Source organism: Ricinus communis, chromosome 7 (genome assembly GCF_019578655.1).
Source record: "Ricinus communis isolate WT05 ecotype wild-type chromosome 7, ASM1957865v1, whole genome shotgun sequence".
In the NCBI taxonomy this organism is placed as follows: domain Eukaryota; kingdom Viridiplantae; phylum Streptophyta; class Magnoliopsida; order Malpighiales; family Euphorbiaceae; genus Ricinus; species Ricinus communis.
Window position 1 is genome coordinate 13,753,016 of NC_063262.1, and position 67,947 is coordinate 13,820,962.

At 33.0% G+C, this 67,947-nt stretch overlaps 2 protein-coding genes across 2 annotated transcripts; one reads left to right on the top strand and one right to left on the bottom strand.

Annotated features, from left to right (window-relative positions):
* Positions 1 to 25,983: 25,983 nt before the first annotated feature.
* On the bottom strand, positions 25,984 to 30,358 carry LOC8270279 (UDP-galactose transporter 1). Its single transcript, XM_002516291.4, has 5 exons — positions 29,881 to 30,358; positions 27,834 to 28,083; positions 27,540 to 27,747; positions 26,736 to 26,967; positions 25,984 to 26,403 (listed from the first exon to the last, which is right to left on the bottom strand). Exons 1-5 carry the CDS (start codon positions 29,989 to 29,991, stop codon positions 26,176 to 26,178), a joined length of 1,029 nt encoding a protein of 342 aa, XP_002516337.2. The 5' UTR covers positions 29,992 to 30,358; the 3' UTR covers positions 25,984 to 26,175.
* Positions 30,359 to 44,647: 14,289 nt separating this feature from the next.
* Positions 44,648 to 46,742, top strand: LOC8273271 (psbP domain-containing protein 2, chloroplastic). The gene is made up of 3 exons (XM_002534180.4): positions 44,648 to 44,998; positions 45,080 to 45,235; positions 46,300 to 46,742. Exons 1-3 carry the CDS (start codon positions 44,681 to 44,683, stop codon positions 46,558 to 46,560), a joined length of 735 nt encoding a protein of 244 aa, XP_002534226.2. The 5' UTR covers positions 44,648 to 44,680; the 3' UTR covers positions 46,561 to 46,742.
* The last annotated feature ends 21,205 nt before the right edge of the window (positions 46,743 to 67,947 follow it).

Genomic DNA, 67,947 nt, shown 5'->3' on the forward strand with positions numbered 1-67,947 from the left:
CAAGTGCTCTCAACTCTCTACCCTACCTAAGTCCTAAACCCCTGCTGCCTACTTTGCTCACCTAAAATTGCTCCCAACTCTCATCTAGGCCTACTTAGTTTGACTTTGTCAAGCAAGTTAACTAAGTGCCGCGCGACTTGGCTAACCTCTAAGCCAAAGTTTCGTGACATTACGCCACAATGATCCGGAGATGGATCCGGAAGCCAACTTTTTTATTTGTATATATTAGTCCTTAATTTAAGGAGTCTGACCATTACATAAGCTAAAACTAAAAAACTACGACTACAAGCCAAGTCGGAAGCTATTATTTAAGAATTAATTCTCTATAAATGCAAGCAATTTATACACATACATTCCAAACAACACACATAATACACCTAATTCTAGTCTATTTTGCCCAGCCCATATTAGAATAGTTAGTCTAATTTACTAGTCAATTATGTGTGTAGCCTACCTAGTCTAGCCTAATTTTATGTTAATGCTTTTGATTTCCAGCATTTAGACCTAATGGACTACTTATTATAATAAGGCTCATTCAATGTGATCCTAATTCTAATTAAGTCCAAACCCTAACTAAACATGCCAAAGCTCGCTAAGTCTAAGTGGATTTTAGGATTTTAGGCCTAGTTAAAGTTGATTAGCCTATTAGACTACCAGATTCATGTTGGATCAGTTTCATAACCCTAAGTCTATGTGCCCCATTTTTAATTAATCAACTCCATTTTTAATTAATCAATAATGTGGTCACATATTGAATTAATATAAATAAAACAAAACAAATGGTAAAGCATAATTATTACAACCCGCCTACAACTATGATTGCGAAAAGTAAACAACCTAGAAACTATACAGAAACCAAAAGTACATCAAAAATCGCAAAAAAAAAACATAACAATTGGAGGTTGGCTTGAACAATCGATCGGCTTTAGGGTTTCTCGAGCTAGTTTTCATCGTTCGTTAACACGTTTTTGCATCCCTAAAGCCAAAGTTTCACATGCAAAAACATTATAATCGATTAGAATAAAAATAAAATAGGATAAAACATTAAAATAAAAGCAACAAAATTCTATTAAACGGTCGAAAGCCTAAATTACTAAAAGCCCTAAATACTGTAAACTAACATAAGGCAAATCAGAACATACATGTTAATTTACCTAATCATAATGGTAAAATAAATCTAAATATTAATCCTATAACATATTTCTAATTAAATCTAAAACTTTAACCGGCAAAATATTAGATTTCAAAATCTTAAGTTCTTATTATCAAACTTAAAACTCTACTAACATGCATATTTATAAAAAAAAACTAATCTAACCATACTGATCATAAATCAAAATCCTAATCATATTTCTTAGGATAACTAATAAAAGAAAAAAAAAATAATGAAAGAATCGGTTTTATGATGATGGAGAATGCTAGATTAAAGTAACCCTTAAATTATCATCGTGAATGTTGGATCTGCGAGTCCCAGGCGACGCAGTTGAGTCGAAGACTGGGTAGGAATTCAGTGTTGGATCTGGCTCAGAGAAACCTTCTGTCAATTAGAAAATAGTTTTCCAAATTTACCTTTCTTCAGTGGTTAGTTTTCTAAAATTGTTCTTTCTTCAATGGCTTAGATCTTTTAATGACCACTAAGAACGACAGTGTTTTTCTTTTGTCTCTCTAGATTTTCTTTCTGTTTTTTCTTTCTCAGTGTCTCTCAAATGTCGAACTCACTTACTGCTAATTTTCAATTCTTGATCCTCCTACAAAACCCTAATCAACTCTTTCTATTTATAGAGGTAGGGTTTCAAGAGAAACCCTAAGGAAAGCAATAGATTTATAGGAATATCAATAAATATTCCATTTTATTTTTACAATTTAAATAATCATCGATTAAAAGGATGATTATTGTCAAAAAAACCTTCTAGAATATGTATTTGGACATGAAATTATCACAAAAAATGACATCGGAATGAGAAAATCCCAATCCGCTCTATGTAAAGGCGATTGGCTCTGTATAGAGGGAGCTTGAAAAAGTTCAATTAGGTCCCTAAATTTATAGAAACTATCATTTTGACCCTCAAACTTAATTTTTCTAACAATCAGGTCTAAAAAATAAATCCAGCTGGATTAACCTCAACCCTAGCCTCAGATTCGCTATCCTTCACCTCTTGAGACCCGAGAAGACAGTAACTTTCATCATAGGATTTTTCATTTTATTCTCGATATCTAGATCCGAAAAAGGGGTGTTGATAGTCACCATGTGTGAAACTCCCAATTAAGTTGAAAAATGCACTCCCATTGTCTTGCCTTGTCCCTACAAAATACATAAAGATTGATAAACTATCACCTATGAAATTGAATTGAAACTCAAAATAACAAATCATAATTGGGTTGTCTCCCAATAAGCACATAAGTTAATGCCTTTAGCTAGACATACTACAACTCGTGTTAGTTAGCCAAGGATATTTTGTGAGCTAAAGCCACAACTTCTCCTTCAAGGTAATACTTTAATCATTGACCATTCACCACAAATGGATTCTTTTTCTCTCTTTGAACACGGATGCACCTTGGTGATCTTGAAAGGTCTCAATCATTTGAACTTCAATTTATTAGGAAAAACTTTAAAATGAGAGTTAAGAAGTAACACTTTTTGACCAATCATAAATTCTCTCCTAGCAATCCACTTGTCATGCCATGCTTTATTTTGCTCTTTGTAAATACGTGCATTATCATAAGAGTCACAATATATTTTCTCAAGTACATCGAGTTGTAGCAATCTTTTTTCTCTTGCAGCTTTGAAGTTATAGTTCAACTTCTTAACTGTCCAATATACGCGGTGCTCAAGCTCTAGTGGCAAATGACATGTTTTTCCAAAACATAACCTATATGGTGACATGCTCAAAGGTGTCTTATAGGCAATTCTATATGCCTATAATGCATAATCTAATTTCAATATCCAATCCCTCCTAGAGGGTTTCACCGTTTTCTCAAAAATTTATATAATCTCCTTATTAGAAACCTCCACTTAAACACTAGTTTGAGGGTGATATGTTGTGCTTGTCTTATGGTGGCATACATACTTACTCAAGAGATATAGGTCTAGGAATACCAGAGCTATAAAACATATTCTTTTTCACAAATCTCATGACACTCTTAACAGTGTTATCTGGTAATGCTATCGTTTCTACCCACTTGAAAAAATGATCAACCACTACAAGAATGTATTGGTTGCTAAAAGATGGTGGGAAAGGTCCCATGAAGTCCTCTCCCTATAAATCAAACATCTGAACCTTTAGGATGCTTTGTTAGGGCATCTTTTTCTTTTTTCCCATGTTTCCAGTTCTTTGAACCTATCACAAGTCATACAAAAACTCCTGACATCCTTAAATAAAGTTGGCCAATAAAAGCCACTTTGAAGCACCTTTACCATTATTTTGTCGGCTCCATGGTGACCACTATATGGTTAAGAGTGACAATGGTGAATGCCCTGCACCATTTCCTCCTTTGGGATACATCTTGCCCATGTTAGAAGTTGTATCTATCCACATCATCTAGTTATGTATATAAGTGGATTGGGTACCTTCTTCCTTTAAGCTAGCTTTTTTAGGAATGAGTTCTACCCAAGCCCATTTATCATGGTATTAGAGCCTGCCTTTTGTCTGCGATGATGGGTTTGGATCCTGCCTATTTGTATGTCACGCTAAGCATGAGGGAGGATGTTAGAAGTTATATCTATCCCACATCGCCTAATTTCTAGGCTGTTATAGTGTATATAAGTGGATTGGGCACCCTCTTTCTTTGAGCTAGATTTTAGAAATGAGTTCTACCCAAGCTCTCCTTTATTTAGATTTTCAAGAGAGAAATTTTGTACCATATTGTAAAATTTCTTCATGAATAATAATGGGTCTTCAGTACCCGCTCCCTTAAAATATGGTAGCATCGTCAAGTGAATAGCCTTCAAATTATAATTTCTAGCATTCATAGAAAGTTGAGTGCATGACGAATTTGCATTGATCTTAGGCCTTTGGAGATCCCTAAGCCTAGGGATATTCTCCTTTACTGCCACAAATATGCTCCTTTCATTTGCCATATGTTCTTTCTTATTTTTCCTATTAGCTTTGCAAGTTTTTTCGATCTCCAGATCAAATAGCACTAGTTTGCTCTCTCAATGCTTTGTGGTCTCCTTATGTTCATAAACTACTTGAAAGTTTCTTAGCAAAAGAAAAAATAATAAGATAAAATAAAACAAATACAAGATTTGAACAAATAACAATTAGAAATCATTGTCCCTAGCAACGGCGCCAAGAACTTGATGGCTTAAATCTTCACCTGCAAATACATAGGGCAACTGTAGTAAAGGATTATAAAATCTAGGGCGATCCCATGAGGATAAGAACTAATATAACAATCTAAGAAGTGTGTGAAATAAATGGTAAAGTTTATAGTGAAAATTATTAAAACTAAGAAAATATATAAAATATATTGATTATCAAATTTTAGAATACTAAAAGATCCAGATTTCATCTAATGGGATTAATTATGGATGTCGATTCTAGAGTTCATTCTCGAATGCAATTGTTCCTAAAATATGTCAATTCTCTTTCAAGTAATTAACATGTATCTAATTACGCAATTATTTTATTCTCAAGGATAATTAATTAACTAATCTCATTAAGCAACAATTCTTGCATCACAATAAACATATATGTTTCTTTAACTAATTCATTATGTCTATTCTTACATATCTAGATCTATATTTCTCATTTTAGTTCATTATGTAAATCCTAAGATAAGAATACTGTCGTGACCAATCAAAGCATTCATAATAATCTGAAGAAAAATATATCAAGAATTAAACAAACTCTATATTGAATCCATAATCAAAACCAATAGATTACATCTTTCTCTCTAGAATGAGAGTTTAGTTATTCATGGTCATAAAACAATAAACACGAGGAAAAACTAAGGAAAATATAATTCAGACAGAGTTAAGGTAAATACTACTTTGAGTCTCGAGAGTTAGAAAGCTTCATTGAATCTTGTAGCCCAAATCTTAGATCTCCGCTTAAAATAATGTATTCCTCCCTCTAAAACTGTATAACTCCCTAAAATAACATAAAATATGAGTATATATAGTCTAGGATTAGGCTAAACTTAAAAATCCCTTAAAACCTCAAGTAAAATACATAAAACAAGTCTAAAATATCCTTCTCGACTCCAATCGGTTCACCAACTAGTTATGGTACCTAAAACCTAGTGAACTAGTCGTAGAGCCGGTTTACAACAGTCCCTATATTTCGTCGTTCGACTTAGACCAATTCATCAATCGATCTTGGGTGTTTTCTTGCAAGTGAACCAGTTCATAACAGAAGTCTTCAACTTGCACAAGCTTCACCCGGTTCTTGGGTTGGTTCTTGCCCATTTGCTTACTCCGAACCGATTCAACTTGGAACTTTAATTTTGTGGCTTAAATCACTTATTCTAACATTTGATGCTCTTCAAAACTGATCCAAGAGTCAGTTTGTACTCTGAAGAACTTCATATTTACTTGGAAATGCCAAAATACCTTGAGAACACATAGTTTATAAATTAGTAACTAAATCAAAACTTTATAAAATTACAAGTATACTATCGATATATATACAATAAAACCAAGAAAATATACTTGTAAATTAGAGTTATCAACTATTAAAACAATTCATCTTGATAATGCTAGTGAATTCACATCTAAGGTCTTTAATGATTATTGCATGTCTATTGGAATAACTGTTGACCATCCAGTAGCTGATGTTCACATTCAAGATAGTTATAACAGAATCTTTATCAAATATCTCTAATTAACATATAGACCATTACTTATGAAAATAAATATCCCAATTATTGTTTGGAGACATATAATTTTACATGCAATAACTCTTATATGCATCAAGCCAACTAGTTATTGTAAATTTTCACCATTACAGCTAGTTTCTGGCCAAGAGCTAAATATTTTCTATTTGAGAATTTTAAATGTATTGTTTATGTTCCAATTGACCCCCACATCACACAAAAATAGTACTCAGAGGAGATTATGATATACATTGGATATAAATATCTATCTATAATTAAATATCTAGAGCCATTAGCATCAGATGTCTTTATAGTGAAATTTAATATTTGTCACTTTAATGAGACTTTATTTTCTAAATTGGAAAAAGAGAACAAGTAATTAGAGAAATTTATTATTTGAAATGAGCCATCTTTACATCATCTTGATCATTATATAAAACAATATAAATTAGAAGTTTAAAGGATTATTCATTTGCAAAGTATAGCAGATCAATTGCTAGATGCATGTTATGATCCACAAAGACTTACTAAATCTCATATATTAGCTCAAAATGCTCCAAATAGAATTTTTCCAATAGGAGAACATGTTAATATTATAGCAAATAAGTACATGAAATGCCAAAAGTTTGGTAGGCCACCTGGTTCCAAGGATAAAAATTCAAGAAAAATACAAGAACAAAATAAATAAAATGAGGGTAAATAGCACATGTGGTACCAAACCTTTGGACCATATATCAAATTGATACTAATACTTTAATTTGAATCTAATTGGTACTAAGACATACAGAGTGTATCAATTGAGGGTAGCCAACCAACTTCTGGCCAACTAAAGCTGACTTGGCAACTGGAGAAAGAGAATCCTCGCATCCTTGACATATGTCCCCTCTGTCCACATCATTATATGTCACACTCGCTATATTTCTAATTCCCAAATTGAAATCCTAAATTAAACCCAAATTTAATTATAAATTGTCCAAATAAACCCTTAATTGACTCGATTAAAATAAACTTAAGCTAACAGCCCCATTGACACATCTTTTATTTTCTTATTCTTGCAACTTGTTTTCTTGGTAAAATCTTTGCTTTCTCCACTTTGCATCGAGTATTCTCTATCATTTGGGTTGCATATTGTCAAGAGACTTTAAAGAGAGCTTTTTTTATCCTTATCACACCTGTTATCATGTCTCTTGAATGGAGGCAAAAGCATAATGGAGAAGAGCAACCCTAATACTGTAAATCATATATTAACTCATACATTCACTTATTGTGTTTGCTACATTTTCTTATTCCATTTGTTGCATTTTCTTACTCTATTTACCGCATTTCCTTTTCTGTTTGATAAAGGTGTTGTGTATTGAAATATTGTATTGTTTATACTTTTACAGTGCCTAATACATAATACCTTAGTATAGAATGACATTGTTTTGGGATAGATTCTAGGGGTAGGCCTCAAATAAGGGATATTAGGAGTGTTGATTTCTATTTTGTTGATATGATGTCAAAATTGGAGATAGATGCAATGGCTAGGGAATTTGGTCTTAAACCTGCAACATATTTATGTTTTAAAAGCATCCAAAGAAAAGTGACATTTATGGGTTAAGAAATCTAGTTAAGGACAATGACAGTATTAAGATGGCTCTAAGTATTGATGAGTCAAGAGTTATGCATGTTTATGCTAGGGAGAAGGATAATATACGGCAAGATGCAGTGGCTGATAAGGTAGTGGATATTGAGGAAGTTGAAGTGCAAAGGTGTAATACCTAGAATTTTTTCTTTTTAATAATAATAATATTAGTAATAATTAATAATGAGTTTTTATTTAGATTAATATTACTTTATTTTTAATTAGTTTAATTGGGATGGTTTAAAATAGAATTTCAATGCTAGATAAAAATAAGAGAGTTATTTTTCTATATCTAATTAGTTTGATTTTTAAGAAATTAATTAAGTAAATTTCTTGAAAAATAAATTATATTTTTTGTCACAAAATTTTCTCCCAATATGAATATATGAATCAAAATTCTATATTTGAGAGTTATGAAAGAATTAATAATTAATATTTTATAAAAGAATTTATTTAGGAATGATGAGTTTTAATTAGCTAATGGTTTTGATTTTAATTGGAAATTTACTTAGTAAATTGATTAATTAAGTTAATTAATTGTTAGGATTAAATTAACAATTAATTTTAGAATACGGATTAAAACATAATTGTTTTAAATTGGAATTTTAAATGAAAATTTGTATGGTTGGTATTTTTGTAATTGAATGTGTCGGTAAGAGTATTTTGGTAATTTTACTTTTAAAAGCAATAGTAAATAAGTAATTCTATATTTTCAATAATTTTAATTTGGCCCAAATTAAATAGTTAGGGGCTTAATTGAAAAGCTGGAGAAAAGTTAAAGGGTTAATCAGAAATTTTATAGAGGAAAATTGTTAGTAATTAAAAAGTTGAGGGACTAAATGGTAAGAAAGAAAAGTCCAGGGAACAAATGTCGATAAGGAATGAAAAAAAAGAAAAGAAAGAAAAGAAAGAGAAGAAGAAGAAGAAGAAGAAGAAGAAGAAGAAGAATAAGCATCAGCCAAAGGTGGCGGCAACGTAAGAGGCTCGCCCGAGCGAGGTGGCAGCGGTTGGAGGTGCTGCGGATGCCGGTGAGTGCAGCGGTAGTGGCGGCAGCAGCTACGGGCAGCGAGGAGCGGCGGAAAATGCGAGGAAGTGGAAGCGGCTTTCCGACACCATTCCGGGCATTTCCGGTGACCATTTGAGGTGTGCTTAGGCTCAAAATGATCAGCAACTTCTAGGCTTTCTTTTTCGACCATCGCCACCCCTTGAGGCTGCCGGAATTGGAAGATTCGGTGAGGTGAAAATAATAGGGGCAGTCAGAATTTTGAGCTTTTCTAGCGAGTTCCGGCAAGGGATGGATGATCGAAGGGCATATCCGGACTCTTTTCAACTCAAGCTTTCCAATGGCACTGGTTTCATGGCGATCAGACTCCGTTTGAAAATCAACCGTCGAGATCATCCGTAAATGTCTCCGAATGATTGGAGGTCGGATCGAAAGATCGAAGGTCAGATCGGAAAATCAGAAGCTGGAATCATCGTCAGCACGTTGTCTTGAGTCCGTGGACGTGCTCGAATCGTCGATCGGACTCCGACGGCTGGAGGCGAGTCAACCGAGTGATCAAACGTCTCGGTAATTTCTCTAGATCGTAGATTTTAGAGGTTGTTGATGAAATTATGTATTTATTTAATTGTGTTAAGCATTAGAAAAATATTGTGAAGATTATTAGTTAAAATAATTATTTGTCCGACCGCCTGCCAATAATCATGTTTTGTGTTGTGTTGCAGAGTCGGGAAAACTATTGCAATTTTGGTGACCCGACTCCCTTTAATTAATCATTGTATATTTGAGGTGTTTCTCTGGCAGGTCTTGGACCCGTTATACAGGGGGTAGATGTCCATAATTTAAGGGAGATTCTGCCGAATTTTCAGTAGAATTCTTCCGAGTCAAGATTCTTAGACAGTAATTCTAGAAGTCTAGGCCTAGGGTTAATTGCCAAAGGTTTTATATTTACTGATTTAATTGTTTTCATGAATAGATAAATCCGTCAATTTGGCTCACTCCACCAAAGGCATCGGAGCAGAGTTAGGAGGTCGTCAGAATTGTAAGTTAAAGTCATATATTTGTTTACATGTGTCATGCTAAGATTTTACGTAATAGCTCTGATTAAATAATTAATATGTTAATTATTTATTTAATTACTGTTGATATATGTTTCATTTTCTGCATTATGGCTATTGTGATTGCATATTGACTCGGGATAAGACGGCAGTAGAACATGCCACCTGATGGATTGCATCAGGACCATGTGCGCACCGATATGAATTTAAGTCGGGTAATAGAAGAATGGTTTATGATTTTCCCTGGTCGAGTTTAACTCTCTGGGCTGAGTAGAGTGAGTTGCCAGAGTAAAGGTCCCTAGTTGAGCATTGCTCTCTAGGCGCCGGCTTAGTTGGAAAGTTAAGTGACCAGACTGGATTTAAGGACCCTGGTCGAGCTTCATTCTCTGGGTGCCAGTTCTGTTGGAACGGGAGAGTCGAAAGGCTAAGACTGTTTAGTAATGAGGATTAGGATTCTACTGAAGTACTCCATCCCATAGTACGTGAAATTTATTTTATAGAAGCATGGCATAACACGTATATTTTTGCATGACTTAATATTTTATATTAAATTAAATAAATATGTTATTGAAGTGTTTGTAATTTATTTTTGGATATATGGTTTTAACTCACTCCCGATACTGACAGTCTCAATTTAACTGTTTTTCAAGTGTGGTTAGTTTTTCCGCAGTTCTTTTCATCTAGCAGCTTGATTCCTTCAGCTTCGGGTTTAATGTAACTGATTTTATTGGTATGTTAACTTTTAAAATTTTAGAATCTCTGCAGTAGAAATTTCAGATTTATCATTTTATAATTTCATGTAAATTCTGGTCTTGCCTATTCATGCTAGCAATACACATTCTAAATATATAGAACCTGATGGTTGAGGTTAATTGTGGATCAGTGCTATTGGATTGAGATTTGATTAAGTTAGTGAATGGTCATGCTTACTACGGGATTCGGTAGACTTACGCCTACCATTCCCTAGTACCGGTCACAGGCCCACAGATCGGGTCGTGACAAAAGGAGTGCTCATAGTGAAATAGAAGAGGTAGAGGTAGAGATTCAACAGGAAGGCCATGATAAAAGTGAGGACTCTGGAAGTGAAGCCGATGAAAAGGAGAATGAATTTGTTAATTCTGATTATGACTTGCATGAGAAGATCATGATGAGTTATCTAAGAAATTTGTTGATATGGAGCTAGAAAGGGATAGGAATAGGGTAACTGAAGATGTTGTTGGTGTGAGGAACCAGATCAGACTGTGTATGCACCATCATATGAGCTTAGGTCATGCTCCTCATCTAATGACAGTGATGTTAACTCAAACAAGACCAAATGGCTAATTTTCAATGAAGAAACAGATATAGCCAACCCAGATTTGAAGCTTGGCTTGCTATTTAGTTCTTTTAAACAATTTAAAGATGTTGTGAAGAACTACTCTATAAGGAGCAGGAACTAAGTAATCTTTGGTTCAAATACAAAATCAAAGTGCAAAAAAGTTTATGGTTTTTTTATTTAGGCTTATTTAAAGACTAGGGATAAAAATTATATGCAGATCAAGTCTGCTAAATTTGAACATAGTTGCACTAAAGAGCATTACAATAGACATGTAAATGCTAACTTTATTACAATGAAGTATGTGGAGAGGTTTAGTGTCACGACCCCATCTGTGGGCCTGTGACTGGCACTAGGGAATGGGTAGGCGTAAGGCCACCGAATCCCATAGTAAGCCTAACACTCAGTGACTTAAATAAATCTCATCTCATTTAATATTATTGATTCCACAATTTATCGTAACCATTAAATTTTACACAATTAATTCGGTCTGCCAGAAGAATTAGGCAAGACCCGAAACTACAGAAAATTACAACAGATATATATATCTACTATTTCTACTGTGGAGAATCTAAGATTTTACAAATTAACATACCAAATCAAATACATCACCCGATGATGAAGGAGTCGGGTTACTAGATAAGAGCCACGGAAAGACTAACAATCACAGATCTGAAAAACAGTAAAATTGAGACTGTTAGTCTCGAGAGTGAGTTAAAATCATATATCTAAAAACAGTTGCAAACACTTCAATAATACATTTATTTAATTTGAAATAAATACTAAGTCATGCAAAAATAAACGTGTCATGTCATGCTTAAATTAAATAAAATAATTTCTTACACACTACGGGACGGAGTACTTCAGTAGAACCCTAATCCCAACACTAACATCTCAGTCAATCTCAACACTGACATCTCGACTAATCTCGACTCTCTCATTCTAACAGAACTGGCGGCCAGAGAGCGAAGCTCGACCAGGGTCCTTAACTCCAGTCCGGTCACTTAATTTAATGTTCAATATCAGCCTTAGCCTTTCTGCTCTCTTATTCCAATAAGACTGGCGCCCAGAGACCGAAGCTCGACCAGGGACCTTACCTTCAGTCTGGTCACTTAGGTTTCCAAATAAGCCGGCGCCCAGAGAGCAATGCTCGACCAGGGACCTTTACTCCGGCAAACACACTTTACTAAGCCCAAAGAGTGATGCTCGACCAGGGCAAGTCCTAAACTTTCCTTTTAAATTTACCATTTTACCCATTTTCCATCACTCACAGATTTATACCGGTGCACTCATCAAAATACTATGTTCTACTGCCGTCTGTCCCGAGTCAACACAAAATCGATAAATTCAATGATGATGAACATGATATATATGAACGGTAATCAAAAAGCATGATATATATATGAATAATAATTAAATGAATAATTTAGACTTGCAATCAATTAATCATAATAACTATTTAAAATTGTGCATGACACGTGCATAACAGATATATGACTTTAACTCACAGCTTTGGCGACTTCCTATCTCTGCTCCGATGCCTCGAGTGGAGCGAGCCGAACAGATGGATTATCTAATCACGGAAAACAATTTATCAAAACGCTGAAACAATCTTAACTCGGGTAAATTCTACCGAAAATTCGGAAGAACCTCCCCTAAAACACAGACGTTTGCCCCCCGTAAAACGGGTCCAGGACCTGCCAGAAAAATACTTCAAATATTCAGTAATTTAATACAACGGGAGTCGGGTCCCCAAGACTTCACTATTTTTCCCGACTCCCCCACAGAGCATAATTCACGATTAAGGCAGGCAGTCCGACAAATAATTATTTTAACTCACGAATATTTTCTGATATACAACATAATTCAATAAACACATAATTATACCAAAGAATTTCCAAAATCAACGGGCCAGAGAAAAATTTACCGAGACGCTTGATCGCTCGGTCGACTCGCCTTCAGCCGCCGAAGTCCGATCGACGATCCGAACACACCATCGGACTCGAAACGACGTGCTGATGACGATCCTAGCTTTCGATTTTCCGATTCGAACCTCGATCATCCGGAGAGAATTACGGACGATCTCGACCGTCGATTTGCAAATGAAGTCTGATCGCCACGAAACAGGTGCCATTGTGAAGCTTGAGCTGAGGAGAGTCGGGATACGTCCTCCGATCATCCATCCCTCGCCGGAGCTCGCCGAAAAAGCCAAAAAATGCCGTTGCCAACACCTCGCCAGAACTCCCTCTTCAGGCCACCAAAGCCGATGCTGCCGCCACCAAAAGGAAGCCCTCAAATCACCGGTCAAAACAAGATCGACCTCGCACAAGGGACGCCAAGCAGTAACGGCCGAAACTACGCCCTTTTTTTTACCGCTAACGCCGGCCGCCATCACTGGACTCACCGGCGCCAATAGCACCCTCGGCCAGCTTCGCCACGCGCCCTGACGGTCGACGCCACTGCTGCTGCGCCTCCTTCTCTCTCCCCCGACGACTTCTTCTCCCTCTTCCTTCTTCCTTCTTTCTTTTCTTCTTTCTTTCCTTCCATATCGACTTTTGGTCCCTCAAATTTTCTTTCTTACCTTCTGGTCCCTCAACTTTTTTAATTACAACAATTTTGCCCTGCAAAATTACCAATTAACCCCTAAACTTTTATTTAGCCTTTCAATTAAGCCCCTAACTAACTAATTTGGGCCAAATTAGAATTATTGAAAATACACAATTACATATATACCCTTGCCGACATATTTATTTATAAAAATACCAAACATACAAATTTTCATTAAACCCCCATAATAATAAAATTGTACTTTTAATCCTCATCCCAAAATAAATTTTCAATTTAGTCCTAACACAATTAATTTAATTAATCAATTTGCTAACTATTTTCTAACTTAAAATTTAATACCACTAGCTAATTAAAAGACCAATTTCCCCAAAAATTCTTTTATGAAAACATCCTTTACAAATTCTTTCATAATTTTCCAATATATAATTTTATTTATATAAATATATACATTTGGGGAAAATTTGAATAGCCAAATTATAATTTATTTCTCAAGTAATTTACTTAATTAACTCCTTAAAAATCAAACTAATTGGGTATAGAAAAATAACTCATTTAATTGTCTAACATTAAAATTTTCATTAAATCATTTCAAATTAAACCGAATAAAAAAATAAATAAAGTAAAATTAATTTAAATAAAAACTCATTTATTAATTATTATTAATGTAACCATTATTAAAGGAAAACTTCGGGTATTACATTTAGGGCTAACCCTAGTTGGGCAATAGAAGGTATTATATAGACAATTAAGGAAGATTGGGCAGTTAATGTGTCAAGGCTTAAGGCTTGGAGAGCTAGAAATACTGTCTTGAAGTTCATTAATGGTGATAAGAAGGAGCAACTTGCTAGGCTTCATGACTATAAACTGAGCTTCTGAGGAGTAATCTTGGGTCCACTGTTGCACTAGATTTAGAAGAGCAAGTGTTTAAGGGAATGTATGTTTGCTAGCACAAGATTTGCAAATCAACAACAGTCACCACTAGGCATTTATAAGTGACAGACATAAGGTATCTACTCTTTACTTTTAGTTTATATAATTGTTTATGTGAATTTTAATATGTCTAACCATTTATTTATCTTGTTTATTTGACATAAGGCTTAATTTCTGCTATTAAAGAACTTTTTCCTAATTCAGAATATAGGTTCTGAGTTAGACATGTGTACAACAATTTTAAGAAGAAATTTAAAACTTTAGGTCTAAAAGAGTTGGTATGGGGAGCTGCTAGGGCTAGTTATGTCCATGTTTTAATAAAATAATGGACAAATTAGGAAAACAGTCCAAAGGAGGTTATAACTTCATGAACAGCATACTCCTTCACCATTGGTCCAGGTCACATTTTAGGACAACCCCTAAATATGACATGTTATTGAATAACTTGTGTAAATGCTTCAACCGTTTTATCTTAGAGTCTAGGACTGAGGGAATTATAACAATGAATGAGATAATTAGAACAAAATTGATGAAAATGATTCATAAAAAAAGAGATGCTATGAGGAGAAACGCATGTTTGTACTGTCCTAAGATTATTATGAAATTAGAAAAATCTAAAGAGTTTTGTTAGATGTACAGAACTGAGTGGTTAAGTGGTGATAGGTTTCAAGTGGTTGGACCTGGGGGTCAATTCGTTGTGGATTTAAAGGAGAGAACTTCCGCTTATATAAGATTTGACTTAACTGGCATACCATGTTGCCATGGGGTTTGTGCTATCTGGTATAATAATGACAATCCTGAGAATTACCTATATGATTACTACAAGGTAGAGACCTATTTGAAAACATACAGCCAGTTGTTGAATCCTACCACCAGTTATGAATTATGGCCAAGGGCTACAGCACCACCAGTCCTTCCTCCTACTCCAGCACAACCTAAGAAGAAAGGAAAACCTGTTACAAAAGAAGAGATTATAAGAAGATGAGATGACAGCTCTTATTAAAAAAGGAAAAGTCAACAAGAGAGGGTCAATAATGACATATATCATTTGTGGAGCTAAAGGCTGCAACAAGAGATTTCATGGCAATGGCACATCTAGATCAAAACAGTATAGGAGAAAAAAAATTACCTGTAAGTGTCATAATTTTTTTTATTTTGCTTGCACTTAAGTTCAATTAAATGAGCAATTATTGTGTCTTTATTTACAAGGTAAAAGAAGAAGCCAACCAAAGAGGTACTAGTAGTAATCCAAGAGGTAGTAGTAGCAATCCATGAGGTATTGGAGATGATAATGAGGGCCAAGGAGGTACTACTAACTAAGTCAGTCATGATGAAGAACCAATTGGGACCACATCTAACTTTGAAAATCTCTCCCTACTTCTACTTTTAAAAATCTCTCCTCTATAATCCCAAGTTCACAGGTATGGAATGGTCATGAATGTTTATAATTTTGAACAATTGATTACATAGATTTGATTCTAAGAGTATATAGACAACTTGAGTATGAACCTCTAAATCCATGACATATGCAGCTTCATAATCTAACTCCTAATCATTCAAGCCAAGTGGAGGTAGAAATACCTGGTCATCTAGTAGATCTTGATGTCTTTTCTCTGCACTGAACAAATCTGTCTCAGAGTATGGCATCAATACAGTCCAAGAGAGCTCATATAAATAAAAGAAGCATCAATGAGTTGCTAAGCGAGATTCCAACTCAGCAACAGAGTAACATGCTTACAGTTAAGAACAAGGCCAATAAGCCATTCTTGCCTCCTAGATCTATCACAGTAACACAAAAAGCTTCTGTAATAAAACTTCCATCATCAACTAAACAAGCTCCAACAGTTTCAAAGACGAAGACTTTGGGAAAGGGGAAAGGGAAGGTTCAGGCAACACCAAAGGCATCTCAGATGGAAAAGGGAAAAGCAAAAGTTGAGACTACAATTTCAAACAAGAAGAAGCATTGGATGCCAGTAGGCCTTGGAAACAAGAAGCCTTAGTTTGAACTTATTATAATTTCTATGTGGGGACCATTATTATGTATTCAATACTATTAGCTTTGATTCTAAATGGTTATTGGTGTGACCTATTTTGTTGCTTTTAGGACCAAAGATGCTTTTGTGATCCTTTAGACTGGATGAATGACATTGAATTAAAATCTTTACTTCTAATTGATGAATGACTTCCTAAAATGTGGTTGTAGGCTTCGAGTTGTGATTTTTTTCATATGGTACGATGACTGGGAGAATGAGAGGACTGCCATGTTGTTGACAGAGTTGAGGCGACTGAATTCAAGCTTGGAGAAACTTGGGGCTACCAATTCTAGTGTTGTTGTTGGTAAATGGTAGAGGAGTTCGCAACAGTTTAGGATAGGAAGGATTTTTCTCAAAATTTTCAACTAGGATTCCTTTCGATCCTTGATATCCTATAGCGAGGATGATTCCCACATGCACATCTAGAAATCCGCATTCCTACTATTGGATCTCCAGCATGAAGTAACTCGCTTGGTTCTTCATCCCCCTTTTCTATTGCTTGCAGAAAAATACAATGAAAAAAATTTCCACCAAATGAGTGAGGCAGAGAGAGCGATATAATGGGTTTATTTTGGGGTTAGGGTTTCTTATAAATTTGGGAAGAATTCGGATTTAATTTAGGGTTTCAATTTGGGAATTAGAAATATAATGAGCGGGACATATAGTGATGTGGATAGAGAAGACACTTGTCAAAGGTGATGAGGGGATTCTCTTTCTTCGGTTGCCAGGTCAGCTTCAGTTGGCTAGAAATTGGTTGGCTACCCTCAATTATACACTTTATATAAGTTTTGGTACCAATTAGATTCAAATTAAAGTATTAGTATCAATTTAATATATGGTCCAAAAGTTTGGTACCACTTGGGCTATTTACCTATAAAGTGACAATTTCAAAACTAGTGATGCTCCTGAAGAGCTTATAATAGAAGATATATATAAGAAAGTAGTCCTAGAAAAGGTTCAAATGCTTAAAGATGATGAAAACAACAAGATCTCAATCAATTATATCACTTCAGGTAAAAGATGGGATCAAAGTGAAACTGTTGTCAACAATATATTTGCATATGCATTAGAAACTAATATTACAAAAGAAAGTGAGAACATTTCCATTGTTGAATATTGACAAAGAAATAATTGGTCTAAATAGAAAGATGCAACCCAAGCAGAATTCAACTCATTAGAAAAAAGCCATGTCTTTGGGCCTATTGTTCTAATACCTGAAAATATTAAGCCCTATAAATGATTTTGTGCAAAAACACAATGAGAAAAATAAAATTGTGAGATACAATGCATGATTTGTAGCACAAGGGTTCTCGCAAAGACTTTGGCATTAATTATGAAGAAACTTATTCCCCAATTGTGGATGAATTTGTAATTAGCTTAACAAGTTTAGAAGGACTTCATATGTATCTTATGGATGTTGTTACAATTTATTTATATGGATCATTTGATAATAACATCTATATGAAAGTCCTTGAATGACTGAAAATGCCTGTAGCATATAGCTTAAAACCTCGAGAAATGTATTCAATTAAGCTATAAAACTTCTTGTATGGATTAAACGATCTTGACGAAAATTGTATAATCGAATTAGTGAATATCTTTGAAGGAATGATATACTAACAAATCAATTTGTTAATGTGTTTTTATTAAGAAAATAAATTATGGTTTTGCTATAATTACACTTAGGTTGATGATTTAAATATCATTGGAACTCCTAAAGAGTTGAAAAAAATAGTAACTTATTTATATTTCGGGATGAATGACATTGTATTTTTCTCAAAATTTTCGACTAGGATTCCTGATAGGAAATCATCATCTTAGCAACCACACACCCCAATAACTAATGAGTTATGATACATATGGAATGCAAGAAAACACCCTCCAATCAAGATGATTCCAAAACCCAAGGATCTCATCAAGTGAAGTTAGGAAAAACTAGTTCCAACAATGAAACTAGCACTTGAATTCAACTCCAAACGCCACAAACCAAGTATGATTTGATAAGTTAAGAATCAAACACAAGATTTTGGTTAGAGAACGCCACAAACTAAAAATAGTTTGATAAGTTCAAAGTTCATGCAAGAACTTAAGCAAAAACACCCACAAAGAGCAAACAAAGATTATCATTCAAAATTCTATCAAAAAGGTAAAACTTGCTGCCGTTGTGTTTTGTGTGTTATTAAAGTTTCTCATCTTCTTTATTTTTTTTTGTGCCAACATTCTCTTTACCTTGTTTGTACTTGATGATGTATGGAAAGGATTCAATAAATTCCACCCATTTAGCATGCCTACGGCTTAGCTTCCCTTGTCCTTTGAGATATTTCAAAGACTCATGGTCGGTGTGTATAATGAATTCCTTATACCAAAGATAGTGCTGCCATGTCTCTAAAACTCTTACCAAAGCATAAAACTCTTTGTCATAAGTTGGGTAGTTTAGACTTGCTCCACTTAGCTTCTCACTAAAGAACGCAATTGGTCTTCCTTCTTGCATCAAGACTCCACCAATACCTATTCCACTTGCATCACACTCAACCTCAAAGGTTTTAGCAAAGTCAGGCAAAGCAAGTAAAGGTGCTGAACTAAGTTTTTCTTTTAGCAAGTTAAAAGCATTAGTTAAACCAAACGGCATGACTAACCACTCATATAATCCATGTTTTGTTTTGAAAGCGGTTTTCCATTCATCACCCTCACGCATTCTTATTTGATGATATCCAGATTTTAAATCCACTTTAGAAAACACACAAGCACCGTGCAATTCATCCAACATGTCATCTAGCCTAGGTATAGGATGGTGATACTTTACCGTTATTTTGTTGACGGCACGACAATCAACACACATCCTCCATGAACCATCTTTCTTAGGCATTAAAATTATAGGAACCGCACAAGGACTCATGCTTTCTCTTACGTACCCCTTATCCATAAGCTCACTCACTTGCCTTTGGATTTCTTTTGTCTCCTCGGGGTTGCATCTATATGCTGGCCTATTAGGTATGCTTGCACCCGGAATGAAATCAATTTGATGTTCAATTCCTCGAATTGGTGGTAATCCTTTAGGCACATGTTCGGGAAATAGCTCTTCATATTCCTGCAAAAGCTCAAGAACAACACAAGGCAAATCCTTATTAAGATCATTAGAGATCATCAAAACTTCCTTGTACATGAGTACAAGTAAGGGCTGCCTCAAGGTTAGTGTTCTCCTCACATCACTTGGCTTTGCATACACATTCATCTTTCTTTCACTCTCATCTCCCTTGTTTTCTCTCACCTTGTGTTTCCCATTACACTCACTTTTACCACTTACCTCACCTTTTTCTTTTTTCACTATTTCTTGCTCCCTCCCCTGATATTCCCCATATGAAGATTCAAGCTCTTCATATTGTTGTTTAATTCTCACTTGATCATCAAAAATGGCCTTGGGAGGTAATGGTCCAAGATTGAACTTTTGTCCATCAATAATCAAGGAATATTGATTCTTGAACCCATCATAAATCACACGCCTATCATATTGCCAAGGTCTTCCCAATAAAACATATCCAAGCATACATGGGAACCACATCACAAAGCACCTCATCCTTATATCTCCCAATGGAAAAGAAATTAGCACTTGCTTATTTACCTTCACAACACCACTATCATTCAACCATTGCAACTTGTAAGGCCTTGGGTGTTTGGTAGTTGGTAATTTCAATTCTCCACAAGCAAAGTACTAGCAACATTAGTACAACTTCCACTATCAACAATCATGTTACACAACTTATTAGCAATTAAACAATGAGTATGAAACAAATTCTCACGCTCTCCATGTTCATCGTGTTTACATTGCAAACTAAGTGTGCGTTGTACTACTAACACATCCCCTTTAGCATACTCAACATCACTAACATCCTCTAAAGTTGGCATGTCATCATTCTCATCATTATTTTCATTTTCACTTTCAGATTCAACAATTCCATCTCTAACAATCATGGTCCTCTTATTAGGGCAATCACGTGCATAATGACCATGTCCAAGACACTTAAAACACTTCAAGCTTCTAGATTGATTAGCTTGATTCTCAACTTTGTTTTTGCTGCCTATTTCATTTTTATTCTTATTCTCATCCACTTTAGGCTTAGCAAATTTATCATCCTTTTTACTCCAATTCGATTTCCAATTAGAAGAACTAGAACTCGAATTAAGTTTAGAATCAAACTTACTTGCACCTTTTCGCTTGAGTTGCCTTTCAATTTTCATGGCTACATTCACCATGTCCTCAAGCTCCACATAATGTTGCAACTCCACAAGATCAGCAATATTCTTGTTTAGACCATTCAAGAATCTTGCCATGGTGGCCTCTCTATCCTCCTCCATATTTGCTTTAGTCATAGCCATTTCCATTTCTTTGTGGTACTCCTCCACACTCATGGTTCCTTGCCTTAGAGTTTGCTATCGTTGATGCAAATCTCTATAGTAATAGTTAGGAATGAACCTCTTCCTCATGATGCGTTTCATCTCCATTCATGACCCTACGGGTCTTTCTCCATTTCGTCTCCTTTCCCTACACAATTGATGCCACCAAACACTAGCGTAATCACAAAACTCAACGGCAAGTTTTACCTTTTCTCCTCCGAATAGTTATGGCATTCGAAGATCATCTCCACCTTTTGCTCCCATTCCAAGTAGACATCGGGATCATTCTTTCCTTGAAAGGAAGGAATTTTCATTTGATCTTTGCCTAGGTTGCGATCTACACCATCTTGCCTTGATCTCCTATTGTGTCTCCTAGGATGGTCATCTCCACCAAAAGTGGTTGCTTGGTCATCCTCCAAATCAACCGGCATCATAATCCTCTTGTTCAAAGGCTAGTTGCCTTTCTCTTCTAGGCTCGTTTTGAATTCTTGTAATAGTTTCACCTTGCCTTCTCACACTTTCAACAACATCATCCATTCGCCTATACATTCTTTCAAACTCTTTTGCATTGCTTGCAAAGTTTGCTCAATGGATGCTCCAACACTACTTGAAACTTGTTCTTTTGACATTCGCGAAAAACCTGAAAAACAAGTTAGTATAGCCTCACAAAACACTCGCTGTGTCTCTCAATTAAAATGTCACACTTCGTGTTTCACTCCAAAGTTTTGGCTTTTCTCGATGCTAGTCTCACCACTATTGCCTTTTACCTCTCTTACTTTTGCTTTAGGTTCTTAGATGAACTAATCACCTAAACAAACCAAATCAGATTATGGCAATTCAATGGAGTGAAAAAAAAAAGGCTGGTCTAGATTAAGTTGTTAGGTTATGCCAAATTTAAAGTAGCTAGACACAAGAAAGCAATAAAATAAAATAATAGAATAGGATTTCTATGCCGCCCAAACTTTCTCTTTTTTTTTTTTTGATCTTCTGATTCTTTTTTTTTTAATGATAATAACACAAGTGAAAAGAAATTATGAACAACACAATTTTTTTTAGCAAGGGACAACGAAGTTTTACTTTATGCGCACAAAGGTGTAAACTTTGAAAAGAAAGAGTACTTAGAAGGAAAATATTGAAACAAGAAGAATTTGGCACAAAAAAAAATAAAGAAGATGAGAAACTTTAATAACACACAAAACACAAAGATAAGCAAACCTCAACTTGAAGCAAGCTCTGATACCAAATGATAGGAAATCATCATCTTAGCAACCACACACCCCAATAACTAATGAGTTATGATACATATGGAATGCAAGAAAACACCCTCCAATCAAGATGATTCCAAAACCCAAGGATCTCATCAATTCCTTAATGAAGCAAGCTCTGATAACACACAAAACTAGTTCCAACAATGAAACTAGCACTTGAATTCAACTCCAAACGCCACAAACCAAGTATGATTTGATAAGTTAAGAATCAAACACAAGATTTTGGTTAGAGAACGCCACAAACTAAAAATAGTTTGATAAGTTCAAAGTTCATGCAAGAACTTAAGCAAAAACACTCACAAAGAGCAAACAAAGATTATCATTCAAAATTCTATCTTTACAAATGGATTTGGCTTTGATATTTATAGCCAAAACAAGACAAAGAAACCTAAATGGATGTCTTTTGAGCTTCCCCACGTTTTTCCCTTTAATTCCCCTTAAAACTTATTAAAAGTGGCTGTTTTTACATTGATGTCACTCATTTTTGTAACTCCCAAATGACAACTAATTATGTGCATCCATTTTGTAACTCCAAATTATGACTAATTATGTGCATCTATTTTGTAACTCTAAAAGACAACTAATCACACCATAACTTAAGAAAAACCTAATAAAATGAAAATAAAAAAAGGCTTCAAATGAATCTTATTGGACCTATGAGTTCAGCCCAAACTTATTGCACTAAATTAATGATTTTGGATCCTTTTTGCAATCCTAAATCTTGAATTGAGCCTTGTTGTGTTTGAACACTCCAAATGTCTTTAATTAAGCCCAACAAAGCTTATTGCATACTTTTGGACTTGGATCTTGTCATTGGACCTCCTTGAAAGCTTAAAGGATCATTTGTAATTCTTGTCTTTATTGCATCAATTCCTTTCGGTCCTTGATATCCTATAGCGAGGATGATTCCCACATGCACATCTAGAAATCTGCATTCCTACTATTGGATCTCCAGCATGAAGTAACTCGCTTGGTTCTTCATCCCCCTTTTCTATTGCTTGCAGAAAAATACAATGGAAAAAATTTCCACCAAATGAGTGAGGCAGAGAGAGCGATATAATGGGTTTATTTTGGGGTTAGGGTTTCTTATAAATTTGGGAAGAATTTGGGTTTAATTTAGGGTTTCAATTTGGGAATTAGAAATATAATGAGCGGGACATATAGTGATGTGGACAGAGAGGACACATGTCAAGGGTGATGTAGGGGATTCTCTTTCTTCGGTTGCCAGGTCAACTTCAGTTGGCCAGAAATTGGTTGGCTACCTCAATTATACACTTTATATAAGTTTTGGTACCAATTAGATTCAAATTAAAGTATTAGTATCAATTTAATATATGGTCCAAAGGTTTGGTACCACTTAGGCTATTTACCTATAAAGTGACAATTTTAAAACTAGTGATGCTCCTGAAGAGCCTATAATAGAAGATATATATAAGAAAGTAGTCCTAGAAAAGGTTCAAATGCTTAAAGATGATGAAAACAACAAGATCTCAATCAATTATATCACTTCAGGTAAGAGATGGGATCAAAGTGAAACTGTTGTCAATAATATATTTGCATATGCATTAGAAACTAATATTGCAAAAGAAAGTGAGAACATTTCCATGGTTGAATATTGACAAAGAAATAATTGGTCTAAATAGAAAGATGCAACCTAAGCAGAATTCAACTCATTAGAAAAAAGCCATGTCTTTGGGCCTATTGTTCTAACACTTAAAAATATTAAGCCCTATAAATGATTTTGTGCAAAAACACAATGAGAAAAATAAAATTGTGAGATACAATGCATGATTTGTAGCACAAGGGTTCTCGCAAAGACTTTAGCATTAATTATGAAGAAACTTATTCCCCAATTGTGGATGAATTTGTAATTAGCTTAACAAGTTTAGAAGGACTTCATATGTATCTTATGGATGTTGTTACAACTTATTTATATGGATCATTTGATAATAACATCTATATGACAGTCCTTGAATGACTGAAAATGCCTGCAGCATATAGCTTAAAACCTCGAGAAATGTATTCAATTAAGCTATAAAACTTCTTGTATGAAACGATCTTGACGAAAATGGTATAACCGAATTAGTGAATATCTTTGAAGGAATGATATACTAACAATTCAATTTGTTAATGTGTTTTTATTAAGAAAATAAATTATGATTTTGCTATAATTACACTTAGGTTGATGATTTAAATATCATTGGAACTCCTAAAGAGTTGAAAAAAATAGTAACTTATTTAAAAATGAGTTTGAAATAAAAGATTTAGGATAAATAAAAAATTTCTCGGCCTACAGATCAAGCATTTATTTGGAGAAATTTTTATTCATCAATCAATTTAAATTGAGAAGATATTAAAACGTTTTAATATAGATAAATAATGAGTTCTCCCATAGTTGTTAGACACCTTAATATAAAAAAGGACCTTTGTCATTTTCGAGAAGATAGTGAAGAAATACTTAGTCCAAAAATATCATATCTTAGTATTATTGTAGCATTAATATATCTTGCTAATTGCACAAGACCTGATATAATATTTTCTATGAGTACTAGCAAGATATAGTTCTGACCAACTCAAAGATATTGAAATGGTGTGAAACAAATATTCTATTATTTATGTAGTACATCATATATGGATTTATTTTATCCATAAGACTCGAAGTTAGAATTAATTGGATATGTAGATATTGGATATTTATTCAATCCATATAAAGTTCGATCATAAACGGATTACTTATTTACATATAATAGCACTGCTATATCTTGGCATTCTACTAAGCAAATTCTAAACTGCCCAATCTAATCATACTGAAATATCGGCAATTGACGAGGCTAGTAAAGAATGTATATGGTTGAGATCTATGATCCATCATATCAAAAAAATATATGATCTCCCATTTGATAAAGAAAGTTCAACAATGTTACATGAAGATAATGTTGCTTGTATTGCACAATTCAAAGAATAATATATTAAATGAGATAGAACCAAGCACATTTCACCAAAACCTTTTTTACGCATGAGCTTCAGAAGCGAGAAGTTTTGGATATTCATCAAAATTCAATCAGTCGATAATTTAGCATATTTGTTTATAAAAGCACTTTCTATAACAAAATTTGAAAAGTTTGTGAACAAAATTGGTATGTGCCGATTAAGAGATTTTTATTAGAATTCATATTTGTCATGACGGGAAGCTTTTTATGCATTGTATTGTTTTACCCTTAGCTTAGGTTTTGTCTCATTGAGTTTTCCTGGCAAGATTTTTAAAAATGCGGTGTTATGACACAAGTTTTTACATGCATAAATAATATTATAGCTTAGATAGGGAAAAGATACTGCTTTTCGTACGCTCGGCAGGTAAGTTGAGTACTAGCGCATCAAAAAGATAGGCCAGGATGCTACGGAGATTTTTTTCCACGGAATTTCTTTAATAAGATTTTAACCAAATATTTCTTATAATATACATTTACAAGAAAGTGTTATAATAAGATTGAATATTTATCATTATCTTTATAGATGGCAAGCTCCATAAATGCTTCTAATTGCATTTTTGAGACGGATAATTTTTCGTTGGCTGAGGCCATTTGCTCTCCTGTTTGGCTAAGGTCATTTCCTATCTTTCTGATTGTCCTTGGACATTGAAGCAGTGGTAGCTAACATTTGTATTGGTTTATCTGCCATTCCAAACTTTATAGTTAATTTTGTTCTTAGATCTTGTAATCTGCCCCCAGCTGGTGGGTACCCTTATAGTCTTTTAGCCCTTTTTTAAAGGCTGGTCTTTTGCAATGAATTTTTTAGTTGTTAAAAACAAAAACAAAAAACAAAAGAAAAAAAAAAGAACCATTCTTTTGACTCTTAGTTGTAAAATAGCTCCTTTAAATCATGAAAGACTTGTAATTGCACCGAACATTACATGTCAACACAATGGACAGCAATGACCATGGCAAACTATAAGTAATTGAGCAAAATAATAAGCTGGTATCAAAAATTGTTGCTTATAGAGCCAAATGCTTTTACTATTTCTAGATGAGAAGAAAATATATTAAAAATTTATGGGTGATCTAATGGATGTGCACACAACAAGAGTGAAGCTCTGTTTTTCCAATTTCCCCCATTTATATTCGTATTAACCCCTATATCAACTACTAAGAACCTCCCACAACACCTCTTTTATCAGACCTTATCATCTAATTTATCATTTACAAGGGGAAGCAACTCCATCCTGTTCCTTGGAGTCCGGGGAGTTCGAGGAGTTCCTGGTGGCGGTGGCTGTTGGGCAAGCAAGTGCCTCACATACCCATAGAATGTACATCCGACAAGTGTGATACCACATCCAACGGCATTCATAGCTGAAATTGGGTTCCGGAAGATCAGCCATGAGACCAAGACAGCAACTGCAACCTGTCCAGAATAAACAGAGAACTCAACTATGGAAGATGATGGCATATGTGTTTTATACACAACAGCTATAATGAAGTAGCCAACATGTTTCAGCACACAAACATAATGTGCAAAATTTGTGATTAAATCGGAATTACACGCCACATCCAAAAAGTAGGCATTGAAGAGAACTTTGAAATAATAAATATGAAGATCTGCAAAGGGCCTTTCCTAGGTGCAACTTTAAATATTTGAAAGCTACCTAATACAGTTAGTAGGCTCAAAAAATCTTAACAGTTCCCAAGTAAGAATAGAATTGCCTTAGGCACCAAAATTCACTTAAATAGTCTCACCTTAAGGTTACCAGCGACATTAAATGTAACTGCAGTCGTAGAATGAATCACGTAAAAGATGGAGAAGTTAAGACAGAAGGCCAACACCCCAGAACTGAAAATGATGATGAGAGAAGACCCAACAGACTGGTGGGTGTAAAACCAATCTACAACCCCACTGCCTTCGAGTAGCATTGCTGGAACTCCTAAGATCATGGTTGCAAAAGGTGCCATATAGTACACGGTGTTTATGCTAAAAAGAAGTACATGGAAAAGATAAGATTGAATCAGTATAATAGTTTCACATGGACACCCTGCCAACACTAAATTCACATGTTCTGCATCTCAAAGCAACTCTCCATAGAGAAACAGTTTGAATAAATGATATTGAGTATTTAAATAAGTAAAAGGAACAAATACAATTTCTTGGTTTGAGATCTTGAACGGTATGCCTAGACAAAATATAAATCCTCTATTTATATGAGAAGAAGTTTATAATATGAATAATTAAACTTCCTCCCCTCCGCAATCTTTTACTTCATTATCTAAAAGTAACAATCAATAATTGATAAAAACATTTGCCACAGCTCTGTAACATATAAAAAGGGAAATTACAAATGCAGTTGCTATGCTGCAGAGAGGAAACATGTTAATACCTCTTCACAAGTACCTGGACTGCAGTAATTCTCATGAAAGAATGAATAATTTTTGGTAAATCATAAATTCTTAAATAGATCCACAGGATCATATAGCACATCATACATTTATGATAAAATTCATGTGGTATGATTTTGATCTTACAGATAACAACAACGATAATGCTACCTGTCAAATTTATATCCATGTAGCAGAGATTCTGCAAGGATAGTCTTTGTTGAAGTAGCCAAACATCCAAATAAGGCAGCACAGAATCCAAACATATTAAAGCTGAGCTCAGTAACAGAAGTGAGGAGTATTCCTCCAACAATAGGTACCAAAGAAGCCCAAATTCTCCAATCAAAGTATTTTCTCCAGACCAACCACTGCAAAACAACTGTCCAATCCACCAAGGTTGATATGAGAAGAAGAATGCAGGAAACAGAAAAATGAATATGCATGTAAATGATTTTTTGAGGTCACCTGTGGTTGCAGGAGTAAATGACTTAATTGTTTGCATGAAAGAAACAGGAATGTATCGCAAGCTCACATTCCCCAACACTATGTTGACACAAAATACAAATGACATGGGAAATATTCTTCGCCAGCGATCTTCAGGGTCAACCACTATCAATGGTTTGAGCTTCAGCACTTTGATTGCAAGATATGCTCCAATTGATGAGCATATGAAGTGAACACAAGATACTGTGAGTGGAAACTTGAAATCCAATTTCTGTAAACATAAACCATGTCACACTTAAAGAGGCCCGATAATGACTATAAGCATAGATTGAATCATATAAAGATTTCAGAATTAGGCAAAATAGCCAACAAGTTAACAACCAGCTGTAGTAGGAACCATGATTCCATAATAAGTAAAATTATTATCAACTAAATGAATATAGGGAGAAGGATCATTTAGGCAAGGTTATACCATCTAATATCAATATACACCAAATCAATTATTTACCAGCATATTACATAAATCACAATTAATTTCATTGGCAGAAATAAAATTCCAGAAGACAATCCAAATAGAAAATATGAAAATAGAACACTTTAGGATAACTAACGTACTTCATAATGAAAATAGACTTTTAGATTAATGTCACATAAATATTGAGTCAAACTGGAGTCATTTAAGCCACTTAAAGGTTGCAGAAAGGTACAAGATGGCGTGCAATTAGCCAATATCTTCTTTTTGTTCACAATATTAAGAGTAAAATATCAAGTATGAAATTCCCAAAAAAACTGAGCTAGGATTGATGTTATTTTATGGCTCAATAATAACATGTTAGAATCCTTTAGTCCTTGAAAATTGAATGTCATGGCTAATTTAGTAGCACAATACACTAAATTACATATAAACAAGATCTCAAAATATCTGAGATTTCATTATATCATTATCTTATCTATTGAATTTACACAAAGAAAACATTGGCAGCAGCAAGGAATCAGGATCCAGTTCAAACCACACAAAATGATTTTCTCACTTCTGTTCTAGGATCACGACACAAAATGATTTTCTCACTTCTGTTCTAGGATCACGACAGACTCCTTACCTGCCAGCTCGCAGGATACTCCCAAGGAGTAAAGTAAATCCAATAAGATAAAGAGGGGAACTGGCGATTCTCTCTGCCTCTTGCTTGATGTTATACCATCTCGCCAAGTTAACTTCCCCTAAATTGTCATTATTTTCCATGGACCAGAAATTGCTTTTATAATTTTTGAGCACTGTACATGTTCCTAGATCTGTTTTTGGTTTTCTACACAGATTGGAGTATTGCAGCCAATCATGAAAAGGAAAAAACAAAAATGACAGCCTTGTTGCTAATCATTTTCTCCATACACAAGTCTTTTGCAAGAAGCCTCTTGTCAATTAGAAGAAACACTTTTTTAGGAAAGAACTATTTTAAAATTGACAGACAGACAAACTGCTGACCAGCTCAACTATAAACACGATTTCTGGCAGTTTGTGAGCTTATTATATTCAAAGACATCAAACCTTTGTGCATCAGTTGGTGAGCAACGTATCCCAATACAAATACATTCCTCCAAAGCAATTTTCAATAAGTTATAACGCTTAGAGAGTCTACACATGTCAATTGGAATCGTTAAACATAGCTGAAAAGTTGGAAATAAAAGTAGATGATTTAAAAGGGGATTTTATTTGAATCTACGCCTTCAAATTAAGCTGATAATAGGAAAATGAATTTCTCCAGAAATCAGCAGAATTAAATTATATAAAAGATCAAAATTCAGAATTATAAAAGGCCAGAAACAGGATTCCAAATTCAGAGATCGCTTATCAATACATCCATAAAAGTGAACATCAAAATCCATCAATCAAAAGTACTACTGCAAAATTTAGCACACCCATGAAACAAAATCGAAAAGAATTAATCACTACAGCATAAGCAAGAAAACCCAATTAACATAGACATAATAAATGACAGAATGCAATAACAGAGGTTTTAAAACAACCAAATAAGCAAAACAACAAAAAACGTAAATTAAAAAACGAACAGACCTGGAAGATCCACTTGTTCATGATAATCACAGTAACATTGAAAACCCACCACTGAATAATAGCGAGTAGAGATCTGAATACACTCCATTGACACAATACACTCTCTTCCATCTTGTATCACTCTATATCGTTTCACTCAGTCAGTCTTAAAAAATTCAAAAATAAAGAAAACCCAGATCTCAAAAACTCTATAATTCAACTCAATTTCACTATCTCAGCTTACCTATTCAGTGCCCAATTCAAAACAGGCAAGTACTAGATAATAAAGAGACAAGAAAATGGAAACTGTATTTGTAGATAGAAATTAAATACTAAACAAGAAAAAAGGAAAGAATTTGATTAAAAATAGGGAAAACCCTAATAGCAATAACAATGTGAGGGAGGGCGTAACGGAGCAGGCAGCTCTTCCTCCATGTGGGATTTGTTTTGCTCTCTCTGTTTTTGTAATGAAATTTTAAACGTCTCTCTCTTTCATACTTTCTCTCTCTCCTTCTTATTGTGCCTTAATGCAATTTCTAGATTACTGTACTTCAAAAAGTTTATACCAAATTACTATTTCACCCCAACTGTTGATAATATCGACATTTTCATCCATTTTATTCGAGTACCGTAATAAATTATCTGAATTTTAATTTTAAATGAGAGTATCTTTCATTAAATATTATTTATATTACTATATACCCTTAAATAAATTACATAATTTTATATAGAAAAGTTATGTTTTTGTTTTTTCTTTATGATTTTAACAAAAAGAGATAAATTAAGCATTCAAATATTCGTTACTAGTCATCTAATTGATTTTATTTTGAATTAATGCATATAAAGGGTGAAACATATTTTTTATTATTTGTTTTCTTTAGTTAGGATTCATTTTAATTAGAAGATAAACTACATAATTTTCTATTAAATATCTTGCAAATATACTTTAATTATAAGCATGTATTTTATATTTTAATACTATTAATTCAATTTGTTTCTTCAATTATATGAGATCAAAATATGCAGATTTTATTTTTATTTCATCTGAAATTAAAGACATAATTCTAGTTTGAAGTTTAAAGTGTCACTTTATAATTATTTTACTTATTATTTATATTTTATATTATCAACTATTATTTGGAAAATATATAAGTTAAACTTGCGGATACCTATTTGATGATGCAGTGCCTAGAATATTCTTTTTCTTTTGAGTTTGACACGTTTGAATTTAGCACTTATGCTTATTATAATATTACTATTCAAAGTACTGGATACATGCTCTAAATCTTTATTTATCTTATTTGTAAAGAAAAAGAAAAAGGTAAAGTCTAATACTCTTAATGGGTCCAAACCAAAAATTAAAAAATGGCAGCCATAAGATTTGAATAAACTTTTCTGGTCCATATGGACTATAGTGATGCAGTTTGACAATTTGCATTGACTAGCATTTCCCACATCTCTCTCCTAGGTTGCTAATTGCTATTATTTATTCAAAGGTAAAAGATGTAAAAATACCTTTAAACTTATTAATAAAAACTTAATTATTTAATTCAATTAAATCTATTAGTTTTTATAAAAAGTCTAATTAAGTATTCTTTTTTTTTCTAGCTAATTAAATCCTTTAATTTTTATAAAATGTCTAATTAATCCTTAATGCTAACAGTATTTAAAATGCTATTAAGTGTAAGGATCCCATTATTTTGAGAGTGCGAATAATAACTATTCTGAATAATAACCACGCTTATATCACGTGAGAGAGAAAAAAGTCACTTCTTCTTTTTTATTTACCTTATATTATAGCTCCTACAACCGTAGAACTTTCTTCAATAATTAGTCTCTCTTTATGAAATGTACATCTTTGTGGTTTTATTGCAAAAACATATTGAAGGTAGTGAGATGTAATCTAACTCAACAACTTGCACTCACCACCTACTTACAAATGAGCATGGTGAAGAAGATAAAAATATTGCTACCATTTCAAGTGAGAAAAGAAATCACTACTCTTTTTTATAAATTAGAATTAACAAATATTTATTGTATAAAAATAAAGAAAAAGAATTAGTTTTTTTTCCCTTACGAGATCTAGGCATGACTTTAAAATATTCAGAACGGTTATTATTTACATTCTCAAAATAACGAGACCCTTATACTTGGTAGCATTGAGGACACTATTAGCATCATGGATTAACTGGACTTTTTATAAGAGTTAATGGGCTTAATTGAATCAAAAAATAAAATGAAAACTTAATTGGACATTTTATAAAAATTAATGAGGTTAATTGAATAAAAAAATTAAAATTAAATTAAAATTTTCTAATAAATTTAAAAATATTTTTCTACGCCTTATTTAAATATTTTGTTGAGATCCAAGCGTTGTATGGAAATGAGCCTCTTTCTATACATGTCAAATGGTGGATTGCATACAGTAATATTATATATATGAAAATAGCATTTGTAATTTAAGTGATTGATAAATTGGCTTGAGGCTGTGTGTTGGTATTTTATATAAGAGTTTGCATTATGGAGTATTTATGCAATTAATAAATTGTAGAAGTTAAATTAGATATTAAGATTTTATTATAATAAAAAAAAGAAAAAAAAAAGGAAATTGCAATTTATTATTTTTATAAAATTTGAGATAAGATAGTACATATTCAACATATGGTTTATTTGTATCAAATGACATGATAAAATAATGTTTAATTTATAATCAACCTTGATCTTCCTTTCCCCGCACTACCTTCCATTATTAAAGCCAAGAACCGAGGAGCCTAGCACAAAATAATATGCCAAAAATATGCTTTTTTCCTTTTGCTTCTAGACAATGAAGAATATTTTCTACATACTATGCAAATCCTTGATCTAGTGGAATTCCTTCTTTCTCTCGGTGCTGCAGTTGAATACTATCATCTTATGTGAAATTAAAGTGTAGGACCTGTCACCTATGTAAAAACACAAACGCCATCATATTAATTATTACTATCTTAATTACTTCAGTTTTTCTTTTGTTAGGTATAACTAAGATTTCTTTATTTCATTTTATTTTTGAGTTTATAAAAAAAAATAGAGAAATACGGACTTGAGATTTCACTCAAATCAAAATATATTTTTATCGTTAAAATAAATTTAAAAATAAAAATTTTAAATTCTTTAAATTTATAATAGACGAAATTCGGACATAATAATATGTGTGCTATGAGAGCCTCTTTCATCTACAAAATGGAGTATCATTTTCTTCTTTAGTATTTATGATCTAATCAAAACATGGACTATACAAGTATGAAGTACTTTCCTTATAAATACCATGAAGGCAAAATGTAAGTCAACTATTTAGCTTTGCTGTTACTGATACTTCTGCAGCAATAGATGATTGTGTACATCTATAGCAAGGGGTACCTTTTAATGCTAAAAGCAAAGCAATTTAGTGAACAAAGTGGTGGGGAAGCAACTTCAGGAGAACTAGGACCCCTGGAGCACATGGGGTCCAAAGAGAAGTGTGTCTATTTGAAAACCCTTTGGCCAGAGGTAGGCCCTAAGGCAAAATAAGGCTATGAGTGACTAATAATTCCATTCGATAGAAATATCAGATAATATTTATAGAAAAATACAAGAATAAAGTTATAAATAAGTGAATGTAAAATTTTATTTTGATCTCTTTCTATTTATTCGAAGGAAGCCTTCTTACATTACAATCATTTTCTAATGTCACAAATTCATATGTTTTAATTAGGTGGGAGAAGGTGAGGGTACTCATTTTCAGTAGTTGGGAATAGGTGATGTTTTGATACGATGATACATTCATGCAAGTTAAGAAATTAAATCAGACAAATCCCACAAAAGTACATTTGTAAGTTGTAATCTAAGGATGTTGATACAGTCGACAATCTTTTATTATGTCAATGGCATAAATTTTAATGAAAGAGAGGGAAAACAAAAAGTGATTGCAATACAATACAACTCATAGCCTTTCACATAATAATAAAGACATAGGACTTCCTCAGAGAGGATCATGAAGGTTTTGTGTTGTTTTCCTTATTTTTTGTTTGGCGTAATTACAAATTAAAGATTCGTTTATATTTTTTAATAATTTTATTTAATATATTTAAAATTCTAAAATAAATACTTATTTTTTAATTTAATTTTAAAAATATTTTTCGGTAATAATTTTTAAAATTTGACAGTAAAATAGATGTGTAGGAAGTCGATTGTGCTTACTAAAAGAATAATAATTATGAATCAGTAAAAATAATTTATCCTAAATTTAATAATATGACTATTAAAAATCTCACACATATACATTTTTTTCTTATATTTTACATATAAAAATAATAAATTTTTTATTAACTCATTAATTTTTATGTTAATAAGAAGAAATTGATTTGTCATGTCATTTTTCTCGTTGTAAAATTTTAAATGTTACCAAAAAATATTTTTAAAAATAAATTAAAAATATAGATATTTAATTTAAAATTTTAAAATAATTGGATAAAATTACTAAAAAGTGTAAATTTATAATTTAATTAGTAATTAGACTTTTTTGATTTGTATGCTCCTTTTCAACAATTTTATTTCAAATTTTAATAATTAAACTAGAAAAAATTATTACTATCTGCATTTTAGATTCCATTTTAAATTTTTTTTATAGGTATTTTCATATGCTCTAAATAATGAAATTTTAATCATTAAAAAAATAAAGACAGACTTAATTATCAAGTGGATTATAGCCAAACATTTCCAACATTACATCTCTATCAATACATTGGAAAGATATGCAAATCTGTGCCAAGGAAAGTAACTTGTTCATTTGATATGGTCACACTGATGTCTCTGCTTCATAATTGGAAATTAGTGTTTTGGAGACTAAACTAAACCCCTCGGTTGGCTTGAACCTAACAACCTATTTTTAATTTAGATTTAAAGACTTCAAGACTACTTATAGAGATTTTTCTTAGATGAGCAATTTGCAGAACTTTAATTCATTTATAAATAATGTGTATTTTGTGTTATATGCAGGATTTGCATAAAATTGCTACTGAGTGTAAATTTAAATTTTTCTTTTTTAAAAAAAGGTAGAAAAACCCTTTAGAGATTATCTAATTTAATTGAATAAACCTTTAAAATTTCTTTTAAAGTTACTATTTTTAAAAAAATATGCTTTTACAAAAAGAGCATCAATTTATATGTTTTTAAAAAACACTTTTTCTTTTCCATTGAGAAACAAGAAAATTTAGTAAGATATGTATGGCTGTCGACCAATTCTATTATCCTGCCACATTGTCCTCTTCTGGAAATCCAAAGTTATAAAGAATATTGATAGAAACGAAGAAGAGAGAAAAAAAATATATATATATATATTCAAAGCCAAACCCTTTTCCTTTAAATGATGTGATAATTTTTACTCGAGCTTCATTAATTATGTAATATTTACATTACAACTCTAAAATATATATTATATATATATATATATATATAAAATAAAAGCAAGGTTATAACTTGTTTTCTCTCTTTTATAAAATTTTTTTTATAATTTTTAAATTACTTTTCTAAATTATGGTGAATTTAAAAATTAATACAAAAAATATTAAAAAATAATAATTGTATGAGTATAAAAAAAATATATTAACTATATAAAAATATATTATTAATTAATATTAAATCTTTATTAATTCTACACTCAATCATTTAGTTACTTTAAATTATTTTTCTCATACTATTATTATAAGAATTATTTTAAAATTTTTAATCCACTTTTTATAATTATAAATTTAATTTAATTTTTATAAAAAATTCTATAATTTTGCTCTCAATCATTTAATTACTTTGAATCTTTTTTCTTTTTTTCATAAGAATTATACTAAGATTTTTAATATATTTCTAATTTAATTTATTTTATTCAATTTTATAAAAAAATTATAATTTCATATTTTAGTTTAAAAATTTATACATATATCTAAATAATTTATGATTAATCACTATATCTATAGTAATGTCTAATTCATATAAATATTTTATGGCTAAATAAAAAAATAGTCCCTTGAACTTGTTCCGTTTGTATAATTGGCCTTCTGAATTCAATTTTGATTCAATTTGACTTCTCAGCTTTACGGGTTGTTATTTTTAACCTCTCAACTAAAAGTAACAATAAAAATTAATATTCTCACTAAAGATATTATTTATAATAAGAACAATGCATAATTGAACTATTCAACTTATCCTATTTTGTAGTTGACCTTCTAAAATTAACTTTGATTTAATTGGGCATACGAACTTGACGAGTTGTTATAATTAAACCCTTCACAGATATAAATTAAGCGCTTTGAATTAATCTCTTATGAAAAGTATGTTCCATTAGTTTTAATATATATTTACTGTACATTAAAATTATTGTATTAATTTTATTAAATAAAATAAAAAATATATTTTTCAATTGATTAAAATAAATCATTGTAATCTTTCAACTTTTCTACCATCAAGCACTTCTTTTTATTCTCACAGGCTATGTCTATACCAGTAACTATAGTAAAAAAATGTTTAACATATATTAAAAAACTACAAGTTTTATTTAAGAACTAAAATTTATTATTTTACTCTTTTTTATATTTTATTTACTTATTTTTATTTTAAATTTATATTATTTTATTCGAATTTTTACATTTTTAGATAGCGTAAAACACATGCACATAACATCTGTAATTGAAGAAAAAATAATAACCCATAAAGTTGAGAGGTCTAATTGAATCAAAATTGAGTTCAGAGGGCCAATTGCAAAAGTAAAATAAGTTTAAGGAACCATTTATATATTTAGTCATTATTTTATATTTTAAAATATATTATTATTTTATTTAAATTTACACGTTTTTAATTCATACACATAACATTTATGATTGAAGGGGTTAAATAATAATCTATAAATTTGAAAGGTCCAATTGAATTAAAGTTGAGTTGGTGAGGCTAACTGCAAAAACGAGACAATTTCAGGGTCCCATTTATGTATTTAGTCATATTTTATTTGTATAAAATGACATCCCCAAAAGGACGGATACTAGACTATTTTATTATTATAATCAATTTATTAATGACTATTTTATTCATATATTCTACTTCCATCTTCAAATATAATTAAAATACAAGTGAAAAAATTAAAAACTTTATTTCTAAAATTGTGTTATAAAAATTTATAATCCTCAAAAAATATAATTTTTCAATTTATAAAATAATTCATAATTATTTACTTATTAAATTAAAATTTAATACTTTTCTATATATAAAGAAAGTTTAATTTCATATTTTTATATAAATTTATACTTGTATCTAAATAATTTATTTTCAATAATATTGCAAATATTTATATTAATTTTAATTCACACAAATATTTTATTTATGTAAAATGACCTTTGCCAAGAGGCGGGCACTGAGCTAATATATATATGAAAGCAAGGTTTTGAACATGCTTTCTCTTTGTTGTTTTTCTCTATTTTTTAAAGTATTTCTTTTGATTTACATAAATTATTTTTATAGATTATTTATTTTTCTTTTAAGTTTTCTCTTTTTTCTCATAAAATAAGATATTTAAGAGACTTTATTTCATCTAAATTTTTTATCTTTCTTTCTTTCATTGATCTTGCATCTAAATTTTTTAACTTTCTTTATTTTATTATTTTTTTCTTTCATATATAATTACTAGCACTTTACTCATGTCATTGTATGATTATTTTATTTATTATTATATATATATATATTAGTATTTTATAAAAATCATAATACATTCTTATGAAAATTTTCTATTTTTATATGCTAAAGTAAATAAATATGAGAAATATTTATGACAGGTTAGTTAAATTCAAATCAATAGTCTCTCTATATAAAAAGAGTATTTTAAGAGACATTTTCTCTTTTCTAGATTTATTTTTTATTTGTTAAAGTTATTTTTATGTATTTTGATATATTTTTAAATTTTTTTATCACATATTTTAATATAGTTTTTTTACACAGCATTTTTTCTATTTTTTGAGAATATTTGTATATTTCTTTAATATATTACTTTTTTCTTTTTCTCTTAATGATTTAATTAAAACATTTATTAGTTTATCTATAGTATTATCTCCTTCACTTTTAACAATATAAGTTTAAATTTTTAAATCTTTTTAATTTCTTTTAGATATTTTATTTAAAGAAAAATAGTACTAAAACAAGGATTATTAGATACTGAAATTTCCAATAATTCATAGAACACTAATTATAATGAAATTTAGTAACTGATAGTTTATAATATATAGTTATATAATATTTTAATATTTTATTAATATTTATATATATAAATTAGTGAAATTATTTAAATAATATTTTAATTCACCCAAAAATAGCGACTAAAGATTCACATTCATTTCTATACGCTATTGTTATATAATATTATATAAAAAAAAATTAGTTTAATTTATATAAATATAATATATATAATATAATTATATATATATAAATACAAATAAAATAAAAATTCACAGCTGATCGTGTTCTTTAGAGTTCAACTAGTTATAATACCAGTGCTTTTATATGGATAATTCTTTTATAATTAATATTTAATTTATAAATTTTTTGATATATTTATAATAAGTTGAGTATTTTCAATTAAAAAATTGATTGATGTAATTAACTATAAAACTCACTCTTTCTGCAATATACCATACAGTATATATATATATTATTACTATTGTTTTTTGTTATAATTATCCATACTCTTAAACGAATTAACTTATTAGTACTATAAAAGTTTAGAATTCATTTATTTATCTATAATTTTAAAGAGGTATTTCTTCTAGATGGCAAATTATTTAATGACATAAATTTTAATATATTTAATATAAATAAATTTTTTTAGAGAGAAGACACTACTTGTTAAAGTTTGAGATTAAATTATATTATTACTATTATTATTTATTATACTTATCTAATATTCTTAAATATAATTAATTTTAAAAAATTAATATAAATAAAAAATTTTAAATGAATAATATTGTTTTTATAAAATTTAAGATTAAATTATATTATAATTATTTATATTCTGTGATAATTAACTTTTAGTATTTAAAAAATTTAAAATATATATACTTAAGAAGAGGAAAAATTGATTATTTCGAAGTGGAGAATGACCTAAAAGTCGTAGTCCTTACCCTCGTGGGTTGCTATCTTCAGACTTACCCTTTAAAAACTTAACATAACACGTGAAAAACTTCAACATTGCCCTATTCATATTCTTGCTTTCTTCTCTTTAGGTAAGAATCCTCAAATAACAAGTGGAAAGAGTTCATCTGTTTGGTTCTTTTTTTTTTTTTTTCTTTCGGAATTCTTTCAAAAATATTCTAAAAAAATTAAAAATATTACTTTCACTGTTAAAAATATTTTCCTTCTAGAAATACTATAAATTGAAAGTTTATTTAAAAAATACAGTAGTATATGTTAGATATATTTTTTGACAAAGCAGTGTATGTTAATAGTAATTTGGTATATGTTACAATCGATATATATTTTCATAGTTTTTATGGTATTCGATTTTTTAGTATATATTTACTATACATTTGATATATGTATAGTTTTCATTCGATAATATTAATTTGGTATATATAACTAGTATCTATAATAATTTTTTGGTATCTATTTTATATATCTGATATATATTTTTATACATAATAGGTGTATTTTATGTATATAAATAATATCCGAAACTATTTTTGGTATCCATTTCAAATATTGAGTATACATTTAGTATATATTAAGTTACATTATGTATAACTAGTATTTGAAAATGATATCGAAAAATAATATTTTAAATTCTATTTCAAATTTTTGATACCAATCTCATAGACTTTAGTATCTATTTAGTATGTATTTAGTATAAATCTAGTATATAACTAGTATCTAATCTAATAACATATTCATATGTGCTCAAATTGATTAATTATTTAAATATATTTATTTGTATGTCTTATTATATTTTCATGAACTTAATTTATTATATTAATTTTATATTATTTTTATTTTAATATAATTTAATAATATATTTTATTCTCTACTAACACCTATATATTTTCTCTACTAACTATGAGTATGAAGTTTATCTTAATAATAATTTAGATAGTAATTTATATTCTTCAAATACAAATAGTTTTTTTTTTTTTAAAATGGACTTTATTTCAAGAAAATAAAATTACAACCTGGACCAGCATAGTAGATTAGATGCAACCAGGACCATCCTCTAGCCAAGTTACATTTTGGGAAATAGAGTGTCCAAACTTAGCTAGGTAGTGGGCAGTCGAATCTTTAAAATTAATGGAAAAAGAACTAAAAGATACCCATTAATAGTAAAGACACATAAAGGTACCTCTGCCATGAAAGTGTTCTAGCTTGTGATGTCTCTTTCATATATTTTATCAAAAAACAAATATACACAAGTCAATTGTTTAATATTTAATAAATCATAAAATCGAAGCTCATTGATTGTGTTAAAATCCAGCCATTACGTTCATAAATTAACTCCAGTAGAAAATAAATGCCATAAATTTTATAAAAATTTATATTGAATTATTTGAAGTATAATATAGGAATATATATAGTGTGATATAAAGTAATTTGTCGATTTTGTATAAAATTAATGTGAGAATGTTATAAAATTAAAAAAATATACATGCGAATAAATAAATTAATAAAATTAAATTAAAAGTATCATGTCTTGTTCTTTTTACTTTTTATTTTATTTTTATAAAAATTTATAATGATTTATTTAAAGTTTATTATAGGTTTATATAAAGTGTGATATATTCAACAATTTCTTATAGGATTAATGTATATAAAATTATGATAGCATTAGAATTAAATTAAATTAATCACTAATTAATTCTATTAAAATTATTAGATTAATTATTGATAAATTCTATTAGAATTAAAAATCAAACTAATTATATATATAATTAGGATACGATAAAATTAGTAATCACTTATTAGTTATAAAAGTATTTTAATCAATTCAAATATTTTTTTTCATATTTTTATATATTATAAATTATATATGTAGATTATAGATATATCGATTTCATTTGCAAGGAAGATATATATATATATATATATATATATATATGCACAAGGCAACTACAAATATATTAAGATAAGAATTATGATCTAATTACATAGTCGAAAAAACTGAACGAGCAGCTTTATGAGCTTCTCGATTTTAGTTTCTTGGAGCAAAATGAAAGAAAACAATTGAGAAACTAGAAATAAAACAAAAAATATCTTGAAAAATAGCATCAGCTTCGGCAGGAGGAGATTGAACTCAAGTTGCCACCTAAATTATTGCTAAAGCATCACCTTGAAAGATAACCTTACTCCAACCTTGAATGGAAGCCCATTTGATAGCTTTTCTCAAAGCCAAGCTTTCGAGAATGAAAGGAGAATTAAGAGGACCAGTAGGGTGACCCAATGAACCCAGCAAGGAACTCCTCTAATCAAAGATGGCAACACCAACATTCTCACTATTAGAAAAAGGGTCAGCGACAACATCAAAATTAATTCTTACATCAAAACTCTGAAAAGGTATGGTAGGGGGGGCCATTTTAACAGAGAGGGGATTAAAAAGAGGACAGTTACTTACGGAGGTAAATTCATGGAGATCCTCCAAGGCTTTAGAGACAGATTGAGGAGGTAGCCAAAAGTTAGTCTTGAAAATAACTTCATTTCTGTCCTTCCAAATACGCCGGAGTAGAAAGACAACCATTTTAAGACTATTTTCAAAAGGGTCCATAGCGCTTAAATTTTATACAATTTCATTCCAACAACTAGTAAAATCAGTACCCTGGAGTCTAGAAGAATCTAAACCTAAGGGAGAACACCTCCAAATAGAACGGGCATGAAAACAGTCTAGGAACAAATGTTTAGAGGATTCAATTTGACCACACCTTTTATAGGAGTCATTGCAATTGAGCCTTTCTTTGAGCAGGGGACCCGTTGGCAAAGAGTTTGAAAAGATCTTCCACAAATAAGCCTTCAATTTACGCATAACCTTCAACTTCCAGAGATGTTTCCACTAGAAGAAACTTTGTGGGAAGGCATTTCCAGTAGTGCTTTAGAAAAGCTTGAGCCATACTCTATAGCCTGATTTTACAGTGTAGGATCCCGATCTATGATGGACCCAAATTCAATCGTCTGCTATGTCTCAATATGAGATCAGAACTTTGAGGATACAATCCACTTGTGAATCTGTGAATGCATTTGTTACCCTTGAAATATTCAGTCTCTTAGTAGTTTGGTACACAATATCAGCAACAATGAACTCGTGCCTATTCTAACTTGTTTTCATTTGAACCTCAAAAGGAAACTAGGAAGGAATCTAGGCATCTTTAAGAACCCTAATGGATTTACCATTTTTAACTTGCCATCGAGACCCTTGGGTAATAATCTCCTGGGATGCAATGATACTAGACCAAGCCTATGAGAGTGTGGCATTCAGGACATCAGAGCCAGGAAAATATTTACCTTTAAGGACTCTTGCTAATAGAGAATCAGGCAGGGACATAATTCGCTATAACTGTTTTGCCAACAAAGCAACGTTAAGCCCTTGGAGATCTCTGAATCCCAAACTTCCAACTTGCTTACTTTTACATAATTTTTTCCAGGATAACTAGTGTGTTTTCTCTTATCTCCTTGTTGACCCCACCAAAAATCAGAGATCAAACTATTTACTTCCTTATAAAGAGAAATTGGAAGTTTAAAACAGCTCATTGTGAAAATTAATGGCACAAGTAATCGCTTTAATTAGGACTTCTTTACAAGCCATCGAAATAACATCCTGTAATTTTCCTGGCAATCTTAGATTTAAGATCGATGAAAGTCTGTCTCTTGGAACAGTTAACAATACCAGGCAGAGGGAGTTATATGTTTGTAAGCAATGAGTATTGAATTATTAGATTTAATAATTTTATTTATTAAAGTGCTTTTAATGCATTTAGAAATAACAAGAATACTGAGTTAAAATAATACTAATAATTTTTCTGAATCTATAAGCAAAATGGATCTTTTAATTTTAAAATAAAGGTGGAGAGATTTCACAGTGTATTTCTCATAAAGCTGAATTTATAGGACTCCAAAATCCATGGATAAATTACATTACGTGCACGAATAAATAAATAAAAAGTACCAATCCTTTTCTTATTAGGATTGTAATTATTAGATTAATTATAATTAATAGTTAAACTTTTTATAGAATTAGACTTATAGGATTATATTTATATTTAATGGATTAAAAATTTTATTTTTAATTAAATTAAATAAAATTAATAATTTTTTTCAATAAATTTATATGTTTTTAAATATTTTTATATATATCATAATTATTATATTTATATAAATTAAATAATAAATGCAGCCCACACCATAATGCAAGCTGTCTAACTAATTTTTCTTATAATAGAAACGCATATATTTAGATTTACTCTCCAAAAATAAATTCAATAAAAATGGAGTAAGAATGGACGAACGTTTGCTGTCGGGGCACCGTGAATTTAATTTGTCAAAGCTTGGAAAATAGCCAAAATGTTATTGATAGTTTCAGAATTAAGATAAATCTTTTACCTTTTCACCTAGTAGAAATTAGACTTTAATGAAATTATTTTTCTTTGAATTTTGTTAAATCTAAGTAAATTTTTATATTATTTTTTTTCATATTTTTATTACATGAAATTTTAATTTTATTAAGTAATATAATATTTCACAAATAGTAAGTGTAAAGAAAAATAACATCTAATTGAATAATAAACTTATCACAAAATTAACAGCTGAAATTTTTTTAAATAAACCGGATGGTTGAGGTTACATATTTACCGGTATATATACCGCCGCATGACCCAAGAATTGGGGCGATTTGGAATGTTTTATTTTAGGTAAAAAGTAAAAAGAATTTCTTAAACTTATTAGAAAAATTCAATTAAATTCTTTTTTTGGCTGAATTAAACCTATTAATTTTTATAAAAAGTCTAATTAAGTATTTTCCTAATTAAATCTATTAACTTTTATAAAATATCTAATTAACTCTTAATGCTAACAACGTTCAAAATGTCGTTAAATGTAAGGGTCATATTATTTTAAGAACACGAATAATAATCGTTTAATATTTTAAAATCATGTTTATATCACGTGAGGGAGAAAAAACCACTTCTTCTTCTTTATTTAACTTACATTATAGCTCCTATAACTGTAGAACCTCCTTCTAAGATTGGTCTCTCTCTATGAAGTGTGAATCTTTATAGTTTTATTGCAAAAATATATTGGAGGTGGTGGGATGCAATCTAATTCGACAACTTGCACTCACCCTACGCTTACAAATGAACGTGATGAAGAAGATGAAAATGTTGCTGCCATTTCAGATAAGGAAAGAAATCATTAATTTTCTTTGGAAATTAGGGTTTATAGATAGTAATTGTGCAAAAATAAACAAAAAAGTGGCTTTCTCTCCCTCACGTGATATAGACATGACTTTAAAATATTCAAAGCGGTTATTATTTGCGCTCTCAAATATTTACACTTAACAATATTTTGGACGCTGTTAGCATTATGGGTTAATTGGACATCTTATAAAAGTTAATGAGTTTAATTGAGCCAGAAAATAAAATAAAAACTTAATTGAATTTTCTATAAAAATTAATGGATTTAATTGAGCCAAAAAAAAGAATAAAAACTTAATTAGACTTTTCTAATAAATTCAACAGCCTTTTGGTAACTTTTGCCTTTATTTTATCTTGTAAAAGAAGTGGAGGCAAATTCTAAATGCAAATCGGGGATGGCTTTACAGGCCTGCTTCGCCCTCTCGTGCCAAGGTCCTTACGTCCAAAACAACGGCCCCAAATCTGTTTTTTCTTTGCCCAGAACCTTGCTGCATTCAATTTCATTACCCAGAGCTTCCTGTCCTAATAGAAAAGAAGCAGTGATATTGTCATTTTGTTGGAGCAAGAGAAAGCTAATTCTAGCACTATCCATTAATGGATCTTTACTAAATATTATTCCTGACACCATTCTGGCTATAGAGATGGGGGAGCTTGAGAGGTACACGGATGCCAAGGAAGGCTTCACTCTCCTCAGGCCTTCTACCTATGTTAAGGTGCCTGAATTCTAGGCCTCTTCTTATTTCATAATTTAGTTTATTTTTGAAGAATTGGTTATTTAGAATTTGCGTGAATAGGTGGATAAAGCAGGAGCAACTGTGCTGTTTGAAGAGGTTAACAAAGGAAGTAACAATATTGGGGTTGTAGTGAACCCAGTTCGTCTCGCCACCCTTGGTGAATTTGGGACTCCTCAGTTTGTTGCTGACAAGCTTATCCAAGCTGAAAAGCGCAAGGTAATTGTTTCTTTTGATTTTTCTGTCTTAGTGAATTTGTCGGACTATCTATATTTTATCGACTGCTTAAGACATCAATGAGTTATTGGAAACGTTTGGTATATCTTTGCTGCAATCTGGGCCTAGGGAATGTGGGACTTCTTTAATTTTCATTCAGTAGGCTTTGAGCACTCGATATTATATTACACTTCAAAATTCTTGATGAATATGTTTTCCTCAAATTTGAAAAAACATCTGGCTAATAGTATAATTGGTAATGATATAGCTATGATATGCAGTTCAAAATCAATGGTTTGCTAACTCCTGAAATTTTTACCTGCATTCTCACCTTGGCTGGGTGATTCTTTCCACTGGAAGCTTTCCAGCAATTTATTTGTCATCAGGTCAATTATGCCACGTTAATTAAAATAATTACACAGATGGGTGCAGTGGCATGCTTTTTATGTTAGTTCTTTTTTCTTTTTTTCTTTTTGGTTCATTTGGAGGCAAAAACTTTAGGCTACAGAACAATGTGGATTCTCCCCTTCCCTAAACCATATCCGACAGAAGAACTAGATAGTCTGCATGTTCAGTAAGATTTTTTCTCATTCAGGCATTTATCTTCAGGCACTAGAACCATTAAGCCAACTGCTCGGTTTTATTGGTTTTCTCGTAGTAGGATAAACACAGGGGAGGAGATACTGATCTCTGACCTAACTCTTTGCCCCTAACCTGGTTTCTCTGCAACTTTTCTACCATACTGTTTAATGTATTCTAGAACCAATAATGTGACCTCGACCGTACAGGGTTGGTGTGCTTGGATTATTTTGTTGCACTCTCTTGAGAATGATTTACATTTGCCATGAATGCTAGATTGAGGTATTTCTGAAAGAAGAAACTCGAACCTTTTGCAGACCTGCTACTTTCTGGAAACATGTTAATTGATTTTAAATGGTACTGTTGATGTTATTATTGGGGAAGTATTCACGTCTTTTATTGCTAAAGTATATACTGGATGATACTGAACCAATTATTTCGTAGATAAGTTCAAAGCTGCAGACCTAATAAGTTGTCTTGCTGTACAGGAAAGTACAAAGGATGTGGAGTTAATTGGAGTGGCTGAGAGACCAGGCCATGGGGGACTACAAGTGTATGAATTTGAATATAGAGTTGACAGCACAAGAGGAGGGGTGAAGAGGATCTTCTCTGCTGCATTTGTGGCCTCTAAGAAGCTTTACCTCCTAAACATCACACACTCGGACAAACCAGAGAGTCCTCTTGACCCACACACAAGAATGATGTTGGAAGAAGTGCTTCATTCATTTGATGTACCATATATAACGTGATTTGTACCACATGCTTTCAAAATAGTATCCTTATACTGTGGGTTTTCTGCTTGAGAAACCTAAGGTAACCTTTTGTGCCTACCCCTTTTAAATTTCTATCAAGTTAACAGAGCATTCTTTGCAGGTCTAAGGACATTCATTGCACTTTTGCATTTTAAATGGATAGCTTCTGTTTTATTTCATGTATCAGATCACACCTTATCTTTATGTTTTCTGGTTCCCATATGCTTGTGACTGCCATGAAATAAAAGAACAATGGTTCCTTGAAGAAAAAAGAAAATGTTCTGTGCTAAAAGAAAAGGAACTGCATAATCCCGTTTTTATTTATTTATTTGTTTCCTGTTGCTGTAGGTGAGCACAACTCTGCTATAAGAAATGTTTGAATTCAAACTCTATCTGTAATTGTGGAATGTTAATAAAGTAAACTATAAGCAATGAGAATATTGTTAGTTATTTTGTCTGTGTTCCACATGCCTCCCAATGCACAGTTACAGAGAAGAAAACGTGAGTGTTGATTTCCTTATCCTTTTAAATTGATTGGAACAAGTAATTTCATTACTGAGGCAAAAAAAGCTTATCGGCTGAAATAAAATTGGATAGCTCGGGAGGAATCTGAGTCAAGACCTGATAACTAAGCTCACTTGTGACCACCTTGATTTCCACTTATAAGAACATGTGACCGGGAGAAACATGAAAAACAACTGTGAGAAAAAGAATCTAGAATTAAGAAGTTTAATTACTTTCTTTTTCACCACCTCCTTCATGTTCGGGTTAAGTCGTCTTTGTGGCTGCACCATTGGCCTGAAACTATCCTCCATCAGGATCTTGTGCGAGCAAAAACTGGGGTTGATTCCAACGATGTCTGCAATCTTATATGCGAAGGCCGTAGGGTACTTCCTGAGAGATGATAACATCATCTCCCTCTCCTCAGGAGTCAAGTCTGCTGCAACAATAACTGGCAGCCTCTTTGCCTCATCCATTTAGGCATAACTCAGGTGCTTGGGTAGTTCCTTCAACTCTAGGATTGGGGGGGTCCTCAATTGAAGGTTTCACCTTCTACACATCTGACTTGTCAAGAGAAATAAGCGGGTCAGTAAAACGGCTGGGCTCACTAGCCAGCAAACAAGCGAGTTGTTCCAACACTTGCTCGTTGGCAACTCCTTCTCATCTCCCTGCAATGCAACCTGCAAAGGATCATCAAGCAAAATCTCCTGCATATGATATCTAACAACATCATCTAAGACATCCACAGAAAATATAGTATAATCATGGTCTAGGGAATGTCTCATGGAAGTCGCTAAATCAAAGGTGATAGTCTCGTCATCTACCCTAAGTTGGAGCTTCCCATTATAAACATCTATAACGGCCCTAGATGTAGCAAGGAAAGGTCTACCTAAGATCAGTTGAACAACACTCTCACCCTCTATATCCATGATAACAAAATCAACAAGAAATATGAACTTATCTACCTTAACAAGTACATTCTCAACTATACCCTTAAAAATCTTTATAGTTCTATCGGCTAACTAAATGCTCATCTTAGTGGGTTTAGGCTTACTCAAACTAAGTCTATCAAATAAGCTAGTGGGCATCAAGTTAATACTAGCTCATAAGTCAGCTAAAGCACCACTAATAGGTAATTTACCAATGACATAGGGTACAGTGAAACTCCTTGGATCACGCCTCTTAATAGGCAACTTGTTTTGCTAAATGGTGGAGCACTCCTCGTTGAGGGTCACCAATCCCAAGTCCTCCAGTTTCCTCTTATTACTCAATATCTCCTTCAAAAATTTCACGTACTTCGGCATCTGCGAAATAGCCTCAATAAAAGGAAGGTTAATGCGCAGTTGTTTAAAAAGGTATAGAAACTTACCGAACTGCTGGCCAACCTTTTCTTGCCTCAGTCGAGCAGGATACAGGATAGATGGCTAGTACTCTCTCACTGGACTCTTCTTCTTGTCCTCAGCTCTCACAAGCTCTATCTCCTCAAGCTCTGGTTCCTTCTTAGCAGGCTCATCCTGCACAACAACATCTTCATTATTAGCTTCAGGTAAGAAACTAGATAACTGTCTACCTGATCGTAAGGTGATAGCCTTGCAGTGCTCCCTCAGTTAGACTATGTAATGCTGGGGAGTGTCCCTGGTTGTCTCTCAGCCAACATCTTAGAAATCTCGCCTATCTGGTTCTCCAAATTCTGAATGGAGGCTTGCTAATTCCTGAGTGCGCTGTCCGACTGTTGAAATCTATTGTCGATAGAGGATACAAATTTCATCACCAACTCCTAGAGATTGGGCTTCTTCTCCTGAGGCAGAGGTAGTTGGGGTGGACCAGCTAGTGGCTGGGGCTATTGCTGATGCAATCTCTGAAAGTCGGGTGGTCCTAGGGCATTGTTATTCCTCCAACTGAAGTTGGGATGATTGCACCCCGGGGTTGTATTTATTGTTGTAGGGATTTTTCTGTTGTCTAGGTGCATTATCCATATAGTCTACCTATTCAAGGTCAGCAGAAGCAATAGAGGATGAAGAAGTGGAAGGTGAAGCAAACATACCTCCCGCATTACAGTTTGCACCGTAGTGCGGGCCATGATAGAACTCACAGCTTATCTTTGTTGCATGAACCGACATTTAAAGTTGGTCTAATTTCTTGGTCAGAAGCTCAACCTGAGCTGCCAAGGCTACTGTGGAATCTAGCTGGTTGACCACTCCCTGCTTGACTGGCCGACTCCTAGAGGATTGCCACTGGTAGTTGTTCATGGCCATCTCCTCTATCAAATTTTGTGCCTGCTCTGGCGTCTTACTGTTCAGGGCCCCACTTACTGCAGCATCTACCATCTGCCTAGGAGCAAGGTTCAAACCGCTATAGAAAGTTTGAACCTGCATACATACTGGTAGTCCGTGGTTCGAGCAACATCGGAGCAAGTCCTTGTACCTCTCCCAGGCATCATACATTGCTCTCGTCATCGAACTGCAGAAAAGAAGATATGTAATTTCTCAATCTAGCAGTTTTAGTAGGAGGAAAGTACTTATATAAAAACTTCTCAGCCAAAGATCTCCATGTCGTAATAGTGTTGGCTGAGAGTAACTACAACCATCTCTTCACTCGCTCCTTTAAAGAAAAAGAAAACACCCTCAACCGAATGACATCATCAGTTGTTCCATTTATCTTGAAGGTGTCATAGATCTTCAAGAAGTTGGCTATATGAGCATTTGGGTCCTCGCTCGGCAGTCCCCCAAATTGCACACTATTCTGGACCATTTGTATCATGTTCGGCTTTATCTCGAAGTTATTGGCTGCCATAGGTGGTCGTAATATACTCATCTATGTCCCCTGAAGAGAAGGTCTAGCGAACTCGTATATTGTCTTGTTTTCATCCACAGCCTGGTTGTTATCTCCCATCCCTGCTAGTCATAAACTACCTGAAATTAAGAGGCAACAATCAAAGAACATAGTAATGAATAAAGAATAAAGAATAAAAAGAATGAAAAGATAGAAAACAAAAATGGCTAGATTAACACAAACATAAATTCACTCTAGTTCACACAAAAAGCTCCCCGGCATTGGCGCAAAAAACTTGATAAGCTATTTATATAGCTACAATCTAAGACAGTGAACCTATCGATGCAGACTAGCACTAATGACGAGTATCAAGGTCGTATTCCCGAGAAAGGGTGATCCTAGAACTACTCCAGCATCTTATGTTATCTAACCTTAAACAAAATTGATGAAGTTACTATTCTATGACTGGATGCAAGCTAAGTGATTAGCTAAATGTCAAACAATCTGCAAATGTTTAGTGAAACAATCAAATGGAGAAAGCAAACCCAAAGGGACCTAAGCTAGTTGATTTTAGTGAAGGTAGAAATTAGATTGATTATCAATTGGGATTACCCGTGAGCGGATTTTAAATTGAATTTAATTTTCCTCTCGAAAACACCAAATTCCTAAACCTAAGAACCTAAACGATGGAATCTCTTCCTAACAGTTAATTTTAGGTTAGCCTTAAGATTAATCCACTGCTATTAAGAATTGTTAATTCTTAATCCGACTAGTTAATTATCCTTATCTCTAAGTAATCATTAACCAGTTCTTGCTATTCAAATTTTCAACTACTAAATGAATTTCTCAATTACATAAAGCAATATGAACAACGCAATTCACAACGTCTCATGAATAATGCGATATCTTATTAATAATGAAAGCAAGAAGAATACAAGCATTGATAATTAAAATCTTATAAAGATTAAGTGCAATTCAACAAACAAAGGAAACCCAATAGGTTCAACAGTTCTAGCTACTTATGCTAATGAATAACACAAAATAAGGAATAAATACAGAAAAAAAATTGAAAACATGTACACCTTTCTTCTTCAAGTCAGATGAACAGTCCTAAATCTCTAAATCTGAATAATGAACCTCAAATTGCCTCTTGAATGCCTCCAAATCCACTCTTGATCTTCAATGTGATGTTTGAACCACTGAAATTCGTCCTTCAATATGCGAAATAGTCTCCCACAGTCGAATATCGAAGTCTGAAAAGAGGTGGCTCGGGGGCGTATGTGAGATCTAAAGTCAGAAAATAGAGCCCTAGCAAAATAAATTGATTTTGCCAATATAAATGTCCTAGCACGGCTTTGGTCAAGCCCATGCTGGTCAACACGGGCAGAGTCTAGGCCGTGCTGGACCTTTGAGTCCCAAAAAAATAGCATCTTCTCCCTAAACGTGCCCTCGCCAGTGCTGAGCCACCATGGGCGGTGATGGAGACCGTGGTGGCCTCAAAGACCATGCCAAAAGGTCACTTTTGAGGGTCAAATATCAATGGTTCAGCACGGCCAAAGTCCAGGCCATGCTCAACCTTGAAATGCCAGCCTTTGCTCAATTTTGATGGATTCTGGTCCGTATTCGCACGTATCTCCCTGGAATACTGATAATATCTATTGATGATCGCCTGAAACATGAAAGGAACCAAAACACAGGTGATTTTGGCATAAAACAAGATAACTATGCAAAAAAAAATGGAAGTAATTGGGCATATAAATATGTGTAAACAATGCATATCAGCCGCAGATCCCTAATTGTACGAAGAGACCTGATTTAGATCATGTAGAGGAATCGGATAGTAGAAGTTCAGTGAGCTTTCAGAGTCACTGAACAAAGTGGTCCAAAAGAGATACATTAAAAAGGCCTAGGCCATCTGATTTACCTGTCGAGCATTACGAGGCACGAAGCCCCTGTAATGGAGAGGAATGTTATGCTAAGCAATGCAGAGTTTGTTCTTGCATGCCGGCAAGAGTCTAAGTAAATTTGTAATATAGTAATCACGGACATGAAAATAGTGGTCGTGAATCACGTCTATAATACCCGTAATTTTTGAATTCTAATTTCATTGTTTTTGGGGGTATTTTTTGTAAAAAATATTTTTGATGTTAAATTGAGCATTTAATAAATTATTTTAATAACTTATTACTATAAGTACCACTTAATTTAGTGTTGTCACAAATAATTATATTAAATTAACTTTGATGAATTTTAAATATAGCTTTGTGATTTTAAACAAATAAGTCAGAATTTTATTAAATTAACTTTAACATGTACATTTATTTATAAAATATAAATGGACCTAAATTATATTATTTATTATCTATTTAGGTGGTAATTATAATTTTAACATATTTAAAACTAATGTTGATTTATTTAACTAAGTATTATATATGTGTGTGTGTCTATATATATATATATATATATATATACAAGGGGAAAAATAAATAAAACATTAAGGATGAGGATTTTATTGTGGCTAGGCTTAATTGGAGGGACTAAAACATAATTCTTCTTAAAAGAATAAATAAAAGAATCACCTACCTTCCCATTCTTCTTCTTCCTCACGCTACACACCCACTCCTTCTTCATATTCTTCCATAACCACCACCAGCCAGTCCCAAAATGTAATACCCGGAATTTTTTCTTTAATAATGATTATATTAATAATGATTAATAATGAGTATTTATTTGGTTTAGTTGGAATGAATTAAATGGAATTTTAATGCTAGATAAATAAGGAGTTATTTTCTATATCCTATTAATTTGAATTTTTAAGAAATTAATTAAGTAAATTATTTGAGAAATAATTATATTTTGGTTATTCAAATTTTCTCCAAATATATATATAGCATATATATAAATAAAATTATATATTAGAAAATCATGGAAGAATTTGTAAAGGATGTTTTCATAAAAGAATTTTTGGGGAAATGGGTATTTTAATTAGCTAGTGGTATTAAATTTTAAGTTGGAAAATAGTTAGCAAATTGATTAATTAAATTAATTGTGTGTTAGAACTAAATTGAAAATTTATTTTGGGATGAGGATTAAAAGTATAATTTTATTATTATGGGGGTTTAATGAAAATTTGTATGTTTTGTATTTTTGTAAATAAATATGTCAGCAAGGGTATATATGTAATTGTGTACTTTCAATAATTCTAATTTGGCCCAAATCAATTAGTTAGGGGCTTAATTGAAAGGCTAAAGAAAAGTTTAGGAGTTAATTGGAATTTTTGTAGGATGAAATTGATAGTAATTAAGAAAATTGAGGGACCAAATGCTAAGGAAGAAAAGTTTGGGGGCCAAAAGCCGATATGGAAGGAAAGAAAGAAGAAAAGAAATCGGGGAAGAAGGGAAAGGGAGAGAGGAGTGTCGAGGCGCCGGGAAGAAAGAGAGAGAAAGCTAGCGGCGGCTGTGTCCTTCCACGGACGACCGGTAGGGCGCAGCAGGCTCAACATCGCCGCGTCGGTAGGCATGGGAGCAAGGCGGCAGCCGAAACTTCCATGCCGTCGTGTGTGCGCTTTTGGCGTCAGTAGCCGCTGATCTTAGAGGCGATCGAATCCCCTTGGCGAGAGCTTCCTTTTGGCGGCAGCAGCGACGTGAATGGTGATTGGAGATGGAAGTTCGCGGTGGAGAGAGAAAGTGGTGGCAGCCGGTGTTTTTCAGCTTTTCCGGCGAGCTCTGGCAGGGGATGGATGATCGGAGGACATATCCAGACTCCCCTCAGCTCAAGCTTCACAATGGCACCAGTTTCGTGGCGATCGGACTCCGTTTGCAAATCGACGGTTGAGATAATCCACAAATCTCTTCGAATGATTGGGGGTCGAATTGAAAAATTAGAAGCGGGGATCATCATCAGCGCGTCATTTCGAGTCCGATGGTGAATTTGGATCGTCGATCGGACTCCGGCGGTTGGAAGCGAGTCGACTGAGCGATTAAGCGTCTCGGAAATTTTCTTTGGCCCATTGATTTTGGAATTATTTGATTTAATTATGTGTCTATCGAATTGTGTTTTGTATTAGAAAATATTTATGTGTTAAAATAATTGTTTGTCGGATTGCTTTCCGTAGTCGTGATTCTGTGCTGTGTGGGGGAGTCAGGAAAAATAGTGAAGTGTTGGGGACCTAACTCCCGTTGTATCAAATTGTTGAATATTTGAAGTGTTTTTCTGGCAGGTCCTGAACCCATTTTACGGGGGGTAAATATCTGTATTTTAGGAGAGGTTCTGCCGGATTTTTGGTAGAATTCTTCCGAGTCGAGATTCTTAGACAGTCAGTCCTAAGAATCTAGACCTAGGATTAATGGTCAATTGTTTCAGCGTTTTGATAAATTATTTTCCGTGATTAGATAATCCGTCTGTTCGGCTCGATCCACCCGAGGCATCGGAGCAGAGATAGGAGGTCGCCAAAGCTGTGAGTTAAAGTCATATTGGTTATGCACGTGTCATGCATAAATTTTTTATTTTCTATCGTGATTATTTTATTGCAAGTTTAATTATTAATTTAATTATTATTCATATGTATTATGCTTTTTAATTACTATTTATATATATTCTTCCTTTATCATTGATTTTATTATTGCATGATGACTGAGGATGGGACGGCAGTAGAACATAAGAGTTTGATGAGTGTTCTGGTAAAAATCTGAGAGTGATGGAAAAGGGTAAATAGATAAATTTAAAAAGAAAGGATTAGGACTTGCCCTGGTCGAGCATCGCTCTCTGGGCTTAGTAGAGTGTGGTTGCCGGAGTAAAGGTCCTTGGTCGAGCATTGCTCTCTGGGCGCCGGCTTATTTAGAAACCTAAGTGGCCAGACTAGAGGTAAGGTCCCTGGTCGAGCTTCGCTCTCTAAGCGCCAGTCTTATTGGAATAAGAGAGCCGAAAGGCTAAGGCTGATAGCGAACATTAAGTGACCGGACTGGAGTTAAGGACCCTGGTCGAGCTTCGCTCTCTAGGCGCCAGTTCTGCTGGAATGAGAGAGTCGAGATGTTAGGGTTGAGATTGACCGAGATGTTAGTGTTGGGATTCGGGTTCTACTGAAGTACTTCGTCCCGTAGTGTGTAAGAAATTATTTTATTTAATTTAAGCATGACATGACACGTTTGTTTTTGCATGACTTAATATTTATTTCAAATTAAATAAATGTGTTATTGAAGTGTTTGCAACTGTTTTTAGATATATGATTTTAACTCACTCTCGAGACTGACAGTCTCAATTTTACTGTTTTTCATATCCGTGACTGTTAGTCTTCCCGCGACCCTTATCTAGTAATCTGACTCCTTCATCATCGGGTGGTGTATTTGATTTGGTATGTTAATTTGCAAAATCTTAGATTCTCCACAGTAAAAATAGTAGGTGTATTAGTTGTAATTTTCTGTAGTTTCGGGTCTCGCCTAATTCTTCTGGCAGACAAAATTAATTATGTAAGATTTAACGGTTAAGATAAATTATGGCATCAGTAAAATGAGATAAGATTTAATTGAGTTAGTGAGTGTCAGGCTTACTACGGGATTCGGTAGCCTTACGCCTATCCATTCCCTAGTGCCGGTCACGGGCCCACAGATGGGGTCGTGACAAAGTTGGTATCAGAGCTTAGGATTAGATTTCCTTCGGCCTAGGGTAAGATTCTTGGTACTGCGGAGCTAGGATCAAGTTTGTCTTGTTGTTTTCTTTGACTGCAGTGTCTCAGCTTTCACTGTTAGAGAGTCTGTCATTCTTTTCCCGTGAGCTTGTCTTTGATGCTGTGTTGAGGATGAGCAATGTAGTGATGGCAAGATCTGAAGCGCGATAGACTCGCCTCGTTTTCTTCTAGTGATTGGTGCAGGCGGGCCCTAGATGCTTCGATTGTGGTTGTGATGGTGGGCACCGTAGTCAGAATTAGTGCAGAGCATTTATGGTTGAGTTTTATGGTTGTAAGAAGCTTAAGAAAGGTGGTAGGAATATTTTTCGGACGCTCGAAATCCAGAGAAAATTAAGCGAACATTATTTATTTTTTCAAGTAAAACAAGTGTTTTTAAAATACAATATTGTGCCCAGTCCTGAAAGAATTCATTATGGCATTTCACTGTTAGGCATATGCACAATTTTATTTTTAGAGCATGCATCATACATCGTGCATTGCAACCCTTGGTGATTGGGGGCATCATCACCTTGGTGCGCGATATTGTAGAATTTTATATAAAGAAAATGGCTAGTGATTTTACGATTTTATAAAAGTATTTTTCTGAGATAATAAAACTTTTATCAATGATGATTATAAAGTAAATCTTTCAAGTAAATGGTGTTAGCTTAGGATTTTCTAGATGACAAGCTGAGTTGCTGTGAGAATGAATCTGTGGCGCAGTAGGCCCCATGTTGGATTATAGAGGAGACTTTTGGATTTCAGTCGAAAAAGAATTTTGTGTCAGGATGGTATGGTTTTGTATCAGTTATGGCAACCAGATGGATGAAATAATGTGATGTGGATGTTAAGGATTTTCTGTACGTGCAAAGGACACGTCTTTAGGAAGGAAGTTGGCGAGTGGATTTTTGGCAGGACCAGAGTTAGTCCAGATCTTTTTAAAGGAGATTCTTTTCTCGTGAGCAGCTGAAGACAGCTTTCTAGAAGCAGAAGAGTTGTGCAAACTCGAGTGGGAGCACGTGGAGATTGGTATTAGAGGGTATGTAATCCTAAGGTGTCTTTTATGCCAGAAGTGAGGCGGTTTGGTAAGGAAGTATAGTTATAGGAACCCTTGGAATTATCGGCAGGTTTAGTGAGGTGGCATGCAAGTTGGACTTGCCGCCAAATAGTGTTCTCTGAGGTCATTCCAGTATTCGTAGGTCTGTGTCTTCTGATATGTATACTGAGATGATAATTATGGTCTTTTGTTTGTTTTTCAGTGTTTTAGTTCATAGTGGTGGTGTGCATGGTGGGCACTACTATGCTTACATCCGACCAACTCTCTCAGATCAATGGTATGCATTATATCCCAGAAGCTGTTGTCTTTGAATATTTTGAACCATCTATGTTAGAGTACTTGCCTAATTCACTTACCAAGTTGTAATCCTAAATTGTCTAATTGTGTAGTTAATTTGAGGGAATTTGTAAGCTATGCCATTTTTCTTTTGTATCACATTTGTTTTATTCAAATTTTCTGGACTCTACAGGGAGAGGTTATCCATGTTAAAAGGGTTTCTTGTTAGCGTATGGCATTCTGGATTGGAGGAAGTGTATTTTCGATCCTTGCTCATGTTAGACTCTCAGTGTGTGGAAGTAAGTGAAGTTTTGATTTCCGAGGAGCAGTAAGTCAGGATCGTAGATTTTCAGGTTTGCCAGTTTTGCTTAAGGGTTTTATCGATGGGTCTTGTGGTTGAATTTATTTCTCCTGAGGAAAGTTCCCGAGAAACCGAGTTGGAGATGAGAGATTCTTATTCTTTTTAGTTTCAGTCTTAGAGTGAACCCCTTTTTCTTTAAAATTTGAGGATGAATTTTTGTTAAGGGGGGGAGAATGTAATACTCGAAATTTTTTTCTTAATAATGATTAATAATGAGTTTTTATTTAAATTAATTTTATTTTATTTTTATTTGGTTTAGTTGGAATGAATTAAATGGAATTTTAATGCTAGATAAATAAGGAGTTATTTTCTATATCCTATTAATTTGAATTTTTAAGAAACTAATTAAGTAAATTATTTGAGAAATAATTATATTTTTGGTTATTCAAATTTTTCCCAAATATATATATAGCATATATATAAATAAAATTATATATTGGAAAATCATGGAAGAATTTATAAAGGATGTTTTTATAAAAGAATTTTTAGGGAAATGGGTATCTTAATTACCTAGTGGTATTAAATTTTAAGTTGGAAAATAGTTAGCAAATTGATTAATTAATTGTGTTAGGACTAAATTGAAAATTTATTTTGGGATGAATATTAAAAGTATAATTTTATTATTATGGGTGTTTAATGAAAATTTGTATGTTTGGTATTTTTGTAAATAAATATGTCGGCAAGGGTATATATGTAATTGTGTACTTTCAATAATTCTAATTTGGCCCAAATTAATTAGTTAGGGGCTTATTTGAAAGGCTAAAGAAAAATTTAGGGGTTAATTGGAATTTTTGCAGGATGAAATTGACAGTAATTAAAAAAATTGAGGGACCAAAGGGTAAGGAAGAAAAGTTTGGGGGCCAAAAGCCGATATGGAAGGAAAGAAAGAAGAAAAGAAATCGGAGAAGAAGGGAAAATGAGAGAGGAGTGTCGGGGCGCCAGGAAGAGAGAGAAAGAGAGCTGGCGGCAGCTGTGTCCTTCCGCGGCAGAGCTGGCAGCGGCAGGCTCGGCATCAGCGCGTTGGTAAGCGTGGGAGCAAGGAGGCAGCCGAAACTTCCATGCCGCCGTGTGTGCGCTTCCGGCGTTAGTAGCCGCTGATCTCGGTGGCGATCGACTCCCCTCGGCGAGAGCTTCCTTTTGGCGGCAACGACAACGTGAATGGTGGCCGGAGATGGAAGTTCCCGTTGGATAGAGAAAGTGGTGGCAGCCGGTGTTTTTAGGTTTTTCTAGTGAGCTCCAACGGGGGATGGATGATCAGAGGACATATCCGGACTCCCCTCAGCTCAAGCTTCGCAATGGCACCAGTTTCGTGGCGATCGGACTCCATTTGCAAATCGACGGTCGAGATCGTCCATAAATCTCTTCGGATGATCGGGGATCAAATCGGAAAATCAGAAGCAGGGATCGTCATCAGCGCATCGTTTTGAGTCCGATGGTGAGTTCAGATTGTTGATCGGACTCCAGCGGCTAGAAGCGAGTCGACCGAGCGATCAAGCGTCTCGGTAATTTTCTCTGGCTCGTTGATTTTGGAATTCTTTGATTTAATTATGTGTCTATCGAATTATGTTGTGTATTAGAAAATATTTATGTGTTAAAATAATTATTTGTCGGCCTGCCTGCCATAGTCGTGATTCTGTGCTGTGTGGAGGAGTCGGGAAAAATAGTGAAGTCTTAGGGACCCGACTCCCGTTGTATTAAATTGTTGAATATTTGACTGTTAGTCTTCTATTAAATTGTTGAATATTCTGTGACTGTTAGTCTTCCCGCGACCCTTATCTAGTAACTCGATTCCTTCATCATCAGGTAGTGTATTTGATTTGGTATGTTAATTTGTAAAATCTTAGATTCTTCGTAGTAAAAATAGTAGGTGTATCAGTTGTAATTTTCTTTAGTTTCGGGTCTCGCCTAATTCTTCTGGCAGACTGAATTAATTATGTAAGATTTAACAGTTAAGATAAATTATGGCATCAGTAAAATGAGATGAGATTTAATTGAGTTAGTGAGTGTCAGGCTTACTACAGGATTCGATGGTCTTACGCCTACCCATTCCCTACTGTCAGTCACGGGCCCACAGATGGTGTCGTGACACAAAATGTCTCCCTCTTCTCATTCTTCCACTAGCGACCCCTTCTGTCAAATTCTTTCACAGAAAAAAAGCGACGACTTAGAGGAAGGAAGCACCCAAATGGCTGCCACCTCTTCAAACCACCATTTGCCATCGTCTTTTGGAAAAACCAGCATTAGATACGGACTCCCAATCACCAAAAATATCCAAACAACCCTTTGCCTCCATTTTTCTGTTGCCAAAAGTCGTGTTCAAGCCTCATCGAAGCTGAAGCTTTTCGGCCTCAATCTGATGTCTTCTAGTGAGCTTTAGGTAAAAATATTTGTATATTTGGGTTCCACCTGTCTCAAGCTTTTCGTAGGCACTTTTGGATTCAAATTTGACACCGTTGGTTGTACCGACTTTCGAACTCCAGTTTAGTTTATTATTAAATATTGTAAACTGTGTTGCATTGCAAGGTCGGGAAAATGATGCAAAAATGGATGACCGGACTCTTGTTAAATATTTGATGAATATTATAAGTGTATTTAATAGATTCTGGACCCATTATACGGGAGTAAACCTTCGTATTTTAGGAGAAGTTCTGCCGAACTTTCGATAGAATTTTTAAATCGAGATTTTTAGATAGTCAAATTCTAGAAGTCTAGACCTAGGTTAATTATAAAATATTTTTATTGATTGAATTATTTTCATGAATAGATAATATGACAGTTCGGCCTGCTCTGCCTGAGGCGTGGGAGCAGCTTGAAGGAATCGCCAGAACTATGAGTTAAAGTCATATAATCACTGCACATGTATCATATCTAATTTAAATGCAACATTATTTGATTAATAATTATTACAATTATTATTAATTTTATTTTCTTTATTATCGATATCATTATTATTATTACTTTTGGTGTTATTTTTATTTTTATTTGATTATTATTATTATTATAGCATATAATCTTCATGTCTGCTACACTCGACGCTATTTAATTTTGATGCTTAATATGTTATTGAATAATATTATGTTTATTTGTGATTTATGCTATTTTTTAAATATTATTGATTTTATAATTGTAACTTCGGGATCAGGTGGCAGTAGAACATGTTACCTGATGGTTACATCAGGACCGTGTGCACATCGGTATAAATCGAAGACTGATAATAGAAAAATATTTATGTGATGTTCCTTGGTCGAGCATAGCTCTCTAGACTTGTGAAAATTTTGATTTGCCGAAAGAAAGGTCCTTGGTCGAGCATTAGTCTCTAGGCACCGATTGTATTGGTAATTAAGTGACCAACTGGATTTAAGGACCCTGGTTGAGCTTTACTCTCTAGGTGTCAGTCTTATTGGAATAAGAGAGCTGAAAGGTTTATAGATTGGAGTTTAGAGTTCTATTAAGGTACTCGCCTCGTACATGTTAAAATTATATTTTTCTGAATTATAACATGACACACGTATATTATATCTTATACTATTTCAATAAGTATTTTATTTGGATGGTTGTATTTATTTTTAGATTATATAATTTTAACTCACTCTCAAGACTGACAGTCTCAATTTAATTTTTCAGGTGTCAACTAGGTCTTCCGCAGTTCTTCTCCTTGGCGGCTCGACTTCCTCCTTCTTTGGGTTTAATGTAATTGAATTTATTTTTAAATCTGATTATTAAAAATCTAGATTTTCCACACTAGTGATTTTAAAACTTTTTTTTTTGCATGTTAAATCAATTGGACAAGTGTTATCTAATTATGCTGGGGGACTAATATAAATATATATTATTTGTGTGGTTGAATATTAGCAGTGAAATACTGTTATAATGGATAAAATTATATTTTAATTGAGTTATTGATTAGTCAGGCTTGCTACAGATTTCGGTGGTCTTACGCTTACCCATTCTTTAGCATTGGTCATGGGTCCATAGGTTGAGTCATGACAGCGTCATCGAAGGGCACATGGATACCCGTAAAGTCTATCGTTATGATGGTAGCGCAAGACAGTAGAGATAGTGCCAGCTCATCGACCAGAGTGTGGAAGGTATGAGTAGTATCCATCCATTTCTCGAGAAGCGTGTATACCAAGATATAATCTGTCCTTTCAGTAACTAACAGAAGTGTAGCCACAAATGGAGAAAAGCTAGTGTCGCTGATCCTAGCCTGAATAGAGCTTGGGAGCTCGTCAAACCACTCATAAACCCCATAGAAATTTCTAGCGAACCGAATTGATACAATGTCACTTTAGAAAAGTGCAAACGCATGTATGTAAACACAATGCACATACAAAAGACTCTAATTAGGTAAGTATGACATTAACTTATTCTTATTTTATGCTATGCAAAGCCGATCGGCTATGCGCACAACCAAATCAACTATATGGGTTAGGGAACTGAACTATTCACACTTTTTTCTGAAATATTACACCTAATCTTGATAAATGACATGCATATCTAGTTTATAAGTGAAAGAAACAAAGTTTAAAGTCTGAAATAATGGTTGAAAATGCCCGATGAGTGTTCAATTTTGCCAATAGAGGAACTTCTTCTCCTTTGACAAGCCCAAGGTCATTCTAGCAAGAAATTGAAGGTGAAAACTCCTAGTTTTGTGCAATTAAAGTGCGTCCTGAGAATCTAAATGATGAGGCCGCCATCTCAAAACTGATTTCGTGAAATTTGATTAAGAAATTAGAAAGAAATCAAAGAAAGAGCGAAAAAGAATGTGAGAGAAAACAAAAGAGAAAATAGGTAAAGTAAGTAGTGAATGGGATGGAAGGATATATATATATATATGTGTGTCCAAAGGGGGAAAAATGTCATTTAGACCCTTAACACTGTTAAAATTACATTTTTAGTCCATATATGGACCAAATACTGATACAAGTCACCGAAAGACATTTGGAAGATCAATTTGCATCTCAAGACAGGAATTTTAAAAAATTTACGAATTAGATCTTCGACCCATCAAAGTTACGTTTTAGTTTTTGGGTGGACCAAGTACTAGTATAACTTCCAAAGGACATCAATTGAGTTAGATTGCACCTTGAAGTGGGAACTTCTAATCAAAAGCATGGAAGTGAAAAATCACCAAACTAACCCGAAGTAGCAAATATAATGAAATTATGTCCTGAAATGGAAAGTAGACAAAGGAAAGTTTCTGCAAAGACAAAATCAATGGGCGTAATTCTCAAATCGACGGGCATGGTTCTTGAATTGATGGGTGAAGTTCCTAAATTGACGGGCGTGGTTCCTAAATCGACAAGCAAGGTTCTAAAATCGATGTGCGTGGTTCCCAAATCGATGGGCGTAGTTCCTAAAATTATAAACTACAGAAATATAAAAATAGAAAGCAAAAAAGGCAAAAAAATAACAAAATTAAATCCCTAATGCTTAAAATAAAAAAAAAATAGCTAAAAACATATGAAGGGGGTGTAATTTGTCAAAAACTACTGAAACGGGCGAGCAAGGAATGAACAGGGATTGGCTGTAGGGCAGAGCCGATCAGCTCTATGGCTACTTCAAGCAACAGGTCGATTGTTATCTCGAGTTTTCAACAAAAATCACACACTAAAACCCCCAAACACCAATTCAAACATGTAAAAAAGGGAAAATCAATTAGTATAGAATAAAAATTGATGAAGCAAACAGTCAGATAATAAAATAAGGGATTCAAGTCTAAATATGAGAAAGTAGACATTTTAGGCAAGAGTTACTATAATTTAAATAAAAGCAAGTACATATGCGAAATCCATTGAATTATCATCCTAAGTCCGATTGATATTCAAGAATAAACAAAAATAAAACTGGTTATTAATCAAAGATTGTAGATTCATCAAATAGTAAAAAAAAACTTTTCTAAAAAGTGCTTTAATAGCACAACAGTTTCAATATAATCATATTCATGGCATCCATTACACAATTGCCCTAGCATATAAATCTAAACAACTAGCCTAAAAGTTATCAAATTTGGATCCTTTGCATACAAATCTAAACAAAACAGAAATCAAATGATTCAAATTGTCACAAAGAATATTGAATGTAAATCTAAGCATGTTATGAAATTAATCCTAATCATATGAAAATTAAAGCACTCTAATTAGAAAAGAAAAATGATGAGATGGATAGAAGAGCCCTCATGTTGTCATTGTATTGTGTAGATCCTTGAGTCTTAGGAGTATAGAAGGAGGTCGATCCAAAAACCGGGTAGGATCTTGACTGTTTAGGCTATTTGTGTTTATTTTTGAAAATCTCAATATATATGCCAAAAGCTTATCAATCTTTCTCTGCCAAGATTTCCTCCACCCCCCACCCCCGGTCTAGGATTTCCTTTTCTATTTATTGGACAATCCTAGAGACTAGGATAAATACCCCTTTAATTATCGATAATTTTAAAAAATTAAAAATGATTAAAGGATTGTATCAAAATCTTTTCTAATGATAAATACATGCTTTTAAAAAAATTTGAGATTTATTATTGATAAATATCCATTTAATTATAAAAATAATCAAACAATAGATAATTATTGATAAAATTCCTTTTCAAAAATTAATTTTGATAATTACGGGGATTAAAAATTTGAAATATATTAAAATTAAGCACAAAAATTGGATTTTGAGCAAACCGGCTCTGAAGGTTAGAAGACTCAAAAAAATTTACATTTTAGTTCTTGAACTTGGCCATTTAATTGATTTTGACCAAAAATTGACTTTTTCAGTCAATTTGGTCCAATTTAGATGTTTCTAATTTAAGAAAAAAATAAGATTTTGGCTTGATTACTCATAACCCTAGTCAAGACCTTGACTTTCCTCAGCCCCATGAGACTTGTAAGGAAAAATAATTTTTATCATCGGATTTTCCGTAAATCTTTTAATATCTAGATTCAGAAATTGGATGCTTACAATAAGTATATCCAATATAAATCTATCTAAAGATAAATCTATAGATATCTTTATTTCCACTAACTATTATTCCAAAATAATTCTTAATATAAATCCTAATAAAAATAAAAATAACTAAAATATCTCTAGATAAATAGTAAATTCCGGCTAGCACAATAAAGAGTAAATCTATATGTCTTAGTTTCGGAACTTGACAGCAAAACACTTTATTAAGTCCTTTTCCTGTATAACTTGCCCATAAATTCTCTTATTGGCTAATATAATCTAAAATTAGAAAATTAAACTTGTAAAGTATATACATAGAACATTTATTATTTAAGCTCTAAAATATCCTAAATAACTATGTATACCTCTGCACAAACTTCTTTAAGGTTTTAAATAACGGTCCACCTATTCAGATTACAAAACAGTTTAAACTTTTAAATGGTAAAAAAATAATATTATCACGACCCGTTCTGTGGGCCTGTGACCGACACTAGGGAATGGGTAGGCGTAAGGCCACCGAATCCCGTAGTAAATCTAACCATTCACTGACTTAATTAAATCTCATCTAATATCACTGATGTCACAATTTATCTTAACCATTAAATTCTACATATTTAATTCGGTATGCCAGTAGAATTAGGCAAGACCCGGAATTACATAAAATTACAACTGATAAGTCTATTACTTCTACTGCGGAGAATATAAAATTTTACAAGTCAAACAATACCAAATCAAATACATCAGCCGATGATGAAGGAGTCGGGTTACTAGATAAGAGTCGCGGAAAGACCAACAATCACAGATCTGAAAAACAGTAAAATTGAGACTGTCAGTCTCGAGAGTGAGTTAAAATCATATATCTAAAAATATTTACAATACTTCCATAATACATTTATTTAATTTGAAATAAATAATAAGTCATGCAAAAATATACGTGTCATGTCATGCTTAAATAAAAAATATAACTTTCACATACTACGGGACGGAGTACCTCAGCAGAACCCTAATCTCAACACTAACATATCGGCTCTCTCATTCTAACAGAACTGGCGCCTAGAGAGTGAAGCTCGACCAGTGTCCTTAAATCCAGTTCAGTCACTTAATTATCACTAACTCTCTTAGCCTTTCGGCTCTCTTATTCTAATAAGACTGGCGCCCAAAGAGCGAAGCTCGACCAGGGTCCTTAAATCCAGTCTGGTCACTTAAGTTTTCAAATAAGTTAGCGCCTAGAGAGCAATGCTCGACCAAGGATCTTTACACCGGCAAACACACTCTACTAAGCCCAGAGAGCGATGCTCAACCAGGGCAAGTCCTAAATTTAGCTTTTTAAATTTACCTTTTTTCCCTTTTGCTATCAGTCTCGGATTCATACCGGTGCACTCATCAAATAGCATGTTCTACAGCCGTCCCATCCCGAGTCAACACGAAACAATAAAATCATAATGCAGAAAATGAGACTTATATAAATGCGATTAAAATAACTGATTAAAATATTAAATCATGTAATCAAAATTATTTCGTAAAATCTCAGCATAACACATGTAAACAGACATATGACTTTAACTCACAGTTTTGACAACATCCTAGCTCTGCTCCGATGCTTCGGATGGATCTAGCCGAACTGACAGATTATCTAATCATGGAAAACAACTTAATCAATAACATTGAAACATTTGACAATTAACCCTAGGTCTAAATTCCTAGGACTGACTGTCTAAAAATCTCGACTCGAGTAAATTCTACCTAAAATACGGACATTTACCCCTGTAAAACGGGTCCAGGACCTGCCAGAAAACACTTCAAATATTCAACAATTTATTTTAACAGGAGTCGGGTCCCCAAGACTTCATTATTTTTTCTGACTCCGCCACACATCATAATTCACGACTAAAGGCAGACAGTCCGACAAGCAATTATTTTAACTAACAATATTTCTAATGCTCAACACAATTCAATAAACACATAATTTACCAAAGAATTCTAAAATCAACGGGCCACAGAATTACCGAGACGCTTAATCGCTCAATCGACTCGCCTCCAACCGCTGGAGTCCAATCGACGATTCGAATGCACCAACTGACTCGAAACAACGCGCTGATGACGATCCTTGCTTTCGATCTTCCGATCCAACTCCTGATCATTCAGAGAGATTTACGGACGATCTTGACTGTCGATTTTCAAACGGAGTCCGATCGCCACGAAACCGGTGCCGTTGGAAAGCTTGAGTTGAGGAGAGCCCGGATATGTCCTTCGATCGGCCAAAGCCGAAGCTCGCCAAAAAAGTCAGAAAACGCCAGCTGCCACCCACTTTATCTCTCTACTGCGAACTTCCAACTCCGTCACCATTTGCATCGTCGCTGCCGCCAAAATAAAGCCCAGGCCAAGGGGAGTCGATCGCCACTCGACTCGCCCGCCACCACCGCCGGAAACGCTCGGAATGGTGTCCGAAAGTCGCTGCCTCCTTCACGCTTTTTCCACTGCTTAGCATCGCCGCTCCCCGCCGATGCCGCCGCCACTTCATCGGCCACTCACCAACGACCGGCATGACTCCTACGATCTCCTCTCTCCCGACACGCCCGATGCTCCTCTTCTTTTTCTTCTTCTTCTTCTCTATAACGACATTTGGGGCCTAAACTTTTCATCTTTACCATTTAATCCCTCAACTCTTTAATTACTAACAATTTCATCTTGTAAAAGTTTTAATTAACCCTTAAACTTTTCTTGAACTTTTCAATTAAGCCCCTAACTATTTAATTTGGGCCAAATTAGAATTATTTAAAAATATACAATTACATATTTACCCTTGCTTTTAAAAGTAAAATTATCAAAAAGCTCTTGCCGACATATTTAATTACAAAAATACCAAACAAATAAATTTTCATTAAAACCCATATTAATAAAATTATACTTTTAATCCTTATCCAAAATAAATTTCCAATTTACTCCTAACACAATTAATTTAATTAATCATTTGCTAAATATTTTTCAACTAAAATTTAACACCATTAGCTACTTTAAAATGCCATTTTTTCCAATAATTCTTTTATAAAATATCCTTTACTATTTCTTCTATAACTCTCAAGTATAGAATTTTAATTCATATTTTCATTTTGGAGAAAATTTGAATAACCCAAAAATATAATTTATTTTTCAAAGAATTTACTTAATTAATTTCTTAAAAATCAAACTAACTGGATATAGGAAATAACTCCCTTATTTATCTAGTATTAAAATTCAAAATTCCATTTAAATTATTCTAATTTAAAAAAACTAAAAATAAAAAAATTAATTTAAATAAAAACTCATTTATTAATTATTATTAATATTATTATTATTAAAAAAAATTTTGAATATTAAAAATATGATATCTGCAAAAATATATTATTCATCTCTTAATCTTCATATAATATAAATTATTATAACCATTTTCTTTTACTTCATCAGTTGATTAGACCTGGTACTGCAGAAAGCATGGTACTCTACAAGAGCTTCTTCCTCTACTTTGAATACCTTGAATAAGTTTCCGCCGTGACCAAAAACATAAGATACCCATGATTCCTAACTATAGTATATTTTAGTCAGATAGCCTCCAAAAACAACATAAAACCTTTATTTATTCTTATCTTTAAACTAACATTCTCTAATATTTGAATTAGCATAATAATCGAATCCATTCTTACTCTAGCTTACTTCTTCCTTCAGCTTTCCTTCAAAATAAGCATAATATCTTGCAACTGCTTTGTACTCAGATTTGAAAGACCTATATAGGCTACTATTATAACCAAGCACGTAAGGTTCACAGTCCTCCTAACTTGAATAAACTCCAGT

What these genes read in the sequence shown, in the direction of transcription:
- LOC8273271 (XM_002534180.4), top strand. Translation starts at nt 44,681, where the DNA reads ATGGCTTTACAGGCCTGCTTCGCCCTCTCGTGCCAAGGTCCTTACGTC. An exon ending in GGCCTTCTACCTATGTTAAG is followed by an intron (nt 44,999 to 45,079) that starts GTGCCTGAATTC and finishes TTGCGTGAATAG; the next exon opens with GTGGATAAAGCAGGAGCAAC. An exon ending in TCCAAGCTGAAAAGCGCAAG is followed by an intron (nt 45,236 to 46,299) that starts GTAATTGTTTCT and finishes CTTGCTGTACAG; the next exon opens with GAAAGTACAAAGGATGTGGA.
- LOC8270279 (XM_002516291.4), bottom strand. Translation starts at nt 29,991, where the DNA reads ATGGAAGAGAGTGTATTGTGTCAATGGAGTGTATTCAGATCTCTACTC. An exon ending in CATGGATATAAATTTGACAG is followed by an intron (nt 26,968 to 27,539) that starts GTAGCATTATCG and finishes ACTTCTTTTTAG; the next exon opens with CATAAACACCGTGTACTATA. An exon ending in ATGTCGCTGGTAACCTTAAG is followed by an intron (nt 26,404 to 26,735) that starts GTGAGACTATTT and finishes TATTCTGGACAG; the next exon opens with GTTGCAGTTGCTGTCTTGGT.